Consider the following 72,089-nt stretch of genomic DNA (forward strand, 5'->3'; position numbering starts at 1 on the left):
TTTAGTCCACATGTTCATTATGCAGCAATTCCTCACTTTTTTTAGACATATATCATGTATAGTTAGACCATTACAGAATCAGCATTAAGCTACAACAAAAGAAGTCACTGCAGAAAAAGTGTAAAACTACAGGAAAAAGCCCTCCTGAGCTTTGCCTTACACTTCCATGCATTGAAGTCACAGGTGAAACAAACCCACAACTGCACATGACAATTATCAGCAAGTCCTAAGGCCAAAGTTAAATCATTTTGAAGCCTGTAGCCTATGGCTAAGAAGATTAAATTGACTGAGAGAAGTGGCCTTTCACTTAGCAGATTAATAAAATTTTTTAACTCCTTACTCACTACAAATAGTGAGAAAAAGTGTAACTCATAATTGCTACCAGAAGAAATTCAGGGACTAAATGTTGGATATACAACAGTCACATACAATTTTGTGTCTGCCTGTCACTTAATGGCTTTAAAAGTTTACAATTTACTCACTTCTATAAATAAATACACAATTTATACATGGAAAAAGACACTGTTGTTTTTTGGGTTTTTTCTGGTTCTTCTTTGGGGTATTTTTTAGAAACATTTTAAAGTTTGGTTTTTGGTTTTTTTTTTTTTTCACCACAAGACACAGAACTGAATGGAAAAAATTATCAAGAAAAAAACAATATACAGGGGTGAGTTTAGGTGTCAGATGTCATTGAAATTAGTGGTCCTGATTCTGTATCAAATTGCAGAGAGCCACACTAACTTCACTGGAACTTCTTTCTAAGAAATGAAAAATCATAGGAGATTTTGTTTTATCAGAAACTTATTATGTATTCAGTGTTCCATGATGCAAATAAAATCTGCAGATCATTTATTATAATTTATTAGCATTCTTGATCAATGTTTATGCTGTCTATTTTTGACTGCCTTTCCTAAATTCCCCTTAATATTGTACTGAGTATTGACTTTGTACAGATTGTATAGCTTAGTCCAACAGTTTCAAAATATTTTAGCTGTTATAAACTATGAGACAAAATAACAAAGCTGATGTAATAATAGTCTTGTTTCCACATTTTTCTTCTTCTAAATCAACAGTATCTGTCCTGTGACTTCAGAAAATCAACTCATTATCCATTACTCCTTTTTTTTTTTCAGCTGCTGGATAGTTTTTTGGTGGTTTTGAACAAAAAATAATTTCAGTATTATCAGCATTATTTTTCAGTATATATGATGAATGCTTTCTTCACAGAGACAGCAAGTACTCATGTATGAGGTAGAAGTGAGTTTTGTGTTTGGAATACAATTCTATAATACAGCCTCTTTACTAGAATGTAATACATACTAAATATTCCAAAAAGCCCACCTTAAAATCTTGTGTAGTTTTTCACTAAGATTTTTTTTAAGGTTTGCCTTTAAGTCTGAGATTTGAGCACCATGTGGTATTAAAAAAAACTGTAATGATTACCACTGTTATAGTTGGATGCAGACCCAAATCAGTCAATATCAACAACAAACTACATACCCTATCCCCAACCCCGGCGTTGATCTCTCAGGCCTTGCATCAAAACTTCATGAAAACTCTTTCATATTAAAAACTGGAGCTGTGTAATTTCCAAATACTTCTGCAGTTCTCCTTACAGTAAAATAAAGCAGCATTTTTACAAAAGAACAGATGACATTGTTGCAAAAGAGGGAATTCAGACAGTCCAAATGAAAATAGAGGATTGAATGATGGAAAGAGTATCCTGGCTGAAGAGTAAAAAATACACTACCTAAACTTGTATTAAAATATAATGTCAAGCAAGAACCCATTCCTCTAATTATTTTGTAATAATAATAAACAGTCTGCCTACATTTAAAAAATTGAAACTTAGATTTTTTTTCCTCATTTATTCAAATAACTGAAAGGTACTGAATATACAAGTAACTGAATGGTACCAGCCATGTGGATGGCTGCTATCCCTTTATAAATATGTGAACTTCACGTCAATATTTGGAGTCTTCTTAGTACAATTGGAAAGTAAATAAGGAAAAACTGAAAATACATGCATGTTTTCTCATTTCCAATAAAAACTCCAATCCCCACATTTTTAAGAGCCATACTTTTATAGCATCACAGATTTTCTTCTTATCCAAATTTTTCAAATAGATGTGATCCCTTTCATATACACTGTCTGAAATAAAAAATTGAAAAATTCAAAATAGATCATTTCATCAAAGTTCTTAATTCTAGCAGAGATTAAGTGTAAAAAGTGTGATCCCTGGTTAAAAATGTGCAGATGATGAGTTTAATCAATGCTCATAGGTGAAAGCAATATACCATTGGAGAGTAAAAATTCTGTAGAACAGCAGCAACAGAAGGTGGCTCAGTGGTCGCCTTTGCACAGGTGGCTTTAAAATATGTTCTGTGTCAACTCTCTAAAACCTCAACCTGCTTTCATTGAAGTTGATGGCAAAATTCCCATTGCATTCAGTGGGGGCAAGAACAAAGTTCTTATTATGCCTTCAGAGAAATTAATCTCCTCTTCAGCTCTCATGTAGTATACATATACAGCCTATAGTTAGAAAATGTCATATAATTAGTGTTTAAGAAAAATACTTGCTAGAAAATAGTGCAAGAAAAACACTTGCAAAAGTAGACACTAACTGAACATCTGATAAACTTAAAAATATTGATAGTCCTTGTTTTCTTTGAGCTTTTATATTCCACAAACTGCTATTGACTATCTGAGTCATATGAGTTTAGGAAGTATTTTTCGAATGTTAACATTATGCAATCTATTTTGAGTAATGTAACAAATTTTATTTGGGATTTCTAAGTCTGTTAAAAGAGAAGACACACGATTAGACATCATTAGAAAAGCAGAATAAATTATAAATTGTAAATTGAAAATAAAGATTGTATAAATATTTTCAGAGCTCAGCCCTAACTCTCAGTTTGTCCAATCACATCAATAAACAAAAAATTTTTAGCAAAAAGTACCAAAATGTATTGTATTTGTAGTTACCTTTGTGTCATTTTTCTGCAGTATAATCAAACAGGATTTGGCATCATTCCATTGCTTTATTGTAAGTATTATTAATTATTTTCTGTTATTTCACTAAACATTCATATAGCTGATGTTGCACACTTTGTGTGCTCTGTCATATCAGTTATTGTGATTGATACCAAAGGGATTCCTTTGTAAACCATTTTTATAAAGTACATAGTTCTAATAATGTATGTTTTTATAGTTTTTGTTGTTAAACACTGCCAAGAGCAATGAGACTTAAGCTGTGAGTTGTAAGGATGTGTCCTTTAGTCATAATTGTGGGGCAGCAGGACTTCAGGTCTCTGCACACCAGTATGTAAAAATAATTAATTCTTTGAGCTGTCCAGGAACTTTCCGGTCAGTCACCTCCATAAATTAATTAATGGACAGGCTTGAGACAATGGATCAATTTGAAACCAGGTGACTGACTGATCGAGCCTTCACAATAACATATCTGACAAATAGTTACAGAAGCCCTTCAGGTGGAAGCTCTGGACAGTTTGGCATCTCCTTCCCTGTCTAGTTTAGTGTGGATGCCTGTGTTGATTAACATTCTGTGTGGAGTCTTCAAAGGACTGACCTAGGTCATTCCTGCTACAGACATAACTGAATTGTGTGTAGGTGAGACTCTTGTAGACAACAGAAACTCTTTCTGCAGAAATAGTTGCACAGGACAATTTTTCTCTGTAGTATTTTAGGAGATGTTTTGTGTGCATTTTAGAAGCATTAACAGTGATGAATTGTGATGGTTAGTGACAGAAGATGACTGGAGGTCTGATTCTCTGTGCAAGTTTTTACAACACAACAAGATTTCAATAAATGAAATTTTTCTTTCTTTTTACCCAGCAGTGAGTATCAGAGTGAAACAACACTATTAATGGGTTAGTAACATAAGTAACAGGCACCCAATGGAATTAAGATTCTTGAAATTTTTCTTCCTGGCCTGAATCTGTAGAAGACATGATTTTCCTGCTTTTATCTAGGTGCCATGCCAGAGCTATCTGTCTCATGTTGCCTCAGTTTGTAATCTGTCCCAAAGAACACTGATTTTAAGCAACAGTATAGAGCTTCTAATGTTCTTTTCGCAGATCTGAATTATTCTTTAGCTTCCATTGACTAGTGTCTACATGCAGAGATCAACATTTAAATATATTGACTTCCACTTCTCATGTCCAGTCATTTGAATTGCTCTTCTGCAACACTAAGGCTTGTTTTGATATCCATTGACTAGAGGAGTTTATACACCTACATTTAGACACCTCAGTATCTTGACTCCCATCCTCCCAGTCTAGTATCAAGAGACTCCAAATCTGCATGGAAAAAGTGTTTGATACCTGCAGGGTGTTCAACATAGTAGTGAGAAAGAAAATTATGTTGGGAACCTTCTATTGAAAACTGAAATGAAATAGGTACTAAGAATAATGTTACACTTTTAACACTAAGGGCAGCTATCTATTTAAAAACCTTATTCTGGCAGGTCTTTAATGAAAATCAAACGTCTTTCTTGAAGAAAACAAATTTTCTTTAACTGTCTCGAGTAGAACATTTGTGGTTTTTTCCTCCTTCATATTTTCTTAAAAATCTAAGGATCTAAAACCTTTTGGTATTGCTATTTTTATGAGGATATAGCAAATCTTTTTATTATCAATTAAACAAAAAGGAAAATAGTACTGTCAATCTGGATAATGATTCTGCATATTGATCAAACATATTCCTTATTAGATTTTTGAGACAGAAGCCTGCAGTTTAATATCTAATGATTATAGTTATGTCAATCTGAGCAACAATAATTAGAATGTGATTAACATTGTGATTGAGAGCTGTGTCTATTTCATTTCCTCAGATGTTTTTGCCAAGTTATCTCTCTGGCTGAAGTGCTGGTACAAATTGCTGATACAGATTTATCACATCTTTAAAATCTTGTACTTAATGATTAAGTGCCAGAACTTTTATACATCAGTAAGTAATATGAACAAGAATATTCTGACTGTGGCTGACATTTCTAAAGGTTTTTCTTTTCTTTGGACATGTCTAATCTTCCACATCTATTATCCTGTACTTTTAATAGTATCCATGTATTGTGTCTTAACAATTCCTAGGTGTATTCAAGGTCCATGAGCAGATTTTCCAGCATTCTTTGGGGAACACTGAATTCATTGCAATTCAATCCATGGATGGAAGCTCCTGAAAAATACATGTTGAATGAGAGTATTCTGTTCTCAGTTTCTTTTCAGTGATAAGGTCTGAAATGTTCTTAAGTACTTTAAAGCAGGACATTTGTAAACTTCCGAGGTTGATGCAGCCTAGAAGAGAACACTCCTTGCAACCATCAAACTTGAGACAGCTAAGAGTTCAATTTCACCAAACTTTGTCCTGAAAAGAAAATCTTTAAATGCCTCCACTTGATCATTAGCATACCTGTCCAGAATGATTTGGATGAGGAAAGGGTAGCATTTGGCACCTGCTCACTGTCTGTCTAGACCTTGAACCTATACAAAGCAATATTCATCAGGGGACCATTTTCTACATAATTTTAAAAAGATGAGGACATTCTGTCTATCACATTTCAAAATAATCTAGTTGGAGGTGGAAGAAGAAAGTAGTGTGGATCACCTATTTGTCCTGTGGCTGCTTTATTACTGGGTAGATTACTGGTAGATCTTTATTACTGGTAAGATCCAGGGTATAGGAAGGAAAAAAAAAAAAAGAGGGCAGATAATCAACTGCCTTGTGAAGGGTTCTAGGCTCTCTGCTTCAGGAATGTTTCTGTATTTCATAAATTAGACACCATTTCGATTAACTAAAATGCAATTCCATAAGAAAAGCAGAATTATAAAAGAAGAAAAGGATTACTTACGAGACTTCATTTTGTTTTCAACTATTTTTATAGTCTTTAGACATATTTACATTTCTTTTAAATAATTTTTGTGGACTTTCTTTTAAATACACAATGAAACTTCTGGCAGATAATGTGTAAGGAACGCTTTTTCTTTTTTTCTAGATTAAAAAAAACTTGAGAAAGGAAGCGGAAGATAAATTTTTCTTTCACTTTTGATGTAAAACAGCCATAGAGTATCTTCTTCAAATATTTACAGATCTGCTCTGCCTTGCATTTCCCACTTTCTACTAATGGGTATATTGAGAGTCTACCGCAGTCTTCTGGTTTTACTACCACTTGTGACACTGTGAACACAGGACTTAAACTTAGGAGACCTTCTGGAATCTTCTCTTGGGTCATCCATTTTACTGCTTCATATCCTTGGGAAATTCCCTTAATTAGTGCAGCTGCAAATTGTCTCCCATTGCATGTCTTGTAACAACTTAAAGTTTTACCAGGTAGGTAGGGACAAATCTTGTAGCTGTTCAGTGTGATGAAGGAAGGATAAATGGGAACTGGCCTTAATCACTGCTCTAACTCAGGCTCTGAATGCACAAGTCAACAAAACCAGCCACAGCCTAAGGAGGATCAGCTGAGCCTGTCCAGGGTGTGCAGTGGCAGCTGCCCTGAAAGAGGATTCAGCCAGCAAACAGATCACAGCACTATCCACGGGTTTTTTTCATGTCAAACTGAAGATATTAGCCACAGCTTTTGGGGGAATGACTAAATTCCAAGGAGTTTTTTTACCTGACCGTCTCTTTGACAGGGTATGCTATAAATATGAATGATGTGGATGCATTTTCTCAGTGAACTCCATGCATTTCTGCCCTCTAATTTAATAAGCACTGTTGAATAAATAATAAATTGAAGATGGTTTGTAACTAATTATTTATTACTCCATTGGGTAACAGGGGTTCATTGGAACAGGTGTGGTCTCCTACCATGTATGCGTGTGGTACAATGCTCATCATGCTGGAAGCCTCTAATCACTAATGTTTTACAATTAACGACCAGGATTAAAGCAAAAAATCAATCCAGACTAAAATAATTTATCTTTTTCCTAAATCTGAACTTAATGGATCTTAACCTACTCTCATATACAATAATATCACTGGGTAAAGGACCTGAATCTGATCAACATTGTCAGTTTAGGAAGTCATTATGTTCTGAAAGTGAAAAATACCAAACCTTCCCTCTCCTTCAGGGCTTGAAATATGTCCTCTGACATGAGAGGTAACAATGTCTGTTAGATACATATCTACCCATCTATCTATATGTCAATGTTTCTGGAATCATAGATACTTTATGATCTATAGATCAAAGATACTTTTCAGCAAGGTAAATAATGCAAAATAATAATAATAATAACAAAAATGTTTAGAACATACCCCCCCATTGGTTTGGGGGCTGTCATTACTTATGCACTCCAAAGAATTTTTTCTAAAACATTGCAAATGGATTTAGATTCCCAATTCTTGGTGTCAAGGAAGGGAAAAAGGAAAATGCTATCTTGGCTTCAGACCAAGGCTTTGGGAATTCAGATGAGTGAAATGGACCAGACCGAGGAGCAGTTATTCACTTTATGTTTATGTAACATTATCTAATGGCAAAAGCAGAAGTAGTGCAGAGAGCTTTTCCCACAATTCTCTACAAAATTAAAAAGTTATACAACTCCCTCTGTTAACTGATTTCATTAGGATGCCTTTAAATTAGAACAAAGTTCATTTTGTTAGCCTTTAACAGACTCTCTTAGGACACTTTGGTTTTGACTTGCAACAATGCATGATCTCTCTTGCCAGGGCATTCAATTTCTTCTCGAATTAATTTAAATCCTCCCTTGTAATTTAAAATTTTTATTTGTCATTGTCAAAGAAACATCAATTATTTCTGGCTCTGCCCTCAATTTGGCTGCAAGAATCAGTCTCTTGGTACTGTTTAAAAAGTTGTTAGGAATTTTAGGAAGGGATACTGAGCAATCTAATGATAATTATTTTTGTCATTGTTAGCTTGAGTAATCATGTAGCCTTTGTAAAGGAGTCTGATAATGGTCCCATATTCTACAGGAATATGAGTTGTATAGAGTAAAACCATAAAATATTACTTGGTTAGGAGTTTCCAAATAAATATATAGATATGAATTAACACAAGTGGAAACTCTGCTTTGTAGGCAGGAAAGTTAATTTTCATATCTTTGTTTTGTATCTCATGAACATCAGAAAGTCATTTATTCTCTTTCATTATTTTTTGCCTAGATTGAATTTTCACAATAATTTTCTTTCTTTATCAGAACTTCTAATGTCATAGTTCCATAACTATCTATCAAGAAGTCTGATAATGGCAATACTCATTCTTATGTCCTCTTCAAACTCCATACTGATGAGAACACACACTCCTTTCAGAAGTGCCACTTTTTCTGTGAGTAGCTTTTTTTGAATGTGGATATGACCATATGTGCTGACTTAATGAATTATGAGCAGTACGATTAAATGCCTGCAGAGAAGACAAAGAATGCAGGATGCCTGCAGGACAAGGTTTGCCTTCATTAAAAAATCTCAGACATATAACCAAATACAAGCTATGGATTCATTTTTAGTGATACCCATAGTAAAGAAAAAGTTCAATGAGTTCATTCTTTCTCTAGAGAATCTATTTTTAATAAAAACAGTTGAAACTAATGTATTCCTTTCCCACAGGGGCCCACAGTCTGTCAGTAAATGCATTTTTCCCATGAAACCCACAAGTTTTCAGTGTTACAGGACACAGTCTCTGTGGTAAACAAGGTCACTGGTTCTTACTAAATAGAATTTAAACCCTCAAGGATACTCATTTAACTAATGAATTTATAAATTAATAATGTCTTTATTTCCTCTTTATATGAGAAAATATTTATATGGAAAGGAGAATAAGGTCATAACACAGTTACTGAAATTCTCTGTGTGTCATCAGGTGCAGATAGATTTAGCATTGCTCAAAGTTTCTTACAAGGTTTTTGTTTTAACCAGGGAAAGCCCAGAACTTCACCTTAAGAATTCAGAATCTATCCAGTCTGAAAATTTGGATAGTCATGCTCTTGTGGCACTGTTACATATGAAGAAGCAGTATCTAAACCTTTTTAGTGAGAGGATTAAGTCTCAATCTCAGTTTTGTTACAGACCTCTTCCAGTATGGTTGGGAGGTAACCACATAAGAATTTACTCTTGTTTTCTCACTCTTTTCCTTTATTTTTGTAATTTGATAGAGGAAAGATTTGCTCCTCAAGTGTCTATATAGACAACTCAGATGAGAAAAGAGAAACTTTGTAATAGGAATTGAGTGACAAGAGTGGGAGGCAGGAGTTCACAGTCTCTGTAACTGGCCACCTTGCTTTGGATTTAGCACAAATCCAACATGATTTACATTCTCTATGAATTTCTTCCCTTTACACAGAAGTGCTGCTAACTCAGCAGGGAGCTCCTCTTCAATCAGTGTTGAGCTGACTGGGACTATGGTTTAGGCACGCTGATAATTGTCTGTCTGGAAAGAAGCTAAAGCAAGTACTGCAATTTTCATTTGAACACTTAAATGCTTGAGAACAATCAAGTATTTTACCCAAAATTTACCCTTTCAGAACTTGGAGGCAGATTTTTCTCCAAGATGAACTTCAGTCAGAAAATGAACTTGTTAAAAACCTTTGTGTAAAGATGAAGCTATTTAGATAAAAGTTAATTCTTCATACAGTCATTCCTGCACCTCAGATACAGTTAGAAGGGAAAGAGATACAATTAGTATTCAGAAAACAAATTATGTAGGCTAGGAGCATATACAAGGTATTTAAGAGACAAAAAACCCCAAAATCTTGACAGGTTGAAGGCAAGGACACCACCAATAAAATATCAAGAATATTTTCTGAGAGCAACAATCTCAGGCAATTATTAAAGTAGCCCTGTATCCCAGTAAATGTAGTGTTGCCATCACTTTGAACACGTCATAGGATCATGGATGAGGCTTGCCAGGCTTTATCTGAAGTTGCTCTGGCCTACAAAGGATATTGTTTCAACTTCTTTGGATATAAAGACCATGCAACATTGACCAGGTCTGATCAGTTTTATTTTTTGTTGTATAATTTTGAGGTACAACCATGTGCTTGTATCCTTAGAAGAAAATCGCTCCGCATAGAATGATGTATTCATCATAGAGTGTAATACTTGTAATCTAGAATAATGATGTAGTGCAGAATGCAGGCATGGTATTTCAGCAAAGGTCTTGAAAATGAGGATGCAGAATGCAGTTCTGCGGAGTAAAACCTAGAGAGGATAGGTGAGATACATAGATGACACTAAAAACCACTGAGATGTAAGGACCACATGAAAAAATTGAGATAGAGGATGATGTAAAATAGATTTTGAGACTGAAGAAAAAGCGTCTGACATAAGCCAGGCTATATCTAGCAAATATAGATGTAACATAGAGGTGTGGACCAGTGACGAAAGAGAAACAGTAAGTATGAGAGAAAAAGTTCTAAAACAGCTCTAGTGTATAAAAACACCCTGTATTAAAAAGAAAGGGAGAAACTGTCAACATCATGACCTTCCCTATGAGAGGCTTGGGAAATGATCAGCTTGCTGTAAGCCTTTCTACACATGCCCAGGGTGAAACCACTCAGAAAAACTAGAAGTGTGACTGTAAAAGTAGAAAAAGGACTATATATTAAGAATAATGAGTGTAAAAATTGTAATTGTATTATTAGTGATATTTTCCACAATTATATATTTTTTCTAGTAATAGCAAAATCTGGGCTTAGACTTTTAAGATTTCAATGTCACTAAAAATGTATGTAGTTTTACATATTAGATATGTTTTCTTTTTGTTTCAAAAAAGGGTTTAAATAAATCCTAGTAACTGGGACTAATTTTTAACAGTAGGTTAGAATACTTGATACATTAGTGAGATCTAAAGTTACTAATGTGAATGGTTAAAAGAAAAGGCTTTTAGAGTATTACAGATAATGTTATTTATCAGCTTATGCTACATTTTCAAGGGAAACCAGGACAATGGTAATACATCATATTATAAGATTTTTCAGAATGCCTAAACAATGTATTATCTGTTCTGTTCAATTAATTCCACCACATTGAACATTTAATTACCCTGTTTTGAGCAGTTGCATACTATAATAGTAATTTGGAACCCATTATCCTCAGCATTAGTTCTAGTTCACTATTACTTCTCCATTTTCTCTCAAAAACATAGCAGGTAAGTTGGTGCAATACCACGAGCAAAATATGCATTCTTGAAATAAGTGTATGAAGAGCCAAATTCTATGAGAAACAGAGCTAAAAAATAACACAGAAAATCATTGTAGAAATGTAAACCTTCTTGCAAGCAAGCAAACTCTTCATAGACTTCAGTTTTAAAACATGAAACACAGTCCAGCATGATGTTCTTCAGGATCAGTTTTAAAGATTGGAAGGAAATAGGTTGATGGAGATGGAAAGACAAAGTTTTGACTGCATCTGAAATTCTCTTTCCTTCAATATTTCAGTATGTGTTTCTCCATTGTTTTTTTCAGATGTCAGAATTCAGGTCAAAAATAGTTTTGAGGCTTGCAGTGTTCAGATGAATCCATATTAGTTGTCCATGGAGCAGGACTACGGCTGCTGTCCCTAACAAGATTTTTCTGGAAGCCTTATATTGTAAAGTCTCAAAACAATATTTAGAGGTAACTGGAGGAGTAGCACCCACCTGGACGATGTGTACTATGTGGTGATTACTAAGAAGCATCCAATTATGTCAATCTTTACTATTAACATTTTTTTATTTATCTTGATTAACATTTTACTATGTTTTGAGATCCTGCAGTTTTCTCCTTTTCATAGTTTCCTGCTATAGGGAACATAATTTGATATAAATTAAAGTAATTAAAATATGATTGAACAAAGCAACAAACTACTGGGGGGATATTTTTGTTCCTTAAGGAGTGGTTAGTTTGCATTTTGCTGAGGGACTAATATATATTTCTTAGGTTTATGTCTTGTTTCTAAAGTCTGTACCTTTAATTAATCTGTTTATGCTACTGTGAAGGGTTTCATCTGTTCATGTGAAATTTTATTATAATTAAGATTCTCTCATAATCGTTCCAATAATCCTATGCATCTTTGTTTTAACAGAGATTTAAGATCCCAAAAAGGTTAACCGACTTAGACAAAACGCCTGTAGTTTTCCTGCCAACCACAATAAGGTGCACACCTCAGCCCTCAAGGTAGGAAAGAAGTGAAGAATGCTGTGGCTAACGAAATGTAATAGATTTAGATCTGACCTCAGCCTTTGTTTTCTCCGTCATCTTGCCTTCTCCCGAGTCTTCATGTCAGAGATGCTGCTCCCTGTTACATCTGTCACAGTGGGATCCTTGGCCCCCTCATAGTGGCTGTCACTGAAAGGACACGCTATCGAAAGTGTTGAGGGAGATTTAATCTCTCTGTTGCACAGCTCAGTGATTTAGTTGGTTCAGCAATGTGACACACTGAATCAGGTCTGCCACTGATGTTAGGAGTCTCTGACTACTTGGTGATTATGTGTGGTTTTGTTGAACAGGTTATGCTACATAAAAGGAAAATGTGGGTAGTCAGGTAGAGTAGAAACACTTACAGTGAAGTGTTGTGAAAATTCCAAACAGCCTTCATGCATTTCAATAAACATTTTCCTCAAGCTGCATACAGTTATTCTTCTAGATAAACTTTCAGAAGCTAAACCCTTCTGTAAGGGTCTAGATAGATCAAATAATGTGTCTAGCTAGTGTTAAATAATGGAGATGATCGTCTTCTCATTTTGGACAGAATCATAAATAGAAAAGAAAAGCATGACACATGTTGCTGCAGGTTCTCTAAGAAGTAAAAATCAGTTAGGCTAATAATTTTGTAGATGCTTGACCTCATAGTACAAGATATGCCTTAATAGCACTTGGAAACCAAACAACTTGATCTTTATGACCATGGGACCCTCTTCAAGGACTGAAGACTGAAGACAGGGTAAAAGCATCCTTGCCAGCTGGCTTACCATCCAGGTGAGGAGAGCGAGCTTTAAACTAGAAATTACAGTGAGGGAGATTTCAGCCTTCAGTTGAATGAGAAAATGGTGAGCCATGTTGAGAAGTAAATGATGCAGGGTAATGTGGGAAAGACAGGCTTAATAATCAACAAAGTAGAACACAAAAGGGCAAATCCCAATGAACTCCCACAAATAAGGGAGAGCCAAGAGCATGGCATGATAGGAGAAATTTTCACACTTTTCCTGGGAAATTGTCATGGACAAGTGCCCCTCTCACATGCCTGTGAACTAATGCATGCACCATGGTGAACAAAAGGAGGAATTACAGGTCTGCACACCATTGCAACATAGATGTTCTGTGATATCTCAGACATCCAGAGTGCAGTGAGTGCTAGGCACAGGCTCCATAAGTAGAACCTGCTGGGAAAGGAAGGGAGAGTTTCCCTTTGTGTGCAAGAGAAATATGAATGAAAAAAGGTGCACCTAGGAACGGGAAAGGAAATAACTCCAGTGCTGGTAGCTGTAAATTTTTTGTTCAGCTCAAATACTTCCATCTCACAGTGGTCAGATAAATTAGAGGGGTAAGAAAGTAGAAAGCAAAAAAGGAACTTATCTGGAAGGGCGGTATCTGTTTTTCTGTTAAGGTCTGGCAGCCCACCAATGTCAACACCCCACAATTATCTCCTGCTTTCTTTTAAGATACAAGGGTAATTTCTAAATACTATCCTTCAATTATTGCATTTATGCAATATTGAATCAACTATCAACTATGAGATAATTGCAAAGCACTGAAAAGGAGCTTGACTAGATATGGATAAACTCAGACATCTATGACCAGTTTTATTTTTGTGACAAGCATGATGTTTTGAATTTTTATTATTTAGTCACCAAAAATAATAAAGCCTAAACCCCCTCACCTCTCTTTCCTATACTAATTCCAAATCATAATATCATGCAGATTCATCAGAATATCAGTTCCTTTACCATTTTGTCACCAAACTGATGAGTCAGATGGAGAAATTTCTTGTAGACCACAGAGCTGCCTCTACAGTCATGTGATCCTTATTGTAGAGTGACAGAACTGAATATGTCAAGATAAAGACAGGGAGATCACTCAAGAATTATCACCATGGCAAAAAAACTCAAGAATAGGGACTAGGGGAAAATTAAGCTACTGCCAATTAGAATATATTTGGATAGTGACAAAAACTGAAACACCTACACACACACGTGCACATACACACACACACACACACACACACGTTCCCAGTCTCAGCTTCACTCCTTTCTCATCTTTTCTGCCTCTTCCCTGTCCCTGAGCTATGCAAGACTGATGGGGAAAGAGGGGTTATGGTCTGGCCATAAGTGTTTTGAAAGGGTATTTTGTCTTTTCTTAACTGTTTTCCCTGAGCAGTTCCATCCTGGCTGAGGGGCCCAGCCATGCCCTGCCTTGGAGCCCTCTGGATCCAGCTGTGTCCAGCTCAGAGCAGTCCCTGCCCCTCCTCACAGAGACCTCCTGCAGCCCCTGTGGCCAGTGCCTGGGCACGGGTGCACAGTACAATAACAAAACGTAATTAGGATAAAATGGGAGAGGAGTATTTCTTTATCATTATGAAACTCTACTCACTAGCATGTTTTCTTTGATATGCTGTCATATCATACTTAGAAAAATATATTTGTACTCACATGAGATCCATGTGATACTCACAGATCAGTAACTGAAGGCCAAGACCTCCAAAAGCAGGGGTGATTCCTACAGCAGTTACATTCTTCTCAAGTCAGCTGGATACATTCAATGATTAAAACATTGTGCTGTCTCTCTGTTCCACTTAAAAGGATAGGTAAAACTTTTTAGCAAAGGTAATAGCAAAATATTGGAAAATATGTGATCCACAGTCAGAACACATTCACTGCGTAGACTTCAACTCTTGTTGGTCTCTGGAGATGCATATGATCACCAGCAAATTGAAGGTTGCGGGTTTTAATTGCTTGTTGTCAGTGCATAGAGGTTGTATTTCATGTCATGAATTTTAAGTTGTCCATCCTTCCTTTGTTTCCTAATTATATGCATATTCACAAGAAAGGTACAGAGTCAAATCAAGGTATGAAATTGCAGTAACACCTCTTGAATTACGTGTCATACATTTATTTCTGTTCTAGCATTTTTCTACATAGAATTGTAGAAAGAGGATTCCAACTGTTGTCTTACAGGTTCAGTCCAGATTTGTTTTGGCATTTGTCCAGTGTAGTGTTTTCTGCCATAAATAAATTTAGACTTAAGAATAAGTAGAAATATTCTAAAATAGTGAATCTTTTAATTTGTGGATCTGAAAACAGGGAAATATCCAACAGATGCACTGGAAGTTGAGTGGTATACTAACATACAAGGAACTGTTATTTGAATAATAAAAAAAACAACATGTAAGATACAAATGAAAGCAATAATTAAACCACTAAATTTTCAAAGACAGACCACATTACGCAGATGTCTAGGGATAAGTATCAATCTCTATGCTGCACCTATCTTTCCTGTAGTTCAAAGCCCAGATCTGTTGAATCTCCATGCAAAGAGCTTGTTTTACCACTGAGGAAGGCTTCTTAACCTCTGAGCCAAAAAAAAAACCAAAAAAAAAACCAAAAACAAAGACTGCAGAGGGAAAATCCTCTCCCCAGTAAAGTAATATCACAACTCTGAACAGCATGTTTGGAAAACAGTACTTCAAAAACAACATCCAGTGGTTTTAAGCCAGTGCCTTCTTGTTCAAGTAATGCTGAAGTGAACCTTCTGCAGAAACCTAAAGAAGGAAGGTCCTCAATAATTGGTCATATAAAACTTAAAATGTAACTAACATTAATTACTTCTAAATTACTTCTAAACTTCTAAATACTTTTTATTTACTTTGAGCTTGTCCTTACACAAACCTGAAAAATAATGGGTGATTTAAATTAGGTAGCATTAAGCAATTAGTAGCATTAAGAATCCAAATTCTCTGTTTATTTCTTGGAAAGCTTTGGTCAAATTCTTATTTGAAGAATTACATTCCCAGAACCTATAGTTCTGAATAATTACACACAATTGAAAACAAATAATATAAAATAATTTTATTTAAGTTGGCTAAATAAAATTAAGAAGACTTATAATTTAATCACATTTGTCAAAATTGAATGCCAAGTTCTGTTTGAGCTGTTTAAAAGCCCATAAAAAATTCTACCAAGAAGTAGTTTGATAAATAATTTTTTTTACAGGATCAGTGCTAATGTATATCTGCTTCATCACAAACAGACAGTATGTATGACTTAGAGGAAAAAAACCCAAAAAATAGAGTATTTTTTGGAATCATAGCCCAAAAGCTTTGGAAAAGTCTAAATGGAGATCTATGTCTATAAACATTTTATTTTCAGCAAAAACTGTTATTTAGGCTGTTCTGCGGGTCCTGCTAGACCAAGAATCAGAGTCGCCCCAAGTAGTAAGCCTTTCCTTATTTCAACAACAGTGGAGAGAAATTCAACTCTGTCATTGCCAACATCATTTGCAGTCTCTTTCACACTTCATTTTCTATTGCAAGCACAGTACTAATACAGAAATTACAATATTCAAAATCAGTGTATGAGAAATTATAGTTTCACTGCGACTTATTGTTGGCATTAAACTCTAGATCAAACATGAAAACTTCAGAGTCTTTTAGGATAGATGATGACTTTCTACACTTTCATTGTAGTAATTCTTCAACAATCAGCATGATAGTCCTTCATAATTATTTATATTTATGCAGTAAATCTGTGGTTTTTTTCCAATTTCAGTACTTTTTTCTCATTCTTTAAGAAAATCTTTGATCTATCCTCAATTAATAGATGGGCTCAAAATTGCACAAACATAATATTAACAAAAATTGTAAACATCAGTATTGAAAAAACTATTTCAATACAAAGAAAATACACATTGTTTGTGAGTGCCTGTATGCTCCAGTAAATTATTTGACCCATTCCCCAATCAGTTCTCCAATCACTGTTACCTGCTGATACAAATTTTGAAAACTGGCATTAAAGTTATGTGTTTTCAGTAATTATAACAACACAAGAGAAAAGAGAACTATCAGTAAATTATTCTTATGTTTTGCTGTGCACTCAAGATTCTGTTATTCAAGCAAAATCTCCATTTGATTTTCATTATGGAATGGAAACTATATGAAGTAACTATCTGAGAAATGGGTTATAGATCTAATCCTATAGGTCCAGCTTTTCAAGTTTTGGTTTTTTTTTTCCTTAGCTAAAATAGATTCATGCTAATTGTTCATAGTTTAATTATTCATTTCTAAAGAACAAAGAATATAAGAAGAAAAGCCCATAGTGGGACATTCGAAGAGCAATGTTTTAAGTACTTGCAACATTTTTATTTCAGAGATATTTTACTTTACTGAAGCAGTCAGTGGACATAAACGAAAATTCATCCACTGTGAAGAATAGTGTATCTGATTTTCCATCAAATACTGTGTATTCCTTGTGGGATATGGCTGATTGTGCATAGAAATATTGGTCCGCGTGCCAGAATGTTGTATTTCTCAAGAATATAGCTCAAAGGCAAGTCAACAACAGCACTATTTGATTTGTTGCTTGCCTAGACATGGAGTTAGAATCTATATTACTTCACATACAATATTTTTATTTGCCCTTTCTGTAACATCTTCAGTTTCACCTAAAAAGTCTGTCTAACAGGTATAATTATTTTACCTGAATTTTCGGATGATTAAGAAATAATTAAGCAATTTTATGCAATATATCTATGACAAGTGAACTACCATATACTTTTGTTTTTACTGTTAGTTCTCTACTAAACACCCCATTTTAATAATACCTCATGAGAGTTTTCTGAAAAAAAAATCAACCACTTTCTACAGTCAACTAAGAGAATTTAATGATTACGTGTATGTCAAAAACTCTTATTATAAAATTATAATTAATTTCTATGTAAAATATATTTTTATTGTTCCTGTTATTCCTTTTTTCTTTGACTTGCTATGTAGGACACTTACCTTTATATATATTTTTTGTCATCTTTTGTCGTTTTACTTTCATAGTACAAATACATGTATATTCCCTTTATATATACACACATTGCTTGCTTCCAGTGCACATTTCTCTGTTGACAAGTAACAGTATAAATAATTTATAGATACAATTTATTGCAAGATAGAAATATGCTGATACTAAACAGAGAGATCCACCTTCTTTTTATTCAGGGAAAAGCAATATAGTATCCAGTGTTGTAATAAACTGCATATTTTGTTAGGAAAGGTATTTTATTGATTTATTTTCCACTTGTGCATTGCAGATTTTCTATAATTCAAGTACTGATTTTATTTTTTATTTTTTTTTGTAATATCATAGCTTAAGTTACCAGAAGAGGAAAATAAATTTTCCCACTCAGTGGTGTGAACTGTTCTTAGATGTGAGTGAGATTGCTGTACTTAACTGTGCAATAATCCACCATTCATGCTGAGTTAGCAGAGGGAAACAGGGTATCTCTTCAGACATCAGCTCTCTGGATGGCCTTCTCAGAAGGGAAATAAAAAATCACCTCATCTCAAAATCACCTGCTTGAGAGTGGCCTCCACATGCTGAATCCCTCTGCAGGCAGATCTTAACAGCCATTTATCTCTGACACGGCCGTGGTGCCGGCTTTTCCCTGAGGGCAGAGAGAAACAGCAATATAGGATGTTATTTTCTTAATAATTAACAATCCTTCAGCAGACTGGTTCAGCTTTCTTCCTCAGACACCTTAGACCTGGTGACCTACTGCCAGTTTCAGCAATTTCTACCCCCGGAGGTATGTGACCCAATGCCTGCCTGAGAATCAGTACCATGTTGATGATTTGGCTATGATGCGGTTCTCAATAGCATTTCTCACCTCTTGAAAAACATCCTTTGTTCATTTTGGTTACTAAAATATGTTATTAATAACTATGAATAATTAAACTACTTCTTTCATCTGTGAAATGACAGCTAAGAAATATAGCAAATGTGCCATCTGACACATTGGGGATTCTGAGAATATAAAGATACTAAAATTGCATAGTTAAACTGAGGTTAAAGATGCCAAGGTGGTTAAAGAAGTAACTACCCTAGAAAGTATTAACATTTGTATAAAAATAATTGATTTTGCTAAAACTGGATGGCTATAATGTAGATTTTAAAGTGAATTAGATCTACTATCTCTGTTATATTTTGCTGGTCTGACTCAAATTATAGTTCAGAAAAAAAGGAAGACTAGTCATGCAATAATATTTTTTCAGTGTTTAAGTGAAATAAACAAAAGATACATGGGATGGAAATCATGTTGTTTTTACAAGCATTAAAAAATACTAAACAAAAACAAAGAAACATCTTTGGATAATAAAATGCAAGCATTCAGTTGTTGATCAGGGAAATCTAGGTTAAAGATAAATTACAAAAGGTGAGACATAATACTTGAGAGAAGACAATTATATTCTGCCTTGCAGGTGACTATGTTGTAGAGATACACTACTCTATTATTCAGAACCTAAATTCTGTCATCACCAAAGTAAGTACCACTGAGGTTTCAGTACATTTCTTTTAATTTCATGTAATTCAGTGGTCACAACACATTTAGAAAGGGCAAACCCCATTTTTAAATGCTTCCTTCTGGTCCAACAAGGGCCTAGGCATTTATGTGTGAATCAACACATGCAGGTAACCAGACCACAGAACCATAGCTGAAATGCAAAGAGTAGATTTATTCCATTACCTCTCTGACTGCACATCCCCAGACCACGCTGGGCTGCAGACACACAGGAGCAGGGACACGGCCTCCGTCAGTGCTCACATCCCACGTGCCCTTCTGCCTGCCCCGATCTGCCCAAGGGCCTCACAAACACACCAGCTCATCACCACACTGTGGTGTCTGAGCTTTTGATCTTTCTCAAAAGGTGGCTCAAGCATGTTGGTGAGAGTGTGTTATCGCTACACAGGAATCCAACTTCTCAAAACAGACAGAGGATAAATGCATTAGGCATAATAAAGGGAGTTTTCCCACACCAATATTCTCCATGCTTTAACATTCCCAGTTGCAAGGCCACTTGAGAGAATTCACCATCCTCTTTGCCATTCTTGCTCTTTTAACCCTTTCCTCCCAGCAGTATTTATTGCCAGTACACCTAAAGGACCAATCTACAGGGAGAGGAACTCTTATGGCTGCCACTTCCATCTGTTCAATAACAACTTGGATGTGGGACTTGAAGGGATACTAAGCAAGTTTTCAGATGATGCAAAACTGGGAAGAGCTGTTGACTGCCATGGAGGCAGGGAAGTTCTGTAGGGACTAAAGATACCAAATAATAATTTATTATAATATAAAGGTTTTATATATACATATATATATATATATATATATAAAATAAAGGACTAGGCAATCACCAACCATATGAAGTTCAACAAAGGAAAGTGACTGGAATGGGGCAGCCCTGGATGTGTGTTTAGACTGGTAAATGAGAGGTTGGAAAGCAGCACCATGGAAAGGGACCTGGGTGTCCTGGATGATGGAAAGTTGAATATGAGTCAGCAGTGCTCTGGCAGCCAGGAGGGTCACCCGTGTCCTGGGGGCATCAGGCACAGCATCGCCAGCCAGGCAAGGGAGGGGATTGTCCTGCTCTGCTCTGCTCTGCTCTGCTCTGCTCTGCTCTGCTTTGGGGCAGCCTCACCTCAAGTGCTGGGGGAAGTTTTGGTCACTGCAGCGTAAGAAAGATCCTGTGATTTTATGATTTTAAAAATTACTTTATTCACAGGAATAGAGAGCTCACATACTATTGTTGGTTGTGCAAAGTGTAAGGAAAGAGCTTTAAAGAGTCACTCAAGAATTTTGCTTCTCCATCTCTGTGTTCATTTCAGTTTTGATTTTCAAGAAACTTTGGTTTAATTGCTGTCAAGGAAATGGTTGAAAATCTTCTGCAGGTCCTTTCGTGACTCTGAAAGGAAAGGATGTAATTCCAACCAGTTCTTTGTTATTCTTCCCCATCTCAGCACTGTGTCTTGTACCCTCGTAAGTCAAATTATATTGGAAACACAAGTCCCTGCAGCTGTCAAGAGTAGGATACAGGGGTCTGCAGGAGAGAGGCCCTTTTAGAGTCTTTGTATGGTCTTAAAATGCCAGCTCTCTTTATAAATGTGTATGATATTTCACTCTTTAAGAGTATGTGCTTGTTCTTTTAGTCATAAATATCCACAATTGTCTAAAATGGGAATTATTTTACTGTGTTCTCATGCATGTGGGTTTTTTCTTTCAATTTAAAAGTTACTCTGAATTTGAATAGATGAATAGATTTGTTCAGACTCTAGAACTCTCCTAGGTTTCTCAGATCTATGAGCTGTCAATGGAGCAATTAGAAATGCATATATTTTAAGGAGATGAGTTTCAGGGCCTATTATACCTTATTTTCTGCCTGCACTCTTCAGCCTTATTCTGAGCAGAGCATATTGACACACCAGACAGGACAACAATCTAAACAGAAAATTAGGCGTGCCTATGTAAAAATTTGAATTCCAGGAATAACTTTGATTCACATCATTGCCTACTTTGTGGAAGCTCCAAAATAACTATTTTAAATGGTAGGGTGCCATACAACTGCGTATCAGGCAGCTGCAAACACCATTTATACATAAAAATATGCAATATGTACAATATCAATCAGAAAAGTACTGATTGCCTTAATTAAGTTTGTTAGTACTGGCTTAATTTGGTTGCTGTATGCAAATGTATTATGATACAGAACTAAATTGCAGAATGTAAACTGCAATTTTCACAGAACTCCCCCTACATTCACTGCACAGAATATCTGATCCCTTAATGAGCAAATAGTTAATGTTTTGTTTTCTCTCCTTTGCTTGCTTAGGTTTCATGGCTCATTTACTTGCACTGTCCAAATCCCTCTGACTTCAGTACTATGTTTTGATTCAGAAAAAGCCTTTTCCTGGATTTTTTTAAATATGTTTTATTTCAGAAATAATACTTCATCTCTGTATCATTCTTAAGAGCATAAGGGGTAGTATATGCTGTAGAAAGGTTGGTGTCAGAGACATTTGACTCAGCCATATGATGAAACCTTTCTTTCAATCTCCTTAAGTCTGCGCATTCTTATGGATACACTCCAACCTCTGAAAACAAAAATTTTATGAATTCTACAGAGTAAAGACATTTATGCTGCATAGTCAACCCTGCTACAGGTTCATGGAAGAAATGGTTCAAGAATTTCATAGAAACAGCTTGACATGGACATGTAAATTGTTACCAAAAAATACACCGGAACAAGACAAGAAATGCATGATTGTAAGGTGTCAATATCTAAATTTTGGGGGCATCTTTGCTGTGCAATGAATGCATGCTAATACTTAATATAACACCCATTTTCTTTCTGTTTTAAAGAATAAACTTTAGAAAAAGGAATGCCATCATAACACATCATTGTTGTGATTTAACCCCAGCCAGAAACCAAGTACTACGCAGCGGCTTGCTCATTAACCCCCCCAGCAGGAGAGAATTGAAAGGGTAAAAGGTAGGAAATTTGTAGGTTGAGATAAAGATAGTTTAACAGGGAAAGCAAAAGTCATGCACAGATGCAAAGCAAAACAAGAAACTGACTCACTGCTTCCCACAGGCAGGCAGGTATTCAGTCATCCCCAGGAGATCAGGCTCACGTGGCCAACACAACATCACTCCAAACATTCCCCCTTCCTCATTCTCCCCCTCAGCTTTATGTACTGAGCATGATGTCACAAGGTCTGGAATATCCCTCTGGTCAGTTTGGGCCACTTGTCCTGGCTGTGTCTCCTCCCAGCCTCCCATGCACCCCCAACTCCCTCACCACCACAAAAATCAGGAAAGGCCTTGGCTCTGTATAAGCCCTGCTCAGCAATAGCTAAAACATCTCTGTATTATCAACCCTGTGTTTAGCACAAGTCAAAAACACAGCCCCGTACCAGCCTCTGTGAAGAAAATTAACCCTACCCCAGCCAAAACAAGCACAATCATGTATATAATTTGTTCACAGACTGAAAAAAAATTAACTCTTTGGCTTCTGCTGCTTCAGGTAATTGTCAAAAAGCCCGTAACAATAGCAGGCTATTGACATTAGTGTGCTGCAATCATCAAAAAATGTTAGTATTTGAGCCATTTGCTAGCAGCTGAATAATAGTTAGACACAGATATTTGGGTCCTGGAGGCATAATAACCTCGAGTACACCACCTTGCCTGCCTTCTCACCTGGGCTTTCTCTGTAAACATCTGCGTCCAGTTCTAGACCTGATTAATTTGGTGTAAATTCCAGCTTTATCTTCCAGCTTCTTTAGGCTCTTTCCAGTTTCAGTTGTCCTTCCCCACTCAAATGTTCTCTAATCTGACTTTAGAGAAATTAATTACAAAATGCAAAATTTATTTTAACTTTCTTTTGAAAAAAACTTCAGTGAATTAAGTCTTGTTGTTAAAAAATGAAAAAATTTAATTTTAGGAAAACTCTTTTATTCTGCTGTCTTATTTCTACTCCCAATGGATGTTTATTCAACTGTGAGACTGCAAGTTACTTGTATCATGTAGAACCATGTGTAACCTTGGGCAGTACAAGCCAGAGGCCTGTATAGTCCTCTGACATGTCTATCACTGCTTAATGCAAGTGAATGCCAGGAATTAAAGCTTTTCATATTTTCAACTAAATTGGTATCATAATATGTGTAAGAATGTCAGATATTAGTACAACATACACACACGTGCATTAAAAAATGAGGGTTCAAATAGTGGGTTAATGCATCACATTTTCAACATCAAGCTAGGTCTTCAGAGTCAAAGTGAAATCTTCAAACTGCGAGTAAAATCAAGTTTATGACGACTAATGTTACACTACATAATCACGGTATGGGAAATTAAGATATAAATGAAGATGTGCAGCAAAAAAGGTAGACATATGCAGATGCCTCAGATCTTGGATGAATACTCAGTTTCTTTTCACTTTTGCAAAAAATGGCAGTTTGCAGTTTCATTCGGCCTCACCTCTGTCATTACTCTGCTGCTTTCCTACACAACTTCCTTCCTGCATCCCTGAGAAAGCATCTCCCTGCCTGTTTGGCCATCCAGACTGCCCACTGCAGGGCTTTCAAGTGTAATTTCTTCTGTGAAGTCTGAAAGAAGAATAAATTCAGATAGCCATAATACAAGGAGAAGGTGGGAATACCTGTGAAGAAGAACAGTCATTATATCTAAACACCACTAAATAGAAAAGAGCAATAACTAATGCTGCTTTTTATGAACATAAGTAGACTTACAGAAGTGTCATCTTGTGTGACTTACAGGAGTGTCACTTCTCTGACAGTGATGTATCACTAATAAAAGAGTCCCTATTGTGAGGGATGCCTCCTAGGATGACAAAAGGTTATTCACCTTCAGCTAATGTGCCTGTGGATCTGCATCCATTGCTGTTCTTGTTTCAAGCCCTCAGAGGGAACTTCTTGGTCTGTTTTAAAGTGCTGTCTCAGTTTCATCATTAAAGAAACTTGCTCCTCATTCCCTGCCAGCTGCTGCCATAATTTAGCTAGACCTTTGCTCATAAGAAGTGGTGAAAGAAGGGAAGGGAGCACAGTGAGACATAGACCTGACTGATTTTAAATTGGCACAAGCTGTTATCTAGTAACTCAGCGGTCTGTTAAAGGTGATGTTGTGCTCTGTGGGACTGAACACTATGATGAAAAAGACAAAGTAACAGAAACCAGAGGAGCAGTGAAATAAATAGGTATTTCTCTCAAAACTAATATTTGGCTTTCACTTGCTTAAAATCTTGCCATGGATATCACATGGAGTACACCCATTCACACATACACATGAATCCTGTGTATTCTGCTTTCAAGGATATAGAACAGTTGAAAGTCAAGTTGCCTAAGCCAATCTTTTCTTTTGTCTGAAAATTTATGCTTCATCAAGACAATACAAAACCACCCAATGTTAAATAGCTATTTCCTGTGTATTCCTTAGTGTGTGACTGTAGTTCCTTCAAATACTGTGTAAGTAAAAATACGCCTGGAATTGGAACAAATGGCTTGAGGGTGATTTAACTTGTAGAAAATTCATGTTTGTGTGGATCACTGAACAAGCAAAAAGTACAAACAAGACAAAGATTAAGTGGAGACATGTCATGTCATTTACAGAGAGAAAAATGCTTTACATTGTACAGTTCTTTGACATTTTGATTTGTATTGAAATGTAGTGGTATTATGCTGCTTTACTACTAAACCAAAGGTTAGAAGAACATATCAGGTCTTCCCTAAAATTGCCAATTCACACTTTGAGGACAGAACAAACCTTTTCAATATTTGCAAGTAAATTGTAAGTTCTCAAATTAGGACAAACTTAAAACTGAAAGTTCAAAACAGAACTTCTGTGCTGTCTGTCCATTTTTTTTTTTATGATTGACATATGAATTAATAAAATCTGTGGACCTTTTTACTGAGTTCAAATTATTATGATTCTTTTAATAAATAATGTCCCTAGAAAGTAGGTTGCAATAAAGGTAACAATTGGCATTCATTATATTGAATGTCTGTGAGCATAGAAAGTACATTTAAAAACAAGAGCATGAATAATTCTTTAGTTACCTTTGTGTTGTGACATAAAATTAATACAATCAACTGACCTTGAGGATTTCCTTGCATATAGATTATTCTCTAAGTAATCTGCATATAAAAATGTTTTGTTGTTTTTAATGATGTGAGAGCAACTGGCCCTGTATGTTGAAAAAATTTGTTAATTGACACCTAAAAGAATACCATTTTAAAGTGTTTGTATCTACACACTAGCTTGAGAAGCATCACTAGAGCCCTGCATTTTTAAACAAAACCAGTGCTGGGGAAATTAAGCAGTACAGACTTTATTATAAGGGAATAATACATGCCTTTAAAAATAAAAAATAATAGTACATGAATGTCTGTGATGTTGCTATTTTGTGATACCAAAAGATAGCAAAGCTAAGGTGAAATCAGTCTTGTACATACATTTCTTAAAATGTTGGGATTTTCCTTAAAATATAAACCATTATTTTTTAGGTCTAAGGACGCCTTTCCCAGTTATTGTGGCTTGTATGAAAATGTTTTGACGTGGAGGTATTAAATCCTGCCCTTATCCTCAGCTCCATTTGAACCCATTTTATTTTGCTCTTACTCAGTATTTTGTTCTGAAGCCTTAACGACAACAGTGAATACTTCAATATCTTCAGTAATGTCTACATGAGATTCCTCTGGGCTTGATTGAAATATTGTGAATTGTTGAGCTGGTCATAGAATTCATAGTGAAGGTTTTTGTTGGGTTTTTTTAGTTTATTTTGGTTTAGTTTACACAGAAGTTTGTATGATAACTTTCCAATCTTGCATAAGGAGCTCGGAAATTTAGTGATGTAATCAGTGTAAAAGGCTAAAAACCCCAACTTATGAGCATGACTGTAAGAACAGAGTTTGAAGATGCCAGTGTACTAGTATTTTCAGGCTTTTTGGGCACTAATTTTGCTTAGGTGGAAGATCACATATGGCTGCTTTGTGTATATGATACTTCTCTCCTTTGGAGGGATGAACAGAAAATTTGGAAGTAGTACCTCTCTGATAAGTAGAAATCCATAACCAAACTCAAATTTTTAACTAAAAGTGGAAGGTTTTGAGGAGGAAAGATCATTGGGTCATTGCTGTGAAAATATGAAAAATTATATTGTTCACAAGCATATCCAGGGTTTTACTGAAATAGACTTTAGGGTCAATGGAACAAGTGTTATGTGAGTATAGGTGTGTTTGCATATATACATATTTTTGTAGGTTTGTAATCCTTAAAAATTCATTTTCCTGGGAATAAACCAAAAATTTTAAACAGATTAAATTTATACAGATAATGATACCAGTGAGTATCCTTAGTATTGCCTATGTTCTAGAACAGAGTGTGATATAAAAAAGCAAAGTTGAGTGATTTTCATAGACCGCAATTTTTTATTATTAAATGTTAATTTGGAAACTAACATTTGCCAGGTCTGTTATTCAAAGGACAAGTCTAAGAATTATTGTATACAATATATTTCATAAACACATAATTTACAACAAATATACTAATAACTTGTTTTGAAATTATCTTTTTTATCAGTTCTTAAAATGGAATATATCCTTTATACTTCCAGAAACTTAACCTATATATTTAAAAGAAACGTTTTCAGCTCTTGTAAGCTTAAAATTAGACCAAGCAGCTTTGTTTGGCTTGTGCCTTTATGTGAGTTACACTCTCCTTCTGCTCCACCTGCTGCTCTGCTCTGGAGAGCCAGCAGGGCATTCAGACATGCAAACCACGGGCACTGCAGACTTCAATAGCAAACACTGAAGAGCAGCTATTTTGAAGGAGAAGAGACTGGTTTCTGACAGTTTCTGTGACCTATTAATGTTTTATTTAGCTTTTATTTCTGGATAATCATTTCCAGGTAAAGCAAAAAAAAATATTTTGAAAAATAAGCAAGGAGCAATTGTAGGTACTGAGGTGGAAAGTAAATATCTGTCTTTCTGTTTTCCCCTTGTTTTGTATTTACCTTGTATCTTTATTGGAATAAAAGGATCGTAGAGGGAAGTAGCTCTTCAGGAAGTGTAGGCATTATCTGCTTTTTCAGAGTTTGCTTAAAGGGCATAGCCAGCAGTGTTGGGAATGGTTTCAAAGTAAGCAGTCAGCTGGGAAAGGCCATGCAGTGAATATTATAGGTCTCTGCCATTATTTCTGTTCATCCTGGTTTTAAGTACATGGAAATGAGAAAAAAAGAGGTCTCCTAAAGCTTGAGTAATCCCAAACAATTTCAGGCAAGAGAAGGAGCAATTCATCCATACAGAGATATGATTTTGAATGATTTAACCAATGCAACATGAAAAACATGTTATAAAAGTATTGTATTTCTCAAGCATCTTAAAAAATGTTTCAGCATGTAGTAATGGTATTTTGGCTTCTGAAGGGTCTCATTAATTATGGGTTTTTTTTATTTTTTAGCATTAGTTTTCTCTTAGGATCAAAACTTTTAATTTGTACATTTTTTTCATCCAAATAGCATTATGTTATGTTACAATGGCAATGTGTGGTGAATCAAGCCAAGCCCTAATGATAGCCAAAGACTTCAAGGCTCCCTCTCCTAACCCTGTTTGAAAGACAGGATGGATTTTCCACTGTGTAAATGCAAATTTTTCTGTTGTATCCAGGGATAAGAAGAGTCTTCAGAGTTGTCCTGAGAGCACCATGAGACTGTGATTCACTTTCCCTTCTCACCTTCATGAGAGGCTTTCAAATGCAACCCTAACCATGTGCTGAGCCCAGACAGGCAGGCACAGCTGTTTTGGTTTCTTTTCCCAAGAAAGAACATACGTCTTAGGCGAGGTTATTAGTAAACCTAGGGAATTGTTAGGCAACCTTCTGTATTTCCAACATCTGTGAATTCATTTCACTCTCAATTTCACATGTAATTTAGTTTTTATATATTCTCTAAAACACCTTGTGCCCAATCCAATTGCCTGCCTTTAAAAGTACCTCAGTGATTTATTTTGGAGTAAAATCCTTTCCTTGAAATTTTAAAGAATCATAAATATAATTCTAATCGGAACAAATATCCACTTTGTCACCTTGCATGAGGCAGGAGTGAAATTCACAAGAAATATATAGAGATATCTGAATTATAATTCAGAATAAAACATAGTTCTTAATAATATTTCCAGAAATTTCTACTGAACACAGATACCTGTGAGTATGTATATTAAAGATATATATTAAAGATATATATTAAAGAGTTGTACCAACCTAAAAACATCTACTTATAAACTGATCTAGTTATGTTGGTAGAAACCTTTTAAGCAGATTTAAGTGAAGTAATTTTGTTTAGGTTGAACAAGTAAATTATCAGAATATACTGATCCACAGGTTAGTGCACCAATAGAAGGGATTTTTATTGGATTCACTAGATAAATTTAAAATAAATTTATATAATAAATTTAAAATATAAATATAAAATAAAATATAAAATAAATTTAAAATATTTTTAGAAAAGTTAAGAAATTAATTTGATAGTGTCAGAATGTTAGAAATTGTTTATATATTATATTTTAACATCAAAGATGTAAAACAGGTCCCCTGTTTGTCTTCATATTTTCAATAAATATACACACCCTAGAAAATTGCTTTTTCCAGTAGTTTTAATTCTACTTATGCAAGTGCAAAGTAGGTCAAGGCATTGGGAAAAAAGGTTGCTAATATTTTGGAAGCCTGAAGATAAAAAAAAGAAAGCAATGACCTTGTTCTCTTTGTCACATTGTGGTAATTTGGCACCACACATTAACAGAATGTTTGACCCTAATATTTTGGGTTCTCAAGGAATAAAGAGATTTTTCTGTGCCTTAAGTTTAGAATGAAAAACATTAAATAATAGAAAATTAATAAACATATCAGAATCTCTGAGAGACCAAGGAAAAATAATGAAAAGTGCTTATGTCTTGAATGTGTAACATATGAGTCCTTGACCTACTATCTGAAATAAATCACACACTTTACTCTGTTGGAAACTACAAGCAAAGCTTCTGCTTCAAGTGTAATAGACAGTATTTCTCCCTTTAAAATAAAGTCTTTTGTTGGTCCATATAAGCCAGCACCACATATTCCAGAAAATAGTCTAATGCTTCAAACAACTAAGGAGCAAGAAAAGGAAATTTACTGCAAACTACCCAAGGAATTAACAAACATACAAGAAGAACGATAGCAGATGACATCCATTGTCTATCAAGGAAAGACAGTGATTTTGTAAATTTGCCGAACTGTATTGAGAAGCATTACCTCATCACTGTCAAACACACTTTCCAGTCTGGGATATACTAAACATGGGAAATTCTTAAGCAAGTAAAGCAGCCCTTCTTCTCCAGTTGTGTGAGCGAGTTAACAATGGGAAATCTTCACACCCATGTTTCCTAACAAATAGTTTTCCTTCATTTCACCAATAGATATGTGATTCACCAGAGACTGATTTCAATTTTCATGGTAAGCAGATTCCATTTCTTGGGTAATCTGCCTAATATTTTTCTGTTTGGAATACATGAAGCCAAGAGTCAGCATGTGAAACAGTTATGTTCAGTCAACTTCAAAACTTACAGGGATGAAAGGCGTAGCAAAGGCACCAAATGAAAAATATTTATATATTAACCTGATCAGATTTCAGACTAAGAAAACAGAAGTGAGTAACTAACCCCATTAATTTTATCCCCATTAATTCAGGCACAGCTCTGAGACACAAGTCAAATTTCAGCCCAAGTCCTCTGTGTTAGAAATGCTCAAATTTTTTTAGTGTGATCACATAATCATTTGGATTCTGCTCCTGCTAATCACCTTTTTTCTGCATTGGATGATAAATACCAAAAAACTGAGGAAGTCTGCCAAACAGGGGAATGGAGAAAGGTTTCTTCCAATTTAAAAGTAGCAACTCATGAACACAGCTCTGATTTTCCATATGCTGGTAATTTGTGCCAGACCTTTTCTATATAGCATAGGATGAAGGAGGCAGAGGTCTGGTCAGAAAATTTTGAGTTTTGAGTGCTCTGTAATGCCTTTGGGGTTCATGTCAATCTTTCTTGACCAGAGCATCAGCTTTAGAATCCTCCTCTTTGAGCAAGTGCAGGTTATTAGGCAGTGTTAATGACTGTGTGCACGACTCTGTCTGGCTGTTCCCCGGTGCTGGCAGCAGTGGAAGGAGCCACATGGGCGGTCTCTGAGCAGAAGCCAGGGACTGCTCCATGCTGGACATGACCAGATCCAGGGAGCTCTGCATCAGACCCTCCACAGCACATGGCCTAACCTATCAGCAAAGCTGATGGCATGTTGGGGAAAATACTAGGGAATTATATAAACAATTGAGGGCAGTGAAAAATGAGGAGGAAAAAAGTTTGAGGCACCAAGGTCAATGAAGAAGGATGTCATCCTTGCAGGCTGGGGAGGAACACCCACTGGAGCAGGTGGATGTTACGTCATGTGGAGAGACCAGACTGAAGCAGGTTTATCCTGAAGGACAGCAGCCCATGGAAAGGACCCATACGGGTGCAGGGGAAAAGTGGTGGGAGAAACGGGAAGCAGAGGTAAATGGTATGGACTGAGCTCAACCCCTCATTTCCCACCCTTCTGCACCTCTTGGAGCCAGGGAAATAGAGGAGTTGGGAATAAAGGAATGAGTCTGAGTGAGAAAGACCAGGGGAAAGGTAGGAAGGTGTCTCAGTTTTTTTGTTTCTCACTGTCTGAGTCTACTCTAATTGAAAATACCTTAAATTGATTTTTGCCAAGTTGATCTGTTTTGCCCATGATGGTAGATAGCGAGCAATGTCTCTGTTTTTGTCTTGAGCCATAATGTTTTCAACCCTATTTTCTTCCCTTGTCTTTTTGAGAAGGGGGAGTAACAGAGCAGCTAGGCAGGCTTCTGACAGCCAAACATGATCAACCCTTTACCAGAGAACTGCAATTTCTGCAGGTATTTTTTTTGGCTTAAGCATAATAAGATTTAAAAATCTGGAGTGACTACATTAAAAAACAATAACAGAATTATTTATCAAAATAAAAGAGATAAAGAGATAAATCCAACAGACCTGATAATTTTTCTAATAACTCAGACCACTTTCTTGACCAAAATCCTAGGATGTAAAAATCTCTTTTTTTTGAAAGAGATCACAGTGTGCAGTGTTTAGCATTAATCATTTAAACATTTTAAAGTGGAATTTTTTTTCAGTAGCTTGCTTTAAAAGATACCGCTGTCCTGTCCAGAGCCTACACTCTTCCTATCCTTATTGAAAGTGTATAATCCACATGAGATTAATACTGAGCATATGTATCCTTGGTCTTTCATTACCTTCCTCCCTGACCAGCTTTCCACAATAAGAAGATTATTCTCTATGGAAAGCTTTGATTTTTGATAATGCAGAACCTTGTCACAGTAGCTAATTGGTGTATTAGTTGAACACAGTGAACTCCACAGGCAAAGCTCCTCTTTAAGGTATAAATTGGAAGCAGGAAGAAACAGTTCATCAGAGCTGTATGCTAAACTATTGATTGCTGGTTTCACACTGTACAGTGATTGTATTATTACACTGAAATGAATAATGGAATTTTGCAAAAATCCCATTCAGTTCTTTCATAAAGATATGCTTCCATCATCAGAAAAGGACAACATAAATCTTTTATTTCTCTTTTGTTCAACATAGTCTCTCATTCAATTTAACTCATTGTAACTGTTGCATCTGTAGCACAGAGGCAAGTCAGGAAAGGCTTCACAAGAGTTTTAGTACAGAAGAAGTGAGTAAAATGATACGTACCTGGAGCAACCTGGAGGTTGAAGATGTTGAACATTAACCTGCAGCATCCAAAGGGCTTTTGTACAGTGAGGGATTATCTGTCATGTTGATTTTACCACAGAGCTGGACTGAGAGGGAAGTAGAAAAGTATTGAAGATTGTACATGGAAAAAAAACCAAGAAAATTGATGTATTTTATGAATAACAGCATGATGATTTTGTAGATCAGTAAATAAATTTTAATGTTTTTCTTCAAACTGCCAGATGACAACAAAAACACCTCCCTGCTTTTTTCACTTGATGACATATCTAAGGAAGGAATGATGAAAAAGATATGGGTGAATTTTTTGAATAGTTTTCTTAACCTTTTCAAGTTTATACCTATTATGTATCAACATATACATAAAAATGAAATTTAATACTTGAGTTTTTAATATTATAATATAATTTTTAAAAAGCCTTTGATCAGTTTTATACAGGAACAGACTCAACACCTCTAGATCAGGAGGCAGATTCACTGTCTTAGATGCTTTAAGGCTTAGTTTCACAATTTTAATTATTTTTTTTTATAAAGACACAAGTTTTAATAACTCTTCATTAAAAGCAATTATAATCAAAGTTTCAGAAAGCAGCAGTCTGAGCAAAAGGTATACTTGGCTATGTCAATAATGTTGCAGAAAAAAAAATCTCAGAAATATTAAAATATAGCATCTTTTATTAAAAAGAAGGGTCTGATATATAATTTATTTTCAAAAAAAGAAAAAAAAAAAACAGCAAGAATTACTCATTCTAAAACATGGATGAAAGTGTAATTGTTGCTTTATTTTTTTTTTTCTATCTGCAGTAGTTCCTGCAAGCTGTGAAAGATCTATTCACCCACAGAGATTTAGATTTCTGTGTCACACCTCTAAGCTTTTGATAAAAGAAAAAGGATGACCACTGTATTTTGCAGAGACCTCACTTTTCCATGTGTGTATTGAGCACTAGATTAGAGGTCTCAGGAGGAGACATCTGGTCTGGGGTCTTTTCTCTGTTGAGACACAAGAATAATTCTGACCTGTTTTTTCTCAGCAGAGGCAGGTCGTGTTGCAAACACAGAGGGAAAACTTAGGACAATGAGGGAACTGTAACAGGTACTGACAAAACAAGACATCACTTTACAGAAGAAACTGTTTCATGTTTATATATGTGAAAAAGTCAGCAGTAAAATCCCTCATAGTTAAAAGTATTCAGTTACTTGATGTTCAAATGAAAATGTGTTTAAAAAAATCTTCAAACAGGTAAAATCTCAGTCTATATAGAGATTTTAATATCATATCATTATAAAATTATTTAATTTTTGTGGTCTATTGTTCAGAAAGAATACAACAAAGTGCGTGGACAAGAGATGCTTTAGATGACTTTCCAAGAGCTGGTGATGTGGGAGATACATTATGCTATCTTTCAAGTCAGCTTTGTGGGTTCCATGAAATTCTCACTCTCCCCATACTATTTAACAGCAAAAAGGAATTGAATTACCATTAAAATTTCAAATATTTTTTTTTGCTTGCTGAGGTATATGAAAAGTTCAGTAAAAAGTGGGGCAACAGAAATCTCTGACTGTTCACCATCTAAAAAGGTTTTCATTTGTATCTTTTCTTCTCCTGACCAGAATTAGAGTTTTCTAGGTAGAAAAGAAGACTGACTTGTATGGAAAATGACTTTTTCTAGACCACATGATAAACATACATCTTTTCAAATTATGTCCTTCCAAGCCATTTACCATCCAAGAGTTATCAAAATATATTTACTGGGTAATCATTTCAAATACTGAATAAATTAGAGAAAAAGCATAGCCTGCTCATTGAAAATTCATGCACTGAAGGGTAAAATTCATCAAATACATTACTACCTATGAATTAATTACTTACATTAGCTCAAACCCTAAGTAATATTTAAGGTCTTTAAGCAGAGTACTGAACAGTGCAGCTGAAAAAAATAAAATTTGCATCAAATAAATACTCAAAATCTTTCTCGCTTAAAGCTGGAAATAAGTTCCATTTCCTGAGAATTTTAATGAGAATACTTTTGGGGAAGTTTAATCATAGATTCCTGAGCTCATCCTAATGCTATTCTATCTCAATAGTATGCTCCCTCAAGATTCTATCCATTTTTTCTTAAATTAAACTTATTTGGGATAGGTGAATCTGTTGGTCAATATACATCTTCCCTAGTTTAATTTCTGTCCCTTTATCTTGAATTCTATGTAGTCATAGGAAAATAGTATCTGAACCTGAAATTATTACCAGTTAAAAATTTAATGCACCTGAAATAAATCTAAACATCTCATTTTGCAGGCAGTACTAGTCCAGTTTGATAGTCTGATTTTGAAACTTATTCTATTATTCTGTTAAATATATTTTTTGTCTGTTATTTTAGATTTATTTCTTTTTTTTCTGCAGCAGACTAAATGCAGTTTTCTGAAGAAGTATAGTTCAGGTGTAGGAAGCCCTGAGTTGAAAGGCAAAAGCCCTAAGTCTCCTCTGGTACCAACTAAATGTCTGGAATATTTGTGACTGTAGTGATCCAAACCCAAAATAAACAGTTGATGAAGTGTTCAATGAAGCCAAATACATTTATTTTCATTTCTCAGAAATAATAAAATGTTTTGTTATGCGCTTTTGTGATTCTGCCCCAAATTCAGTCTTGATTGCTTTGCTTCCAATCAAAAATAAACAAAGAAACAAACAAAAAACCCAAACCACTAAAAAAAATTAAAATTAAAAAAAAAAGGGAAATAAGAAAGAGACCTGTAATTCCAACTAGAGAAATTCAAACAGAAAGCCCTGTGTTAAACTCACCCTGAAGTCATGCTATCTCTGTGCTGGATCACATAAGACATATTTGTCTCATCTTCCTGCAACTTCAAGGTCTGGAACAGGCCAAGTTGTCATTAGTCTAAATAGTAATGACAATTCATAGTGAAAGACATTGGCATGAAAATGCACTGAGCACTTAATGGTCAGAGTCCAGGAAAGGAAAGGAAAAGGAGGAGGTAGCACAGATTCTGATGCTTGAAGAGACAACATTTGACTGAAGGCACAAAATTCTGTCAGGTTTTAAAAAAGAAGTTTGATTATACAGGAGGTGCAAACTGAAAGTGTTAAATAGGATAAGGAAAGATTATAAAAAAAATTTGGATTTATTCTTGTATAGATTCTTACTCAGGTCTAGATTTTAGAAGAGGCATACACGTATATATAGTTTTGGTCAAACACAGCCTTCAGTGATGAAACAATTTCATCTTCTCATTTTACTCAGGCAATTTTTACCTCCTGTCACAGTGTACTTACAGCATTTCTAGCATATATTAAAATGCTATGTGCTATATGTTTCTTCGCTTGCTTCCCAAAGAACGGTAAACCAAATATGGTCAATATTAACAATATAGCAACATCATAGAGTATTTTATGCAGTTCTTTATATTTTTAATACAAAGTTCAAGATCATAATTTTAAGTTAAATAAATGAAATAGTATTCCAACCTCACTCAATTTCTATTCCTCTAAATATGATATGAGGACTTTTTAGATTTTCCATAATCTAGAAGTGTTGGAAAGCAATAGCTGTAACACAATTGATAGCAAGCTACAGTGGATAATTTATAAATAATAAAAAAAAAATCTATTTTAAACCTTCATTTTAGGTCAAGTATGACATCCTGACTTCAGTTTTCACTAAGTATTACCATATGCAAATTTCCTTTGGCATCATTTGAGGCTTCTGTTCAGAATGAGAGAAGAACTCCTCTCCTTGCCAGATTTGTCTTTATTGAAAAAGAGGATTTCCCTTTATTGCTTGCAGTGCGATCTTGATACCATTTGAACTGTATGATTGAACAGCTCCATTGTAGTAAAGGGAAGTATTTCAGATATGTAAGCAGAGAATCTGCACACTCACTACATTCTTGTCTTCAGGCAACCCAGCTTTTACTTCTAATGTAGAAATGCTCAAATTTATTTGTCACTGAGAGCAGGTATATTCAAATCTAGAAGCACATTCAGACCACATTCAGAGATCTCCACTTTTGTCCTCTCAAGGCTGAAGATTTGGTTTGCATTTCCCACATTTTACTTTTTTCTCTGCAGAACTTCTCAGAAATTTTTTGTATCTGCAAATCACAAAACCTTATATTGAGTCCCTTGTTGATGCTGTGTGCATTGACTCAGAGGTTTCTCTAAGACAAAAAGAAGAGTAATTCTTGTACTGTAAGTCATTGTTTCATTTGCAGAGAATACTTTGATATTCTTTTTATAGCCAAACCCAAGAAGCAAAATCAGCCCTAAGGCCAGCTGGTCCAGAAATCTTGGGTTGCAAGAGCAGAATGCAAAATATTCGCTGATGTCTACTCATCTCACTAAAATTTTGGTTTCTGACAGATCAAATATGTTTTGAAGGGGGGAAGAACTCTCTATACCAAATAAGCAGAAATAAAATATAGAGTGCTGTAGATGTGAGGAGAAAGCAAATTATTTATGCTTTGGTTGGTTGTAGAGTTTTTGTTTGTTTCTTTGTGCTTTATCTGCTTGCTTATTAGTCTGACAAAAAATCTTAATGTTGTCACACTTACAGAAGTTCATGATCAATAGAATCAAGTGCCTTCTGGAGAAGTGTGATGTTGCTATGTTGTCTTTCAGATTGCTCATATCCTTACTGCTTTGCCTCAAAATCTAGCAATTCCTTGCCAGATTTTCAGCAGCCAGATTTTCACTTTTCCAGTCAGAATAGTAATGCTATAGAGTGTCATTTCCCAGTGCACAGCATTGAGGCCAGTCCTGGTTAAGACCTTTTAGTGATGATCTGAACAAGGGGATTGAGAGCTGCCTCAGTCAGCTGATGCCAGCTTGGGCAGGGGTGTTGTTTTGCTAGAGGATAGGGAGGCTCTGCAAAGAGATCTGGACAGACTGGATCGGTGGGTCAAGGACAAACAGAAAGTTCAGTAAGGAAAAATTCTGGTCACAATGAATCCGTGGAATGCTATAGGGTTGGGGCAGAGTGGCTGGAAAGCTGCCCAGTGAGAAAAGACCAGGGGTAGTGGTTGCCAGCTGACTGAACAGGGGCCAGTGTTCATCCAGGCAGCCAAAAGAGCCACTGGCTTCCTGGCCTGCATCAGCAATAGTGTGGCCAGCAGGACCAGGGCACGGATTGTTCCCCTGTACTCAACACTGGTGAGGCCACACCTCAAATCTTGTGTTCAGTTCTGGATCCCTCACTACAAGAAAAACACTGATGTGCTGGAGTTGCAGAGAATGGCAACAGAGCTGTTAAAGGTTCTTAAGCCCAAGTGTTATAGGAGCAGCTGAAGGAGCTGGGAGTGTTTAACCTGGAGGGAAAGAGTTTCAAGGGGCCCTTTTGTTCACTACAACTGCCTGAAAGGAGGTTGTAGCAAGGTGTACTCTTCTGCAATGTAACAATGAATAGGATAAAATAAAATTAATTCAAGTTGCAACAAAGGAGGTTTAGATTGGGGATGAGGAAAAACTGGAACAGGTTGTTGAGAGAAGTAAGTGGATAAGTCACCATCCCTGGAGGTATTCAAAAGACATGTAGATGTGGCCCTTAGGAGCATGGTTTAGTGGTAGACTTGGCAGTGCTGGGTTAACAGCTGGACTCAATGATCTTAAAGGCCTTTTCCAAGCTAAATGATTAGATGATACTATGATTCTATAATCCATGCAACTTGAAACTCAACATGAGAAACAAGAGGGCAATAAATCAAGTACACACACTACATGTAAATATTGCTTACACCATAAAAAAAATGCATCTATTACAAGTAAAGCCACAATTTTCCACATCAAATTCATAAACTAAGTGATAGACACTGAACTATTTGTAAGACATATTTCTTTACATAAGTAGAATGCTATATTGAGTTTCCTGACTGACCTCCTGGTGAACCTGCCTTTATGCATCTGTTAGGCAAGGAGAGTGGAGCTACCACATAAGAGTGTTTCAAAGAGTCAGACTCAACAGATTCTAATTTCTTTCAAAACTCTTTGTCAGAGTAACACAAACTGGAAAAAAACCTATGCTTTCTTTTTTCAGTCTGTCTGCATACCAATATTACTTCCTCTTCACCAGCCCTCTCCATCTTTCCCCCTCTCATTCATATGGTAAACTTCTTCTCATATATTTAGAAAACAAAAATGCTACTTCATTTTAAGCAGAATTTAGATTATCTTGACCCCTATGTTACTTACATTATACCTTAGGCCATAGTTAACTACGTGAATGATGGAGAAATTATATGATTTTCCGAAGCACTCCATGAGGACTCATTTCTTTAAATGACTCATACACAATCCTGATTGACCTCATAGGAAAGAGGGTTAAAGGGTAGAATTTCACATCTCTTTAATATCTCAACCATGAACAATTTGAGACAACAGAAAATAGCTATTGTTGCTGATGGAACTGATATAAATACCTCAGTGAAAATTGTGGTTTTTACCACAGAACTACCACAGACCTGGTATAGCAAAAAGCCAAGTTTCAACCCAGGGAGCTATTTTATATAGATAGTGTACCCTATAAAGAGGGTTAAAACCCTGGCAGATTATTAGCTATATGTGATTTCAGCAAGACTGCAGTCAGTTCTCTTAGGTCAGTTCTCATTTAAATTTGCCCTTAATAATAAATATCTTAGCCTTAAAATAACAATTTCTTCAACACAGTATTTACCAAAGAAATAATTGATGGTTTCTAATCCTGTTGTTATGCCTCTCTTGGTTTTCTTATCAAAAACTCAACATAAATAGTCAGATTCTTATCTTATATTGGTTATGATTAATTGTATACCAAACATTATAGATTAACCAACACCTCATTTATTTTGTAGGATTGCTTCAAATTATGGAAGTAAATGCTCCATTTATTATCTATGTCATGGGAATAAAACTTGAAAGGAAAGGAAAATTTATACACATACATGTAAAATTGAACCAGACTGAAATTTTATTGCAATTATAATTTGAAATTATTGTAAAGACAGAGGCATATTTAGAGTATTTCAGTAAAACAACAAATAAATAAGTAAACATAAGCCACTAGTATTTCTATTCAAACCAAGTCCAAGAAAAATATTTCATCTATCTTTCACTGAAAATGCTTGATCCTTTGTCATCCTGTAAGTGCCTAACTGTCCAAAAAGCTTTATTTGGTCTGCATTTTCAAAGAGAAAGGAATGTCATTCACAAAACATGCTTATAGAAAACTTTCAGAATCTCTGTGTCTTCCTAGATTTCTGTTTGCCTCTTAATATGACAACAATTTAATAGAACCATGAGTAAAAGGAAAATGAAGAGAAAAAACATTCCCACCATTTCTACCATTTCCTGTTTTAAATTAAAATATGCTACTTTTCTTCATTCCATCAACATTAATTATACACCCCAGTATTACCCATTCATTTTATTTGCCAATTTAATTGATAATTTTTTTGCTGTACATATCCCTTCTAGTTAGACATAAGTTTGAACACAATAACTTTCCTAAAGGCTGTCTGTCTTTTGACAGTCTATCTTCTATGGTACACTGATATTTTATCAACTGATCTTCAAAAGTTTTTGCAATTCCTGTTACAGGTTCTCCTCTACACATAATTCTATGATATTGGTCCAAAATGTAGAGTAAAATTTAAATCTCCTTCTGTAAGAATCCTTGGTGTCTTTTATTCCTGTTGTACATGCCCCTCTCTCATTAAACTTTAGCAGCTGCACAACTGAAGTTTTGTTTTTTTTTCTCCTTAGTTGTTTAGAGCCATGAGTTTAAATCTATTCCTACACTGTATCCCTTTTGTTTTCATTCCTTATCCAATTGTTAGAAGCAATTAATGTACTGTAGTAGTTGCAGCACATACATTCCTGCTGTTTTAAGTTATTGATTCCTGCATAGAGCTTATTCAGTACCTTCCTATGCTTTCAGTCCTATGCATTTGTTCTGTGACATTTCCCCAGTGCTGCAGTATCACAAGCTATCCCAATGATTGAAATAGGCCTTTTAACATTCTCCTAGGAAATTATCTTAAGATAGGCTAACATATCTATTTAAAATCTATCCAAAACTGCAAGAATAATGATAATTCGCCCCTCTTTTTCTTTTTTTTTTAATATAGAAATTATTTAAAAATTATTTTTAAATTATTTTCTTTATCCTTGGGCCAGCAAAAATTTCTTAATTGACCGGAAATGAAATTAACAGAATCAAAGGATACATCTGGCTGTCTTTTATTTCATGTTTTACTCATAAGCACATGAAGAAAAAGCTCTGAGGGGTTTTGCTAATGAAAAAAATTTCTTCATGTCTGTATATCCATGTAGTGAGCAGGAAATGAATACTTGCCAAGGAATGAGGAGAAGAGGAAAGAAAAAAAATAAAAAATAGGGTGGGATGACAAGTGTAATAAAAGGAACCACAATAGGATTTTGTGGTTATTTCTTTCTGATAGAAAGATACCTGATTATCTAGGTAACAAAGGCATTTACTTGTTCTTCCTGGTAGTGGAACATTTGTTTAAACAGATCAATGTGTTTTAAAGGAAGTATGCTGCATTATTTATTCAAGATGCTAAATGCCTCATGACTTTCTGCCAGAAATTGCTAAATGATAGTCTCAAAACCAGGATAATTTAAATTACAGCTCTTCCTAATGATTCATATTTTTAACATGTGTAATTCACAGTGTATACCATAAACAGTCCTTATATATATATCTTGATATAAAATAGCAAAATAACTCCCTTATTGAATAATTATAGACCAAAGAATCAAAGAAGTTGTAAAACAGAGATACATATTCCTTCTATAACCTGAGCAAATATGGTTGCAAAATTCAGTGTAAAGAGGACAGTGTGGTTGAAATCATCATTGTTCTACAGATATTAAAAGGGAATGGGAGAGGTGGGAAACAAGTATATTGGGCAGTGGAATAAAATGTAAAAAATTTTCATGATGTTTAAATTCTTTATTTTTTCAGCTCCCCTACTACTAGTAGAAAAAAAAAAAACAAAAAGAAAAATATTTGTGTATGGGCAGGATAAATTGACAGTAAGGTGAATTGAAGACTCGCTGAACTGTCAAACTCAAGGGATTATGATCAACACAAAGGGCAGCAGGAGACCAGCTCATGGTGCACCCAGGGGTTGATATCAGGGCCAATACTGTTTTACAACCTCAGTTATGAGCTGGATGATTGCACAGACTGCACCCTCATCAAGTTTATGGATAATACCATATGGAGAAATGGGATTATGTTTGATTCATTTGAAGTTCCTGCTACCATTCAAAGGAATCTGGACCAGCTGGAGAATTGGACCGAGTAATTTTGAGAACTTCAACAAAGCAAAGTGGCCGGTTCTGCATCTGGGGAGAAATAATCCATATCAATACAGGGTGCAGGCTTACTGTCATTTAGGGATATTCAATGTGAGGACTTTTTGTTAAGTTTCTTCATAGTTAGTGATGAAGACTAGCAAGCTGAAGCAACATTAGTCATATAAAAATTGCCATATTTTTTAGATCTTAGATATGTTTTGTCTATTCAAATCTTGTTTTTTCTGTCTCACAAGATTTATGGAAGGCCACCTGTAGAGGAGCAATAATCTGCTCCTTTAATTCTGGGAATCAATTTACTCAGCTTTCTCCTGCATAGCAATGTTATTGAGACATTCTCTAATTGAAAAGTCTTAGGTGCTTCAGTTAAACCTGGCCTTGTAGCAGGCACTCTTGAAATAGATTTATTTTTAAGAATCTCAGAATGAGTAGACATCCTGCATCTGGGTACCAAGGTAAATAACATGACAAAGTATATTTAAAAAATTATAATATCAGACAGGTGAAATATAAGTGTGAGGGAAATAATGCACTGTCTTTCTATGAAATTATGAGACATGTGGGGTCACTGAGAAAAAAACAAACTGAGGCAAGGCAGGGAGATTTTTCTCATTCTTTCCCATAAATAAATCAATTATGCTGCAAGGTCAAATAATTCTTCCTTGACTGACACTGCATATTAATTTTTAATGCACATCAGTATTTTTACTATTTTTAATTCATAATTATTTGAGGTTTAACTGCAGGTTTTAGGTGAAGAATTTCTCATTGACATGGATGCACTTGATAGAAGTGTTTACTATTGTAAAAAAGCTGTATGTTGGCATGTGTAGGAAGTTCCAATAAATCCATGCCCCAAGTGCTTAAATGCCAAATGTCTTCAAAAGTGCTGAATTTGTACTAACATTTGCTAGCAAAAGCACTTAAATACCTACTTTACTTCAACTGTGTACTTATCACGGCTGCTAAATTGGAGTAAACTTATTCTTTTCTGTGTCTGATCACAAGTTTTATAATGTCTCTTCCACACACATTGTAAATTTTTTTTTAATAAAAAACATTTTGGAGAATGCTAGTTTCACTATCTCTTTCCTCCAAGGAAAACAGCTCTCAGCTGAAAGGCAGTAAAAAAGTATTAAGAAACTGATTATAGTTCCCATACCAGTTATTGTTTTTTAGCTTCTAATTTAATGCTTATCTTCTCTATCTAGATGCTTTTTCCATATCTCTAGCTGCCCGTTCAGCAGCTGTTGGTAGCCTAACTGTCACTTCCTATTCACTTTTTGATGAGAAACTAAATTCTGAATATTCACCAACTCCATCTAAATGTTTACATAATGACTTGCTACCTAATTAAATTCCCCTCTCTTGGAGTCTGCACTCTGACAGTCTCTCTTCATTTTCCCCTTGGTTGTCTCTTCTGCCATTCTCTGTCTTGGCTGTATGCCTAGAATATATTTTCTGCTTAGATAGAACCAAACTTCCCAAAACAATGTAAGAAAGAATATGAGTCCTCTTTTTTCCCAATAGAAATCGTAGGAATGGATTGTTCCTAAACATACTCATAGCTTCACAGCCCACAAATTGAATTTGCACTTTTGTCCTCTTCTGTTTGCCTCTGTAAAAATCTCTTCAGCACTGGCTTTATGTGTGTGAATAAGATTGCTGAACTATGTACAAACTGGTCTTAATCCCATATAAAGTTGACTCCATTTGCAAGTCCTGTCTGGTGAGGCATATTCTTTGTAGCACAGTGCAGAGGCACCAAGCAGTTTGAAAGAGATGTGAATAAGAACTGCCAAACTTGTGAGGATGGAAAAGAATAATCTGTCTTCTGATACATTCTTATTGAAGCTTTAAAAAAATTTCTTATTTTCTATAAATTGTAACTTTTAGTACTGCTCACAGCTGATCCAGTATTTCCCACTAATCAATTAAAAGACCATTCCCTTGTTGTCCAATGTCCTTGGAAGTTTTCTCTTTTGGCTGTCAGGAGAATAAGTGATTTTGTTAAATCAAAAAAGGAAAAGACACAAGTTCTGCAAGCTCTCAGGAAACCACCACAACAGTGGTTCATTATTACCACACTTCTGCTTATTGCTCCCTGCTGCTTTTCCCTGTGGCTTTCCCTTCAGAAGCCTTGCTCTGCAGATGGTTTTTAGTGGGAGTTGTCTCCTATAATAGCTGGTTGGGCCTAAGTCTCTTGTAGGGCTGAAAAGTACAGTACACATTACAATCAGAGTGCCATAGCACACAACTTCCTCGTTAACTTTGGATGATAAAATTATTTTTAGATGTACCATACGCTTTTGAATACATTTTCAGAATTTTAATATTTAAAGAGCACTTCCACTGTGACACATTAATATACTTCAAATTAGAAACTCATACAAATTTCATTAACTCTTGTCAAAATTTTATCAACAATTATCTATTCTTTTCTGCCTGAGAAAGAAAAAACTTGCACATAAACTTTTACACTCATAATGTGTTAGTTTTACACAAACATGCTAATTTTCCCTTAAATGGCCATGGACTCACAGGAAAGGCCTGAATGGAATAGATTAGTGTAATCATAATTAAATTAATCTTGAAAGACAAATGTATTTAAGAACTAAAAATGTTCTCAGTGAACTGCAATAAATTATTACAACCTTAATTCCATTTTTTTTTTCCCTGTGCTAGAGTTATTAATCATTTTTCTTATGCAGGCATTTCTAAACACTGTGCTGTAGCTTTGCTCTTATTCAAATCACACTGACCCTCTCTGAAATGGTACATGAAGCGTGCCTTTGACATACTCATAAAAAAAGAATGATAAATGAGAAAATATCAATTTCTAGAGGAGATACTTCTCTAGTATATAGTATAATACTTCTATAATAGGTACTAACAGTTGTCCTCTACTTCTGGAGAAAGGGAAGATAATATTACATTTAACAATTAATAGTAGGTCTACTGGAGTAAGAAATGTTCTGCAGTTTTCTTTCAGAGTCAAAACCGACAGTTTAGAGCACATGGCTGTCAAGGAAAAAAAACCTGGTGTACAGGAGATATTGTCTCCTCAGGGCTTCAAATCTGAACAATGAGGTTTTAGATGCCAGGTCTCTAAGTGTATCCTTCAGTTTTTTTTATCATCTGTGCTCTGGCTTTGTTAATGCAGAAGACAAGCATTAGCCATAATTTTGACAGAAAAATGAGTGTTCTGTGTGGAATCAAATGAGGAGAAAAAATGCACTTTACTCTAAAGACAGTTGTACTATTCTTTAGCATGAATACCTAATCACTGTTTTCAACTGGGATAGAGTTAATTCCTCAAAAACTGGGGCAGTGCTATGTTTTGGATTCAATATGAGACAAATGTTGGTAACACATTGGTGTTTTGGTTACTGTTTAGTGATGCTGACTAACTCAAAGACTTTTCAGTGCCCCATGCTCTGCAATGAGGAGTTGCATAAAAAGCTGGGAGGGAGCATGGTCAGAACAGCTGATCTGAACTGTGCAAAGGGATATTCCATATCATAGAACATCATGTTCAGTTTATAAACTAAAGGAATTACCCTGAGGGAAGCCAACTCCAGCTTGAGGACAGGATTGGCATTGGTCAGTGGGTGGTGAGAAATTGTACAGTTCATCCCTTGTTTTTCTTGTGTATTATGTCAGGGGATAAAGCAGCATGGAGTGTGTGACATTGTGGTACCCTCTGCTACAGGAAGCTCTGCTGTTACAGGCTTTGGCTGACACAGAGGGCTTTGTCATCCTGACATATGCTAGAAGAACAATACTGGAGAGCACAAGCTCAAGAGCAATGCTTGTCTGGAGAGCATCAAGGTTTATTTTTTGACACAAGATAGTGATCTGTTAGCTGTCAGGGGAAGGCTATTGGACATTCAATATATGATTAAGGAAGGACTGAAAATTTCTTCTAAAGGTAAGTAAGGTAAACAGCTAATTTAATAGCAGGAAAAAAATGTTCCCAAGATAGGGGAGTTTAAGCTCCTAAAAGAAGTGAGCAAGATGAATATGAGTATTACAAACATGGACTTTAGAAAAGAAGATTCAGCTAACTCAGGAATAGGCTTGAAAGCATCTAATTGGAAACTTCTCTGAAGAAAAAAGAGGCTTGGAAGATCTGCTTGATATTCAGCAAAAGCTCTTCAAAGAACAAAAATCATACATTTTGATGTACAGAAAGTCAAGCAACCATCATAGAAGACCACTACTGCAATACTGATTAATTGAGCAGAAATACTAAAATCCCAACAAAAACCCAAATATACTGAAAGAGGAACCAGGAGTGTGCTTCTTGGGAAGAACCTATAAATGCCAGGAAGGAGTTAAGAAAAACAAAGTTCAGATGAAGCTAAAACTAGGCTGAGTTGGAAAGCCAAAAAAGAATTTGAAAAAGAAACTTGCAAAAAGTACTTTGCAAGCAAAAGGAAGCCTATGGAAAATGTGAGGTATTGAGCTTAGTAACAAAACACCTAGAAAATGGTCTTTACCCCAGTTTTTAACAATTAAGGCCTGGCTTGGACATTTTAGAACCATAAGGGAACCGTCAGAGTCAGTGTTAGGTGTGCACCACCCATTGTAAAAAAATGAAAGGTGGAGAAATGAGTGGCCAAAATACTTGTGATCAACAAGGCAAGTGTTAAGTCCTGCATTTGGGATGGAATAAACTTGAATAACAATACTGTCTGATGACTTACTGCTTAGGGAAGGGCTTTCTAGAAAAGAATCAGGTGGACAAGAACTCCAACATGAGTCATCAATATATTGTTGAATATATTCAACAGTGAAGGTGATCAACCACATACTGTACTATATTTGCATGAATATAAGCAAGAGACAGGGATGTGATTATTTCCCTCTATTGAACACTACTGATCACATCATGAGTACAGTATCTAGGTTGGCTCCTCAGTACAAGAAAGTTTTTGACATGCAGGTTTGAGTTCCATGCACAGCTGTCAAGATTAAGAGGATGAGAAACAATGTACAAGGCCTGTGGGAGGTGGATTTGTTCAGGCTTAAGAATACGTTATGAGGATGTTATTGCTACCTACAGCTACCTTCTTTCTGTAAGGGCATGAAGACCAAATCAAACTCTTCTTGGAGGTGCACAAGAAGCCAGCAGACACAAATTGCAGCAAGGGAAATTCCAAACTGATATTAGGAACAATCTGCACAATGACAGAAGTCAAGCACTGGAACAGATTATGGAGTGAAGCTGTAACCTGTGTCTGGGTGAAAAATGATAAAACATTATCCTCAGAGATGTTTATTTGAGAGTCTCTGCAGAAAGACAGAGAAAGAAAAGTTTACTGCATCTTTCTCTCATCAAAGGGCTATTATGTAGCTCATGTGCAATTGTTAGCACCCAGCCTCGAGGATGCATTGCACGGGTCTTATCTGCTAATTACACTGAGAGAATTTCTGTAGTCTTCAAATGCTACAGGAGGCTTACTATTCAACCAAAATTGGGTTTCTATAGTTAGCATCACAATACAGAAGGTCAGCTGTTATCACAGGTAGACAGCTATCAAACAGCTATTGGGTGTGCTACTGGCTTATCAGAAAAGATGGATTAATTTTGAAAAGCATTGTGAGTGCAAAAACAGTTTGCTGTCTCTGATTTGCTTCTAAAAAAACAGTGAGTTATTTCAATATTCTAATTCAGAAACCATACATTTCTCAGAAAATTCAAGTTTTCCTCACAGAAGAAAATAGATACACTGCAGGACAGTCTAGGATGATTGTTATCCACATTTCTACCTGTGGTAGTGCCACAAGGCAGCTTTTGTTTCACATGGTATTTTTAGAGGGAAACTCAAACAATACCCAGTGCTTCTTAAGTATATTTACTTTCCATCACGTGCTTCCAGATACCATATTTGCATTCTTTAGGGCAACATCAATTAAAAAAGATAAGTGAGGTCCTTATTTGCAAGTGACAGCATATTCTTACTGAAAGACATCTAGTGATCTCACCAGAATATTTGTGCAAGCTGCTGCTGTATAGGAATCCCAGAGACACCTACAACACTCAGAGTGCTTCAAGGGCTTCTGTTATAAACACGTTTCAGATCCTCCATCTTGAGAGTAAGAAACAGAACATGATGGTGCACTGTGCATTCACAGTCCACATTAGAGCACAATAATTTCCCTGTGTAAATGAGCCTCTAATTTCTCCTTAATTTCCTTCAACCCCTTGCAACCTCCAGAGGAATGACACCATCAACTAACAAGATATTCCGAATTATGAAACATAGTTGTAACCCCATTGTCACTAAGAAAATGTGACCCTTATTTTAAGATAGTTTCATATTTTGTAGTTAATAAATTATGCTTTGTCAAGTAGCAAAAATGTCAAATGTCTCATATCCAATCATGTTATTAATTATGTTGATTTCCATTAAGGAATCACAAAAGATTTAGTAAAGTTAAACTAAACTTTGTTCCTCAAATTATATACATGTATATAGTAATGTAAAGGTAGAGGGTTAAGGTAAATAGTAGAGAAATATGGTTGCTGGGCATTCTTTGTTATAAGTATCAAATAAATACAAGATGAAAATATCATCTTTGACAGACTTTAACCATTTGTTGCATTTCCTATCTGTTGAGTATTGTCTACACAACACATTGTTTTAGAAATTTTCATTCAGTATTAATGGGAGCAAAAAAGATTATATGTTACTCTAGTCTCTTAGAAATAGATGAAAAAATCCACCTGCTTTTCAGAAACTACACAATATTCCTTCTGCCAGCTAGCTCAAAATAACTGGGAAAAAACGCTCCTTGCACTTAAGCCATGTATTTCAAGTGCCATTGTTTTCACTAAAATTGAAATCAGTAAGTAACTTACTGTATCATTTTCCACAGCATTATTGGGTAGTATAACAGCACTAACTACTCTATTATTCAGAAGTTTTAATTGAGTGGCAATAACACCCCAAAGAATTGCACTTAGTCAATGATACAAGTGTTGATTTTGTTGAAAATGCATGTGAGGCCACCTTGTCTTTCACTAGTTCTGTGATGAATATCTGTTAATACTGAGCTGCTTGTTTCCTAAGCAACAGTAACCAGGTAAATGCTTCAAAGCCTTTTTCCTACTTGCTTGATGATTTTACAGAGAAAACATGAGGTTTTATTGCAAGGAACAGTACTTAGGATGTTGTTAACTGTACTAATTACTGACTTGCAAAAGAGTTGAATGTTTCACAATATAGATACTGAAAAAATATTTTAGTCTGTTTTGGTTGATGCCAGTATGTGTTGATGTCGTGGTTTTGAACCAGTAATTAACAAAAAGGGGGAAAAAAAGAATTATTTATTTTTTGCTGTGAGATATGGATTAAAATAAGAGCAAACTAGGCATAAAACTTAAAAGGAATAAAGAAAGTTTATTGACAAATTACAAGAATAAGAACACCAGAATAAACTTTTAGAAAAACCTTTTCATTTCTCACTGCCCATTATTTTTTTGTTCACATGACAACAGAGACAAAAACTTTAGAATTTTGATGGTTTAAACAATCTCAATTTTTTCTACAGTCTTTTCATCAGTTTCTGTAAAGAAATAGAAGTTCTTTTCTGTTAATTTATGGAGTTTCTCACAAGAAAAGTATTTTTGTTATAGTTTTCTGTTTCCTTGATATCAGCTGCCCAGAGCTGCTGTTATCAAAGCTCATTCCTCTTATTCTACATCACTCGGAAATGTGTTATGGGTCATGATGTTTAGGGATAGTATTTTTAAGGATAAGTTAGTCAAAGGTAAAAAGTATTCTTCATCTGTTTTTGTGAGCTTCACTAGAAAACAGTTTTTGCATTGCTTCTCAAGGCTTCAAATCTTCCAGCACTTCACTATACCACAATTACTCTACTTTTTTACTCAAATTTACACTTTGAACACTCTATTCTTCTCTATACTCCATCATGAATTAAAGGAGTTCTTTTCAGGACTTTATTGTCTATCCCTATAGTTTTAACAGAAAGATATTTCAGCTTAATTAAAGCATCTTCTTAATTCTCTACCTTTCTTGAAGTTTCTTTTCTTTCTTGCCACTAGTAGTTTATAAAGTCTCTTTTCATGTTGATCACTCTCTTTTTCTCTCTCTGAATAAAAAGATTAATCCGCAAGTTTCATCTGGATAAGAAAGAGTTAAAATCTTGCCCAAGCTTTTGTAGATGGTTCGGTGATCTCTGCTGAACAGGAGCTGGAGCTGTCTGCGATGAAAAGTTCCTCATAGCTGCTCTGGAGAGCATGGTCACTGTCTCTGCTTGCAGCAGGCTTAGAGCTCTCCTTCTTTACTCGACAGTTTTCTGGTAAATTCCATCACGGCAAAACCTGCAGCCAAGCCAGGAACCGGCCTGGCCTAGCTTGGCTCGAAGCAAGCTCCCGCAGGCCCCATCTCCCGGCCGGGAGACGCGGCAGGCCCGGCCCGGCCCCCGCCCGGCCACGTGGCCGGGCAGAGCTTGAGAGGCCGAAGCTCTACTACCTTTCACAGCCAGAAAAACAAAAAAAAGAGCCACAGAGTTCTGGTTGTACACTTTAAGGTGGGGTTCACAAGTTGATTCTACTTTTCAATGGCTAAAACTGCTGTCAATTCTCAGCAATGACCGATAATTGGTCAGGAGAGAAGACTCCCGGCAGCCCCCAGCAACTTTAACCTTCTTAAAGGTAAAGTAACCCCATGACAGTTGACTAATAAAAACAAAATACTCCATACAAAAAAAATAGAACTCTCAAGCAAAAGCACTGCTGAAATTGGGTTGGTATTGGTTTTGTTTTTGTTTTCCAATGTAGTGAAAGACTGCAAGATATTCTGGAGAATCTAAACAATACTCTACTTGCTTGAAATACTGTTACTAAAGGACATCTGAATTTCCCAGTTAGATTCTGATCAGTATTACAGGACAGTATTACAGTATTGGACTCTTAATATTTTTCAGACAAAGCAAGGAGCTGAAAACAGATCTCATTACCTAAACTGCTGTTCTATTCCTAGCCCATTATAGGACACACATTTTAATTTTTTTTCTACAGACAGGTTTTTATTTTTTAGAATACAGTTAGAAAGACATGTATTTTTAGTTATTTGGGGCAAAATTAGAGTTTTTCCATATAACCAAAACTAAATAAATGAAAATCTAAATTTTCATTAAGGGGAAATACTTACTTTAACTAAAACTCAGATATTTTTCCATGTTGTCTAATTTTTTTCCTCAGTTTTTAAAATCTTATTGTAATCTGTATCTTTAATTTTTTACATCTTTATACTAAAAATAGATTGTTTAGAATGAGGTGAAACACTTTGTAGAAATATTTTAAGTCTAAAATAAGATGAAATGAAGACTAGGCTGTGCACCTAGTTAAATGATCCCATGTATCACACTCAATTTAAACATATTTCCTTCTGAGAGGAAGATAAGTAATTTTTTCCTATTTAATAGCTAATATTTCAGGAATGTCATAATTTTTGGATTGTAATATTGAGTACCCATGTAAGTTACTTATATGTTGCTCCTTCCAGGCCATATTCAAGCTGAAGCTAAGATCAGAAGATTCTTACTGCATCAGATTTTCAGAATATAGAATTTGCATCCAGAAATCTTTCTGGAAGTTCTGTTTTTTTCCAAACTGATCAGAAAAGTATCTTCAGATTTCTGTGCTAGTAACATCAGCCAATTTACCAATGAGACTTATTTGTAAACTGATACTGATACTGTAATCAAATTTCTGCCTAGTAAAGTTTTTTTATTGACTTCAGTGGAAAGGAAGAGATGCTGACAAAAGAATCTTAAGTTCTAAATATAAATATGTCTTCAAAATAAAGATTAAAGTAATTTCACATATTCCTTCTTCAAAGCAAGATTCCACATACTGGACTTTAACAGAGTAGTAGTAGTAGTAGTAGTAGTAGTAGTAGTAGTAGTAATAGTAGTTGTAGTAGTATATGTAAAAATAACTGTATCATGAAAATAGATTGTATTAATTGTTGTGCAGTACAAATTCTGAAGAAATTTTGAAAATTATTAAAGAAAATTATAAAAATTATGAAAGATAGACAGCAATATAAAAAGCCTATACAGTGACTTTGGAACTGGAGTTGAAAGAGTCATAGGAATTTTCTCCTAAATGAAAGTTATGCAAATTTGCCATTACTGAAGTTTTCTGTGTTTTAAATGTTTCATGTGATTTTCTCAAATGAAGGGAAAGAAACCACAATTCTTTCCAGTTTTAAGAATAGTGTGGTGCGTTCTTCAGAAGAACAATAAGGAAAGAACAGTGAATGAGTGAAGAGTAAAAAAGTTTTTGAAAAAAATAGAACTTGAGAAGAAACACAGACACATATTTTTGAAAATTAAATACTGACAGATTCAGCTGTCTTGATAATATTATTATTTTTTTCAATTTCTTACAAAACAAGCTAAGAGAATTTTCTGTGCAAGAATATAAAGATTTAATTATTTTCCTTGTCTTACCAGCAAATGGGCTGAAATAGACTAATTTCTCTCTCACAAATCCATCACATTCATTACTTCTTTTCAGTTTTTAATGAATTGTCATAGGCATGGATATGGATGTAGAGATTGCTCTAAAGTTTGTGCAGACAGGAGTAATTTCACAGTACTTCTGCAATGTGTTTTTTTTTTCTTTTTTTTGAGATTGAAAGTGTTATTTTAAGTAAGTGGAAGAGTATTACCCAAACTGGAATTTATCAGGTCATTAAGTTTTTGATATAGAATGTCTGAAACACTTTATTTATTTATAAATATCTGCTGCTGTATCATACTCTCTGCAGATTACACAAGAATGAGCACAAAGTTTTCCCCTACAAGTTTGTATCCCCCAAGTGATATTTAGAAGGAATTTAGATGAGGAAAGTGCATAGTAATTTTCACTTTTTTTGTAAAAAAGAAAAAATTAGGTACTAATCAGAATTTTCATGTCTTAAGTACATTGGAACAATAATCTGGGCTTCCACTCTGGAACATGGAGATTTTCATAGGTGTAGTGGATTTTCATCTTTCAAAAGAAGGAAGACCTTAAAAATTGCAAAAGCATGCCAGAGATAAAACATAGAATTGCCTTTTAAACTAACATTTACCATCAGCAAGAACACCCTATGACATTGGAAGGATTTCTATCTGTATTCTTCCTATCTGATAGCAGAAGAGTGTGGTTTGCATCTAAATGTGTGAAACTTTGTTTCACATTTGGAAAGTATTGGTCACACAGCAGAAGCTCTTCAGAACTGCACACAGATGTCTGGTCAAGCTGGGCCCTTTGAGATGCTAACAAACTGCTAGAGGAAGTTATTAGGAGCTGGATACATTGTCAGACACTTAACACGTTGTTGGTACTTTGCTCACAAAGAAAAGCCCATTATAGTTAATAATTATTTTATGAAATCAACAAAATCACAACTCCATGGAGGAAAGAGCTGTTCATTATTTGGATATCAAATATCGCAGCTGTCATAAGGGTTAAAAAGAAAATCTTAGAATTTCACATCTGAAACAAAGACATGGCTTAATTCACAGGTACTTACTTTAATATATGCAAATTAAGTTATAGTTAATGAATGGTTATTAATAAAGAAATTGGTTTTTTTGCTAAATGTAAAGTTGGAGCCTAAAGTTTCTTGTGTGTAAGAGCATGGTCTGATATCTTTATTGAACATGAAAACATTCCATTTCACTATCTGATTCCAAGGACAAGGTAAGGAAGAGTGCTCTAGAAGCTGGCCTTTCTGCATATTTTACATATATTTTGACAGATATGATATTTTCTTCTATATTCTCCATGATTTATCTTGAATGCCATTGGAATGGCAGCCCGTCTGTAGAGGATATGACACTTGAAACCAAGAAGTCATGCGGCAGTGAGAATGGGCAAGGTGGATAGTTGAACTGGTAGTGTCTGCCAGCATCTAAGTGGTTACAACTCTCCCATAACATGAGGTAGGTTTTGGAATAAAAGCAAAGGAAAACATTATAACACTTCTGTGCAACCTGTACCCTTGTATTTTGGAAAATATGCTCTAAATTGTGTGAATTTGAAACATCTAATATGTGTACAGAATCCTGTTGCATTAGTTAGAAATGATAAAGAAATGGACAGCAATGACATAAGTGCTCCATGGGGGACTTAGACGTGAATATGGTAATATCACTATCGAAATTCCAACCAGCCAATTGGAAAATGGATTTTGAAAAACAGCATTCAGCCTGTGATAATTGCAGTTTAAATCCTTAACGCTCCAGGAGAATTCATACTCCATTAAATTAAGTGCTCTACAGAAGCAGCCTTCAGAAGCCTGATTTTTAAGAAACATAAGCAAAGAGGAGAATGGACTTAAACACAGGACTTTCTAAAAGGTGCTCCAAAAGCTGTTCCACAGAACAGCTGCAAAGCAAGTGCAATTGTTGAACTTCTTTGCCAACCCAGTTCTGGGTACATGAAGACTCACAACAAAATGCTGTGCAAGCAGAACATGCACTTTTTCAAAACAATACAATATCTTCTGCGTGACCTTGATATGCATGGTACCATGGATGCATTGTTGATAGTTGGGGTGTTTTCACACGTGTTGCTCAGCAACAAAGTATTTCACTCAAAAGAAAATATTATAGTGTTAATAACTATAATGAATAGATATGAATGGAGGTATTCAGTTTTAGGATTATAATTCCAGACTCTCTAGACTTACATAACAAAGTATTGGCTTGCTTATTTGTCTTCATATAAATAAAACAAAAAAAGTTAGTGGTTTTTTTGGATGTTTTCATTTGAGTGCCGTTGTTCCAAATATTGTCTTAGTCTGAAAAGGAAAAAATGTCAGATTCCAAGGCAGATAATCTGGGGTTTGCGCACATGTCTAATGCCCAATGTCTTGTCAAGTCCTCAGCTTCTGGCATTTGCTTCTTCACAGACTTTCTGTTCCAATTTTTTTAAAGTTACAATGACATTTTGGGATCCTAGCTAGACCTACTTGCAAACAGTAACTTTTGAGAGTTTAAAATCCCCACTTGCTATTCAATTCCTTCTTTTTTTAAACCTCATTGAACTTCCTAGTCTATGAGACACCTAATTAAACTTCCCTGTGTGTTCATCCTGGCTATCATATTTTAAATAGCACTTTTGTATGAATTGCTGAAAAGCTAGTTTATTTTATATCAAAATTGTTTCATGCATTCCAACATAATAAGTAGAGACAAGATCATATCTTCACTTGGATCAGATTATTTTTTTTAAAAAATGATGGTTTGAGTTATTAAAGAAATAAGTACTTTCGCGCTACTTACGTGTGGAAGATGGTTTGATTAAACAGATACTTGGGAGAAGTTTCATCTGACTTTGTATTGTACATCTACCAGGTAGACACTAACACCTGAGCTACATCTCTGAAGTCTTTTTTATAGTCAACATAAAAAAGGCAATTCTGAGTTGTTATTCCTCTTATCATGAGGAAGACATTTAAACTGGGTCATATAAACAACACTCTAAAAGTTGCCACTTCTCAACATTCATAATAAAAGGAGTCTAGACAAATGGCTCAGAGGTATTTGTCTGCATTCCAGACTTTCAAAACTAGGCATCAGGAGACAAATTTGTGTTCAAAAAGTCAGAAAAGGAGCAAATTAATCAAATATGTTGATTCTGTCTGTCCAGTGTGCAGATTTTGTGAGTGGTCTTTTGTCCTGGTCTGAAGCAACTCCCATCCACATTAAAACAGTGTTGAAACTGCAGCTTTTATTGTATGGACTTCTGTTCCTGCTCCTTAGGGAAGTGGGAATAAATTGGATGCTTACAAGAAAATACCATTTTGTAATCCAGCAGTCTTTCTTTTTATACAGCTACATTTTTAGATTCTTTTGCAGGAAAGTTAAACTGCAGAAAGAAGGGTTACAGTGTTTATATTAAATATATCCCTTCTTTTAATTTTTTTTTTTTTTTTTTAAATTTGGATGGTTGGAGGGGTGGGAAATCTTTCCTTCAATTGCTATTTTATCTGTTTGAATATGTAAGATGTCTTCAATAAAGGGAAAAGGAATAAACTTATCTACTTTCAATATTTGTGATAGAAAAGTAGTGACACCATTTTCCTCTCCATTTTCATGCCATTGTACATACAGATAAACTCTCCTAGTCCAGACTTCTCTGTCAATAAGATATAAAAAAAAGCCAAAACACAAACCTTCAAAAGATACAAACCATCACATGAAGTGGAAACCTCAGCACCTTCCTATTTCTCAGGGTGGAAGGATGGTGTAGGGGTGGTGGATTTTATCAGAATGGAATCAAATCCCTAGACTGAAAAAAAATTCTTAAATCTTGCTTTGGCTGCATGGAAGACATTAGAGCCATGCTTTCTTTCTCTATTTCACAACAAACTCATCCTAATATATATATTATCATACGCCATTTGGATTTCAAGAGCCACAGGAGTGGAAGGAAAGAGTGCTCACAAAACTGTAGAAGTGTCCTCTCTTATTACTCCACTAGTTTCTTCACTTCACAAATTTGGGATAACATAACTAGAATTGGCATATGCTAACAGATGAAAAGCATTATTTGATGAAAAGTATGTAGGAACTTTCTAGATGAGGAATAGGATGTGCATGGCAAGAAGGAGATGGAAATAACTCCCCAGAAAAATTATTTTGCCTTACAAAAGGAAGTAGTTCAGACATACGTAGTTCAGACATTTTGGTGTTTTGTTTGGTTGTTTTCTCTGTTCTCTATTTTCCTTTCCACCAGAAAACACAAGTGCAAGGACTGGCTGGGATCATATCTTCTAAAGTAGATGCCTAAACTGGCCAACAAAGGAAACCAGGATTTCAGGGTATTTTGCAGGATGCTGTAATGAGCAGTGTCAGACAGAGGTTCTGGATTTCAAAATCTGGGATGCAGAGAATGTGTTGTGACTGCTCCCAGGCTCTTTGCCAGAGAGCCATCAACCTATCAAGTTTATCTCCATAGGCCAAGCGTGGAACACTGGCACAATGCCAGGCAGAGAATCCAAATTGCAATTTCCAAGAAGTAAGCATCTTGTCTGTCCCACTCCCAGGATAGTCCTAGCAGGGCCTCAGCCCCGTTGTTCATGTATGAAATCCATCACAATGAATCACTAGGCCCAGACCCCTGTATCATCTCTAAAACAAAAAGAAATTCCTGCTGCGGGGTATGGGACACAGTATGGTGAAAGAACATGTTGGGATTACACAAAATTTATTAGGGCATGTTTCAAAGAGGAAACAAAGGTGGGGAAAAGGAAAGTATTTATGTGGTTTGGGAAGAAACAAATATGGGAAATAGAGGATGTAAAGGAATAGAAGAGTCCATTTACAGGTAAGCAGGAGCTGGTCAGTACACTTTCTGGCCACGCCCTGTCCCTTATCACTGCAGTCTGTCATACCTCCTTATTAAATTCCTACAGTGGTTCTCTAGGAAGAAGCTCTTCACCCCATGACCACGTATGTGTATGGGCCTGTGGTGTCAGCCACAGTGACTGCAGGTGAATGCAGTGAGTGAATGCAGGCATGCAAGTGAGTGTAGGATCACCAGTGAAGATCAAGCTGAACAAGCCAGCAGGGAATGGCTCAGGATTAAGGGGGTGTGTGGATGTGCCAACATCTAAGGAGACAGGGATCCAGAAACTGCAACTAGCCAGGCTGGGTGGATGAGCCCAGTAGCTGACCTGAATCTTGCAAATCTTCCCTGTAGCAGACTTCCTGCTCAACCAAAGCTGGAAGAAGGATGAGCTATTGTTCTCTGTGCTCATGAGAGTGCTCTGTGTATCTGTTCCTTGTGTGGACAGATGTATAAATATGTGTATATATATTCTATATGGTGTAAACTCAGGAGCAGGTGCTCAGCCTTCTCATTGGAGACTGTGAGACTGAGTCAGAGTTAAAGGTCTTTTCCAACCTAAATGCATCTATGATCATATGAATTCATGTCACAGAGATAGCTATAGAAGACCTGAGCTGTGCAAGCGGAGGTTCCCGACCACACCCTATCAGGTAATTCCAACTGCAATTTGTCTGAAACTAGAAATAGTGTGACTGGCTGTCACAGAAAAACCAACACTGAATGGGTAATAGAATTTAAGGTTGGTGAGTAAGTATAGCCACTTAGCTGCAGAAAGAAACTCTCAGTCAAAAGTCCAGTCTTCAATCATTGACTGACCCTAGGGAAGGTTTTTTAAATAGTTATATAAGTTTGGCCATGTATAAGGTAGTTATTGACCTGTCTTATGGGAATGCAATGAATAGGTATTGATAAAGAAGTTGGTAATCTAAGTGAGAAGGGTGACACCTCTGCACTGGATTAGAACAAAAGACAATGAGATTAATTTTCATACTTTCAAGAGAGGTTAACTACAAAACACCCACAGAATTTCAATAATTTTGTCACTCTAACACCATTAAAGATATTTCAGACAATTTCAGAGTGATCCAGGGTAACCTAATTCACTGATTTCAGCAGTGAAAACTGGTTCTAGACATGGTATGTTTGGTTTTTTTTAATAGTTTTTCATTGCATCAAAATAATTCTGAATATCTAAAATAGCTAACAATGCAACATATAAACTGCATGTAAATTCTGTACTTTGTAACATTTGAATAACCAAAAAAAAAAGAGACAACATAGTAGCATGTCTTAATCAGTGCATTATGTTTTGCAGATAGGCTGGGAAATTTTTCCGATTGGTGTTTTTTTTCTTTCATTGTCTGATACACTTTTTTGATAGGTTTATGTAAATTTCAGAGGACAAAGAAGCCAAAAAAATAATTTTGTATTAAGAGATAAAATTAATTTTTATTCTTAAAAAGAAAAAAACTTCTTTGTTTCCTGCTTTGACAGGTTTTTAATCTCTTTGTATCATAGAAAGGACTGCCAGAAAGAGGATGGACTAAAAGCCAGAACTAAGTGATGCTTACACAGAACAAAAGAGAGAGTTGGCAGGTCCTCAAAACTGATTATTTAAAATCTATTTTCTAGAAGATCTGATAAACTGAATTTTCACAACCTGAAATGGACTACTACATAAAGATATCCCCAGGCACTGCTTATAGTCAACAAATCACACAGATCAGAGCTTTTATCAAATTTGATCAACAAGCTGTAATCTCTTTAAAAATTTTCCAAACATGTCTAAGCATTTTTGCAAGCCTTGTATACTCTTACAGTACATGACCTTCTCTTTCTCTCCTTTTTCTTTGTAAAGAACTTAATTCAATTTGTCTGCTTAAAAGAACAATCTTGTAATAGAGAACTAGCCCAGATTAGGAGTTCTCTGGGACTCCAGCATCTAGAATCACTATTTTTGCCATAAGAGACAGTGAAATGATGAAAGTCATGGAAAACAGAATTTGTCAACTGCCAAATTACCTCTTGACTCTCTTTTGTACTGGGTTGTACAGTATTTTTGCCCACCTGTCACACGATCACATTGCCCATCTGTCAGTCTAACTTGTGATTTCCATTTCAATTTTAAGCAGAGGTGAATACATTCTGTAAGGGGATAATATAAGCTTAACTTGAGAGGAAGGCAGGGAAACCTTGGCCATTGGAAGCAAGTGACTGAGGCAGCGTAACCTGCAGCTGTCTGATCAATCAGCACACAGGAATGTCAGACACAGCCATGGCATGGCTCTGACTCCTTCCCAGGTGACAGACCAGAACACTGTGAAGGGCACTTTGGGGTGAGGAGTGGAAGCTGAGTTTAAATGCCCAGGAGACACTGGGGACATAAAGGTGCTGCTTAGGGGCAGTTATGTGAAGCATCATGAAAATCTTTGCCTGATAAAATTTGGGTCACTGCTATAGATTGGTCTAGGAGACAAAAGGGAAAGAAAAAAAAAAAAGAAAGAAAGAAGAAAAAAAAAAGGGATCTGCTCTTCCTGAAACTTTTAAAACTTTTTATTATTTCCTTTTTCCTTCATGTGTAGATTTGGAAAAGGCTTTAGGGCTACTTCTTCTTAAAAATACTGTGTTTTTCTACCTCCTGTAGACTTGCTTCTCCCTCCCTACACTGGCATAACTGAGATAAACACTAAATATAGTACAATTAATCAGTTATGCCAAAGATAATTTTGGCTTGGTGTGGGTCTCCCAGGCAGTGCACTGAAATGTCCCTAAAAGCTGATATAGCTGCATGTCACACCGCTATGTAGAAATACCGTGTTATGTTTCAAAAACTGATACACTGGGGGCCCCTACATCAAAGTGTCTCATGAGGTGTAAAAACACACCGTATTTTGAGTCACAATTTTCTTAGGTTGCTGGTGTTCTGATTCAACTCTGCGTCATAGATATGCCACTGTAGAGCATGTAGGCATGTATTTTCCCACTGTGCTAAATAATAGAAGACTCATATTTGTGGAAAATAGCAGAATTAGAAAGTATTTCTAGCATACTACACAATAAATATCTTTGATATAAAAGTGGGCAGCCACTTCTTTATAATCTCACTTGACAGAAGATACTGTACTCCTTTCCCTCTGCAATTTTTGTACTGCTGTTCATAAAAAGGTAGTTTCATCATCTATAAGAAATTTATTATTCATCTGATTCCATTTCATAGTGCTATAGTTGTCATACATCAGAGTTAATACTAATTGGCACACTTTTAGGAAGATTAAAAAAGGTTAAAATAGCCATGCAATATACAAATATCTTCCTTGAGTAAATGCCTTTATTGGCAAAGCAGAGAATCTCTCCTCTCTCCTCTCTCCTCTCTTGTCTCTCCTCTCTCCTCTCTCCTCTCTCCTCTCTCCTCTCTCCTCTCTCCTCTCTCCTCTCTCCTCTCTCCTCTCTCCTCTCCCATGGTCATTTGCTTCCAATGGGGACTGACAGTGGCCAAGTTTTCCCTGCCTCCCTCTCCCCTCTCCTTCTCCCTCTCCCCACAGAAATTTTATAGTTTTATGTACACTGAAACACCTCTGAGATAAGGTCTAAAGTATCTCTCTTCCTGCTTTCCCTTCTACAAAACTCGTAACAAGCAGTCATAGTGATTGTGATACTGCCTGGAGAGGTAGAATTTGTTGGGTTAAACTACACCAGAGAAAATGAGTCAAACATGAATCTTGCTTCACGACTCTTTGGGGAGGGTGCATTAAACACCATGTTATTCTTTTCCTTAAAGGACAAGATTGACTCATAATTAGTTGTTTGAAGAAACACAGTGTAGGCTTATCTTCAAATTCATTATTTCCCTCTCAACAACGGAACATTCTTGAGACTTTAAAGGAGATTTTCATCAAATACGTTACTCCAGAGCCCGCAGTGTGCCTATACAAATTGTCATCCTGGTTTTCCTAAGACTTGATAGAGCTAGACTCTAAAGTGCTTTAAGAGTTTTCTGCACAGAAGTCTAGACACCTTGTAGAAGCATAAAAGGGGTTTTTTTCTCCTAAATTTTATGGCTTTGAGTGACCTACACTTAGATCCTCAGCTAACTGACAGAAAAAATATAGACCAAGTAAAAATCCATGACGTATCTCACCTTTTTTTTCTTTATGTACTAAATTTTTCAATATAAATTTAATTTTTCTTTTCTTGTATGTTACAGTGATCTTTTATTCTTCTTCCAGGAAATCTAAAGAATTTATGGTTACATAAGACATGCAAATATGACCAAAAGCAGAGAACTAAGTCCTTCAAATGCAGATCTCAGAAAGACACTTTTTATGCTTCCTTTTCTATAGTAGTAATAACACTTAGAACTTTTAACTCCCTGAGTATCAGTGGAGAAAGAAAAGTTCATTTCAAGTTAACAGGGAGCTGTACTTCATATATGGAGAACTTGAAATGATCGAGTTCTGCTATCAAAATGGCTAAAGGTGGAATTTTTTGGTTGGCTAGGCATCATAATAATTTCTTATCAGAGTAGAGCTAGTGTACGGAAAGGCCATTAGTTATCAGTGATTACCCTTTTGTTTACTCCCCCCACTCTTTTTTTTTAAGCAGGTGAATCTCAGAAAAATGTTAGTTCATAATCATAAAATCATAGAAGAGTTTGGGTTGAGAGAGACCTTTAAAGGTCATTTAATTCAACTCCCATGCAATGAGCAATTACATCTTCAACTAGATCAGATTTCCCAGAGCTCCATCCAACTTAACCTTTAATGTTTCCAGGGATGGGACATTTACCATCTTGCTGGGCAACCTGTTCAAGTGTTTCACCACCCCCATTGTAAAAAATGTAGTCTGAATTTACCCTCCTTTAGTTTAAAACCTCTAAAATTATTGAATGGAGGCAATAAGGCTCAGAGCCTTCCTTCCTCCAGGCTGAACAAATGCAGCTCCCTCAGCCTGGCCTCATAGCAGAGGACCTCCAGCCCTGCCATCATTTTTGTGGCCCAATGCTGGACTTGCTCCAATAGGTCTTTCCTGTGCTGAGGACACCAGAGCTGGATGCAGTACTCCAGATTTCTCAAGAGCAAAGGAGAAGGAGAGAATCACCTTCCCTAGCCTGGTGGCCATGTTTCTGTAGGTGTGTCCAAGATACAGTTGGCTTTCTGGTGCACACTATCAGTTTGGGTTGGGCTTTCCAGTCATCAGCATCCCCAAGTCCTTCTCCTGCAGGCTCTCAATTCATTCATCCCTCAGCCTGTATTGGTACTAGGGGATTGTCCTGACCCAGGGGCAGCACTTTGCACTTGGCCTTATTGAACTTCAGGATCTTTTCCCGTGCCCACTTGTCACAGCAGTCCATGTCCCTTTGCATGGCATCCCATCCCTCATGCATATCAACTGTACTGCTCAGCTTGGTGTCATCTGCAACCTTGCCAAGGGTGCATTTGGATGACCAGTCCCAGTACAGGCCCCTGAGGGACAGCATCATCACTGTGTCCATCTGGACACTGAGCCGTTGACCACTACTCTTTTGATCAGAACATTCAACCAACTCCTCATCCATGGAGCAGTCCATCTATCAAGTCCATGTTTCTCCAATTTAGAGGGAAGGGTGTTGCTGGAAACCATGTCAAAGGCCTTACAGAAGTCCAGACAGATGACATCCATGGCTTGTTCAGAGTAGTTCTACTTTCTATTGCATGGTAATATTATTGCCATGCAAATGAACTGCTAAAATAAATAGCACAACAAATAACTTTAGAGATAGGTTCAAAGGCCACAAGAAAGTTCAAGCAATTTAACTGGTACTTGTTGCATAAAGCTATTGCTGGTATTAAAATTTGCTATGCATAGCATTTCACTTTAAACCCTGCTGATCTGCAGAGAATCCAATAACCTGCTGAAGTGCAAAAACAAGCATTCTTATGTCTAATAAAAAAACAGAGAAATTATTTTATGGCCCATTTTAGAAAGCTCTGGAAAAACCTCTTTCTCTCTCTTGGTGGTAGAGGGAATTTACAGATAACTTTCCATGTAATTTACAGTTCTGTCCCAAACTATAGAAGTATCAGCCACTCCAAATATCATGAACACAATGGAGAGACTTTTGGATTTTTCTTACCTCATTGGGAAGCAGGGTGAAACAATAATTGGGGAAATATTAATAGCTCAGGAAAAGCGCATGGATGTTCATCCGTATGTAAAGACAATTGGAGCAGGTTCAACAGAGAAAGGAATAAAAAGAACAGTTTAGCTGTCAGAGTAGACTGTAATGAAGTTATGGATCAATCCCTAATGGGTAGAAAGGACTGTATCAGAAAGAAAGGTGCTCCTATACACAGAGAAATCTATCCACTTCATTTTCAAAAGTAGGAGTTTGTGCATTTGCAGATAAATGTACAAGTATATTAGAGAGTTATTTTTGTCAGCTCCAGAAACAGTTCAGAAAATGTTTAGTAGTTATTTTCATATCTTCAGAATGTATCTGCATGCACATTAAAATGTGTGCAAACTCTTTTAGAAGCTCATTAATTTGAGGAAATAAATCTTAAATTTAATCAGTATCAGGAGAACGAGAAGTTACAGAAAAATATGCTTAAATGAAGTCGGAGAGATTAAATCAAATGTTAGAAACTCATTTTGTGGCTCTTTGATGCAAAGGTTTTTTCAATTGCTGTTCCATATCTCCCATACAACCATGTGAGAGACTAGAGAGAGAAGTCTAGTATAGGATTAATCAGATCCTAATACACACTGATTCCCAGAATATATAACAAAAACTGTCATTGTTGTGAACTTTAGAAATGCTGCCAGACCATCCCAAACTATGTCACCCTGAATTTTACTTGGAACTTCAAGTCCTCCTTTATTTGAAATCAAAATTCACCATACCTAAGCTTTTACTGGATATTATACAATCATGGAAATGAAATAATCTTACTGGAGGAAAAGAGTATAAACTAGATATATTTTATATCTAGGGAAGAACCACTAAAGGAATTCTGCTTGTAAAAATATTGCTTGAGTTTGTGGATTTGATCAAACTATTTCATAATTTGGTCAACTGCTGCAGAACAGACTAGGGGTAAAGACAGTGTTTAAAAATCCTTTTCCAAGGACAAGATAGCAAATAAGGACTTGTTTGATTCTTTATAATCTAGCACAAATTTATGCTGTTAGGAAAGAGTTTTTATAGTTCAGCAATTCTGCACTTTAAAAGCCGTAACAGAGAAGACATATCTCTGTCAAAATAAATCTCTTGAAGTACAGTATAAAATAATATATTTGCAAAAAGAAAGAGTGAGTACATGAGGAATCCCGTAAAGATGTGCTCTTCTGCTGTGTACAGATGGTCAGATGCAATTTAGTTTGAAATCCATCATATATGATCTGGTATGATTCAGCTTGTCAAATTAAATTCTTGACAGGCTCAGTCTTTAAAGAAGTACTAAAGCTTATATAACAGCAATAATTGGTCAGCACAGGTCTATTTTCAGAAGCATCTGATCCTAACCAACTTTGAAAACAGGAGCATTTTGGCAGAAAATGATTGATCTCAGAAACCAGACTTAAAGACATATGTCTCTTTGGATTTAAGCTTATGCAAAACAAACAAACAAACAGAAAACCAACCAAACAAACAAATAAAAAACCCCAAGCAGCCAAACCCAAAAGAATAAACCAAAAAAACCCACAGGACTTTAGAAGATTGAATTTTATTACTCAAATGAAATTGGAGAGCTTCCTTCCCCTCTCAGAGCATAATATTCAGAAAAATTTCTGAGATATTATCAGTGCTTTCAGCAAATGGAGATTAGTGCTTTCATTGGTGTAAGATCTGGGAGATGTGTTGTGATTGTAGAAAGCACAGTTGTACTGGAAGACAAAGGAAAGGGACATTGTAAGAACTTTACAAAGGAGCATAACAGGATCAATGGTTGCTGGAAGGACTCTGACAGAAGCCCCAGAGAGAGAAGAGCATTCACTGTGGTGACCTATTAGAGAGACAAACAATGAACTGCAGCTGGCCCTATGGAGAGATATCCCCTGTCATCTTTTCCAAAGTAAAAAAGAAAAAAACCAAACCAAAACCCAAAGTACAATATTTGATAGCAGCAGGAGAGTTAGAAGGGAACATGGATTTGTGCAGCCATTGAACAAAGCTCACATGGACAATCTCTATCCCAGCCAGCCTGCTTGTTCTGGACAGGCCTTTTCCAGGTACAAACTAACAGGATGTCCAAATTGCCTTCTCCATAGCACAGGCATCTTCTCTGCACCTATGTTCATCTCTGTAATAGCAGAAACACTTCTGGCAATACATTAGCCATCCTTCTTCTACATTTAATTAAAAAATATCCATTGGGTCTGCAGAGGCATGCCTGACACAGCTTACATGAGATTTGTGGTATATATTTTTATTTGGATGTTTGCTAGTAAACTTACTTAATTTAACATTAATATTTCTTTATAAACATAGAAAAATGCATTTAATAAAATAATATTCAAAATTCCTCAGTAAATATACTTCTATACATATTTTGGGTTTTTAGAAGTTTTTGGGAATGCCTACAAAGGAACAGGAGATATTAAATTTAGTACCTTATACTTGCTTATTTTGGACAAATATTTTTTCTTTAATTTTTTAGATTATGTTATATATTAAATCCTACATAGTGGAAGAAAATATAACAGTATTTGGAAAATGTACAGTACAGATAGGCCTTGACATTAAAACCCAAGACACTGGGAAATTTCAACATGAATTTTTATTCTTTATGTTCCTTCTTTGCAGGAGTACAGACCCCAGCAGGATACCAGCTCCACAGAATGGCTACTAAAACAGCAAAATATGGAGATCTTAATAATATGATATAAGAAAGAGGCCAGACTTATAAACTATTTTGCTCACATGCTGTGAATTATAAGAATAAATAGATTTGGTAATTTTAATAAAGGCAGACATGAAGCTGTTTCATGCAAAGCCTAATCACTAGGATGCTCTTTGTTTGATTAAAATGTCAAGAAGGCTATTAGGAAGCAAAAGACAAAAGCAAAAAAATGGCTTGGGATAAATAGCCCTTTACCAAAACTCCAAGAATGATCAGCAGCTATTCATTTACGTTCTCTGCTTGTGATCCTCTACTGAGTTCAGCAGACTACCTCGTTAAAGGGTCAAGAGAAATTGTGCAGCTAAACTGGCTGTAAATTGCATAACCATTTAAGCAAGGAGCCAGACTCAGGGCTCTCAGACCTCAGAGCCCAGTAGTGAAGTAGTGGAAGGTTGTACAGATCTCTCAGAAAGGTTAACAAGATTTTAGATATAATACTGTTGTGGATATAGATCTTTGCTCAGAAAACTTTTATTCTCAGCTGTCACTGAAGAAGCTGTCTGGCTACTCTGTTCCCCCTAAACTTACAATCTTGTAGGGAAGATATTGACTTACAGAGCATTAACTTGAGAAAATCTGATCAATGGATGGTTTATCCTATCCCAGTGGAGCCATAAAGATTTGAATTTTTCATAAGCCTTCATGTACCAGGTAGAACACACAGAAGAATGAGGCAGGGTATAAATGTATTAGGTCTTTAACTGTGGCATACTGGATGCTGCTTGTTAAGTTATCCACATTTAATGAAGGAAAAAATTAAATTAATTGTCCAAATGCAAGTTCCATACTTGAGCTGACAACATAACCTAGAAATCCTGTGTTTTTGTGATATAATCTTTCTTATAGTTGACACTGCTTATTGTGCTGATAGACCTTGTTCTGACTAAAATATCATATAGGGAAAGGGAGAGCATCAAGTGTAGTTGCACATAAAAAGGTAAAGGCCCACTTAAGTGTTCTTCTGCAGTCAAAAGGGATGCTGCAGCTTCTTAGGAAAAAAGTTTGTAAGATAAAAGCATTTGATGACCAAATTGTGGAAAATAAAGCAACAGAAAAAGAAGTAACATTCCTTGTGGAAAGTGACAGTATTTCTAACTGAAGTGAGATATTTTTTCAGTCCTGGATATTAAAGCATGGTTTCCAGGACAGTCCTTGTAACCTTTCATATTATATTCAAACTGAGCACAACATGTCAAAATTTGTGTGTCAAAACGCAGGCTTCTGATCAATACAGTGGTGATTGACAATCAGTTTCTCAAAAAGATGAAGTCTTCAGCCCTCTCATTGGTGTTAGTTCTGGTACTCAAATTCTTCAAAATGTATGGTGCCTAATTTGGCTTGCAAAGTTAGCACACAAAATTGATAATGGAAAACACCCATGACTTCAAGATTTTTGAGCTTGGAAGTGGGAGTAGAAATCCCAAGCTGTTACTGCATTTTACAGCATTATGCTGGATTACTTGCTGTGGAGAAGGAGCATCACTCATCTGATTTGATACCTCTTCAACTGATAGTTGATACCACAACATCAGAGATCCTTTGTAAGAGCACTTACATGTCTGAATTAGCACATCTGTCCAGTTCCAATAAGCTTATATATATGTATATATATATATATATATATAGGCATATATTATACAACCAGGTAGAGGGAGGCATATATTATACAACCAGGTAGAGGGAGGCATATATTATACAACCAGGTAGAGGGTGTCTATATATGGGTGGTAAAGTTTATACTATATGGAAAGCATACTTCCTGGAACTAAACATTTCAGAACTCTTTGGTGTTTTATAAAGAAGTCTTTCTAAGCTAGGGAGTAAAAATTAATGTGAGACCTGAGTGGCATGATAACATATTGCAGAGATAGCTGGTTCAGAAAGTTTCTTAAACTTCACAGTTGTTGGCAGCAGACCAGATTATCTTTTTTTGTCCTTGAATTTCACAACACCATGAAGGTTGGAAAATGAAAACCTATTTGGAAATTATGTGCATATCACTTAGTTGTGTCATAAAATAACAGGATATTTCTTATATTGATATAGAAGAAAATATTTATCTCCCTGTAATTCTCTGAAGAGAGACAGGAGGGCTACAACAAAGCTCTGTGCAGTTCATTCCAATCATAGCTACAAGTTAAACTGTGTGTGATGCATTTTTATCACGAATTTGTAGCATCTACACGCCATGGAAACCCTGTGGCACCAAAGGATTTGTACATCTCTCAGCCTTCTGATTTACTGTAAGAATTTTTCAAAGTAGTCCCTTCATCTTCTCTACCTTGTTGGTGTTTTTATGGTTGTGGGTTTTTTTCTTTTTTTCCCGCCTCTAACACGTCTTAATAGAAATGGCATTTTGTTTTAAAATGTCCCAGCACATTTTCTAAGATGCCATAGTGTTTTTTATTCTTCCATATACAAAAAGGGTGCTGGATTATACAGCAGGGCTAAAAATTGGTGGTTTATTATCAATCAGTTTTGATGTTGAAGTAAAACATTCCGTGCTTTAGAAAACTCATTTTCTTTAATACTAGAAAAAAATGTGCCATTCTTACAGCTATAGGAAGGAAATGTTTTCTCTGATTCAGGAGCAGACCTTTTAATGCTAAAGGGCAAAAGCATGTTTTTTAAGCATTTCATTAATCTTGCAAGGACAAGGATAAGGAGGTTTTTTGGTTTTTTTTAAACCATCTCTTTTTGGGAAAAAAGTGTGCTTAAAATCTTATTCCTAATTTTTTTTCCCTTCATGGTTCTCATTTAATTATATTTTAGGACTCATTTAATTATATTTTAGGACTATTTTCTGTTTGACATATCTTTTGATAGAGAATGAGTCATCCACCCATCCTTCTGGCTGCATTAGGTGAAAAACCATCCTGATGATTCCATTCTGTGAGAAACCTCCACCACTAACTTAACCTTTTGAGTTTATTCCTCACTCAAAATTCAAGGCAGCAGCTAAAGGAATGAAGCAAATGAAGACAAGCTCATGCTTGGGGTGGCAGACGAGCTGATTCCTTCCCAATTTGCTTTCTCAGGTGACCAGGTACAACAGATATGAGGCTCTGGATGTGGATGCTGTACATGATGGTTCCTCTGCACCAGAGATGTTGCTAAGGTCAGAATGGCGTTGCTTCCAAATCACTACTCCACCCATGAGAAAAAAAAAGGCAAATTATAGTACTATGTGACTCCCTTCTGAGAGGAACCAGTATGTCAGAGAGACCCTTCTACTAGAGAATTCTGCATGCAGAACATTTCTAGGGAACTTTCTGGCACAGTCCTTGGGATATTACCTGCTATTTCTCTTGTGTGAATGGCCATGCAGCTGCAACATGTAGTCCAAGTGCAATCAAACAGATTTCAAGGCCTTGAGAAGGTTCGTAAGGGCATCTGAAGCACAGTTAAATTTTTGCCTTTATACTGCCAGTTGCAAGCAGCAACAATGGAAGAAATAGAGTAAGACTCAGTCTATTAATGCATGACTTCATGAATAGCATCACTGCCAAAGTTTTGGGCTGTTTAATAATGTAAGGGTTTATATGAAAAAAGGCATATCTCCCTCAGAGGGTGAAGAGGGTCTTGGCTCACTGACAGGCCTTTAAACAAGACTTGAAGGGGGAGGAGAACAGTATCAGTCTTGCCTGTGACAAGCTGTGGGATGGCATACCAAACTGAGAGGGATCTGGCTTTAGTGAGATCATTCAGCAGACAGAGTGAGGATTCTCCCCCTGTACTTTTCTCTGGTAAGATCCCACCTGGTGTACAGTCTCCAGCCCTGATGTCCTCAGCAAAGTAAAAGCATGGACCTGCTGCAGTGAGTTGGGGAGGGCCACAAAAATGGTCAGAGGGCTGGAGAACCTCTTATAGAGACAGATTGAGAGCTGGGTTTGTCCAGCCTGTAGAGGAGAAGGCTCCAGGGAGACCTTAAGAATGGCCTTTCAGTACCGAAAGGGAGCTTGTAAGAGAGATGGGGACGAACCTTTTAGTAGAGCATGCTTTCAATAGCACAAGGGGTGGTGATTTTAAACTAAAGGAGGGTAGATTCAGACTAGATACAAGGAGGACATTTTTTACAATGCTGGTGGTGAAACACTGGAACAAGTTTCCCAATGAGATGGTAAATATGCCATCCTTGGAAACATTCAGGATTAAGTTCAATGGGCCTCTGAGAACCTGATTTAGCTGAAGGTGTCATGGCTTATTCCAGAGGGTTGGACTAGATGGCCTTTAAAGGTCCCTTCTAATCCAGCCAATTTTATGATTCTGTCAATTCATGACTCCATGATTCTATAGTTCTTTAAATAAAGAGATCATTTGGTTTTAGATCCTCTGTTTCACACTATTGTCTCCTCACCAAAGTATATATTTGTGCTAATTCCCAGTATTGAATAGATTACTGTTCTGAATTAATACTGACTTCATTTAAACTATTAAAAGCTGTTTGAATCCAAATGACAATCCCACCTCTTATAAACAAAGCTTTTATTTATAACAAGAATATTAAATACAGATGTAGATAATTTACAGTTAATTAGTTTTATATGTAACCAAGCAAAGCACTGTTCTTCTCCCCCTCCCACCCCCCAGCCCCCCCAACAATAGAACAATTTGCACTTTATATTCAAGCCCGGGCTTATTGCCAGAGGTCTGTGGGCTTTCTTTCCAAATCCAGCTCACCCGTGTTATATCACAGAAGTCTACTGGGTAAGCTTTGGCATAGGATATCAGCTGATTTTTAAATAGACCAAGTAATCTCCTTCTTCTTAACCTGTTTAGAATAAAACCTCTTCTTATTCTCCAGCATAGCAACTGAATGATAATACGGAAAGAGCCCAAAACTGGCTGTTGAATATCTTCAGAAAATGTTTATTTTTCCTTTTGGTGTTTTGCGGTTTGGGTTTTTAGTTTGGTTGGTTGATTGGCTGGGTTTTTCCTCTTCTTTTTCTAGTTAGGTTTTTATTTTTGAATTTTAAAAGGTAGAGGTTGGGTAAATTTTCAGCTGTATAATGCTCTGATTTGCTGGTTTGGGAAGTCAAATTGCTGTGGAAAAAAACCAGTACCCCTAGAAATACCTCTGTCTGTGCAACACTTTCTGAATAAGAAATTGGTGACCTGTTTCTGATTCTGAAAATATGTTAATGAATTGCCTGTGATTCTTACAGACCAATGGACAAATCTTAATGGGGAAGTCTGGCTGTTACTCATATGTATAATCCCCAAAAAATACTTGCTATTACTGGACCTGTAGCTACATTTCCCCAAGTTCCACTTAGAATTCCTGTTTTTCCTCAAACACATTGAAGCCAATTATTGTGGAAGAACTCAAATTCTTCAGAGTTAATTATCTGGAGCTAATTACCTGATCATGTCTGAACTTGTATCACAGACATTCAATGTCAAATCACCCCATTTACAGTAGTGAAGCATAGCAGGGAACTCTTTCATTTAAAAGCTTCTTAAAAATAATACTCAGAGTTCTTCAGAACACTAAGGGAGTGCTAGCAGGATTTTCCTTTGAGCTCAGCCTTGGCAGCCAAATTATTATTTATGAAAATTATTTTAAATCATCCACAAGATAAGGTCCTGACAGAGGAAAGCTTTTAAAAGTCAATTACTCTTATTTTTTGGATGAAGCAAAAACATAAGGGTCTCCGTTCTCTCTGAGAAGGACTTTATATGATGTGTCTGTGAAATAGCTGCTGGAAATAGTTGACACACCAAGCACTGAAGAACAGAAAGACAAAAAGAAAGAAAGAACTGAACTTCTGGGAAGTAAAAACTCTTTAAAGAAAGCCTCAATTTTTATGGGTATGTCACTCTATTCCACACTGATATTATGTTCAGTGTCACATGATTAAGAGGTCACAGTCAAGCTGCACCAAGGGAAATATAGGTTAGATATTAGGAAAAAGTTTGTTACAGAAAGATTGATAAAGTACTCGAATGATCTGCCCAGGGAGGTGGTGGAGTCATCATCCTTGGATGTGTTTAAAAAAAGACTGGATGTGGCACTCAGTGCCATGGTCTAGTTGAGGTCATGGGTTGGATTTGATGTACTTGAAGGTCTCTTCCAATCTAGCGATTCTGTGATTCTATGATTAGGAAAACAAAGAAAAGAAAATCAGTAGAAGAAAACAAATATATGGAGGAGAGTTGATATCAAACTGTAAATT

The sequence above is a fragment of the Poecile atricapillus genome, chromosome W (assembly GCF_030490865.1).
Source record: "Poecile atricapillus isolate bPoeAtr1 chromosome W, bPoeAtr1.hap1, whole genome shotgun sequence".
Classification (NCBI taxonomy): domain Eukaryota; kingdom Metazoa; phylum Chordata; class Aves; order Passeriformes; family Paridae; genus Poecile; species Poecile atricapillus.